Source organism: Nesoenas mayeri, assembly GCF_963082525.1.
Source record: "Nesoenas mayeri genome assembly, chromosome: 20".
NCBI classification, from domain to species: Eukaryota; Metazoa; Chordata; class Aves; order Columbiformes; family Columbidae; genus Nesoenas; species Nesoenas mayeri.
The window spans coordinates 546,084-614,866 of NC_137569.1; the positions used below are offsets into that span (position 1 = coordinate 546,084).

General features: G+C 52.3%; 2 protein-coding genes across 3 annotated transcripts; one reads left to right on the top strand and one right to left on the bottom strand.

Moving 5' to 3' along the window:
- The first annotated feature begins 2,047 nt into the window (after window positions 1-2,047).
- On the top strand, window positions 2,048-32,335 carry CLUH (clustered mitochondria homolog). 2 transcript variants are annotated; one of them, XR_013923094.1, is made up of 27 exons: window positions 2,048-2,633; window positions 12,321-12,517; window positions 13,749-13,920; window positions 14,082-14,225; window positions 14,437-14,564; window positions 15,178-15,332; window positions 15,814-15,939; window positions 16,892-17,039; window positions 17,463-17,555; window positions 18,006-18,700; window positions 19,082-19,299; window positions 19,961-20,065; window positions 21,148-21,248; window positions 22,615-22,767; window positions 23,311-23,373; window positions 24,030-24,274; window positions 25,106-25,190; window positions 25,596-25,749; window positions 26,038-26,177; window positions 26,289-26,369; window positions 26,967-27,092; window positions 27,355-27,476; window positions 28,719-28,812; window positions 29,464-29,598; window positions 30,238-30,311; window positions 30,676-31,151; window positions 31,571-32,335. XR_013923094.1 is itself a non-coding variant. In XM_080357102.1 (26 exons), exons 1-26 carry the CDS (start codon window positions 2,516-2,518, stop codon window positions 30,842-30,844), a joined length of 4,041 nt encoding a protein of 1,346 aa, XP_080213228.1. In that variant the 5' UTR covers window positions 2,048-2,515; the 3' UTR covers window positions 30,845-32,335. The 2 variants fall into 2 exon arrangements, 1 of the variants encoding a protein (XP_080213228.1); XM_080357102.1 differs by having other exon boundaries at window positions 30,676-32,335.
- A 1,573-nt stretch (window positions 32,336-33,908) lies between these two features.
- On the bottom strand, window positions 33,909-59,406 carry PAFAH1B1 (platelet activating factor acetylhydrolase 1b regulatory subunit 1). The gene is made up of 11 exons (XM_080356990.1): window positions 59,234-59,406; window positions 46,297-46,507; window positions 45,525-45,609; window positions 43,851-43,925; window positions 42,715-42,921; window positions 41,232-41,400; window positions 40,919-41,021; window positions 40,317-40,545; window positions 38,912-39,013; window positions 38,199-38,355; window positions 33,909-37,309 (listed from the first exon to the last, which is right to left on the bottom strand). Exons 2-11 carry the CDS (start codon window positions 46,326-46,328, stop codon window positions 37,236-37,238), a joined length of 1,233 nt encoding a protein of 410 aa, XP_080213116.1. The 5' UTR covers window positions 46,329-46,507; window positions 59,234-59,406; the 3' UTR covers window positions 33,909-37,235.
- Window positions 59,407-68,783: the final 9,377 nt, after the last annotated feature.

The following is a 68,783-nucleotide window of genomic DNA, read 5'->3' on the forward strand; positions in this document are numbered from 1 at the left end:
TTAATCTTTGTATTTATATAAAATGATCAAAGAGATCAAAATGTTCAAGAAAGAAGAACAAGCAGACAGCGTTCCTGTATCTCACGGAGCAGGCCGCTGCGCGCCGCAGGGAGCGGGTCCTGCAGCCCCGCGCGCAGGCTCAGACGAGCCCCGGCCCGTGTGATGCGGTTCTGGAGGTGTGTTTGGGCTCCTGGGAACCCGGGGGGTGCCCAGTGTCACCCTGCGCCGTGTACCCGACACGCACAGACCGGGGAGTGTCACCGCAGACACCAACCTGCTTTGTATGGAACGAGCAATGTTGAATGTTGACTCGTAAAGCTTAATGATTAGACTGGAAATGGATGCATAGCAATAAGCTCGGTTGTTAAACAACGTCTTACGTCTATAAAGCACAACGTGCTGAGAGCTCTGTGCACACACTAGCAGCCGGGCACTCTCCTCCGCACTCCCTTCCCTCTGCAGCGGCTCATGGATTTGATGAGTTGGGTTTGTTCATTTCATTTTTCCTCATTATTTCGCCTAATGCTCCCAGAGGAAGCAGCGTCTCAAGCTGCACAACCTCGCAGCAGGCGTGGGGTGAGCGGCACGCGGGGGGAGATGCTCCCGCTCCACTCAGTGCGGCGGTGCCGGTGCCGCGGCAGGAGACAGAGGCCGTCCGGACGGCTTGGTGCACGCTCCCCTGGACTTATTTTAACCTTGGGCAGACCGCTGGGAAGCTTTCCCTCTTGACCGTGTTAATTAAAAAGCCATATTTTCTGAATGTGTTTGCTGGAGCTAATCCAGGCGTTCCCGGCCGCATCCTTCCCATCCCGCCGTGGGGCCGCTGCGAGGCGGGGGCAGCACGGCCGCGCGACCGCTGGGGCGGCGGTGTGGCCGTCCCGCTGCCGCAGGCGCTGGCACAGCCTGTGCCCGGCGCGGCCGTGCCGGAGGCAGAGCGCAGGCGTTGTGAGCCGCCTCGCCGCGAGCGGGGCTCGTGCTGTCGGGGAGGAACGGGGTCGTGCAGCTGCTGGTGTGAGAGGGGCACCTTTGCCGGGGTGCGGCAATGCCTCCTGCCTGTTTCCAAGAGATTTCATTCATTTTGTAGCTTCCAGAGGAGATCCCCTTTCCTGTCACTGCGGTCACAGGAGGAATGAGATCGCTCAAATCTTTGTATGTCTGAAAAACCAAACCCTTTCTCCCCCTGGGCCGTGGGTGAGGTGCGGAGCCTCAGCACCAGCCCTGCGGGCACGGGCGCCGTCGGTATTTGCTTGGGCGCTTCAAGGTCACGTGGAAGGTCACTGTCACCACAGTCCTCCAGGCTGTCGCAGGCCCGCTGAGGCGGGGCCGCCCCCGCTGCCCGGCCAGAGCTGTGCTCGGACCCAGGAGGCTCTGGCGGGGAACGGGAGCGAAGGGCCCCGGGTACAGCCCCTGCGCGCCCAGAGCGGCTGCGGTTCAGTCGGAGCAGAAATACTGCTTGGCTGCGTTTGTGGAGCTCAGCTGAGAGCACAAGCCCGCGCCGCGCGGGGGAGAGCCGCTGCGGCGGGACGGGCGCCAAAGGTTGGGTAGCGCTCTGCTTTATTTGAATGTTCATTTTACAACACGACACCATTATTCGCCAGGATGATGTTGGCTTTGCTTTTTAACCAAGTGCTTTTCAAAATGTGTTAATACGCAGAGACTAGAGTATGGAGCTGTACTTTAGGAGTCGTTGTAATACGCCTTTTTCTTAATAAAGAGACTGAAATCTGCAGAGCGTTGTCCTGTCCTGACCTGCCCCTGGGCCTCCAGCTCCGAACCAGGACCCATTCCAGCCCGACCCCCTGTGCTGTGCTCCGGGAGCGGCGGGGCGGCGGTGCCCAGCGGCGCCTGAGCAGGGCCCGGGCGGCCCCGCACGCCCCAGCCGGCCCCGCACGCCCCGGGCGGCCCCGCACGCCCCAGCCGGCCCCGCACGCCCCGGGCGGCCCCGCACGCCCCAGCCGGCCCGCGCTGCCGCTCCCGTGCGCCTGCGGCCGCCGGGCCCGCTCAGCGCGGGCGGCCGGGTCCCGCGGCTCCTGTCCGCGTTCTCCGTTCCCCGCTGGCCCGGGGCAGCACAGGCCCCGCGCCGGGCCCTCCCCGCCGGGCCGTCCCGGTCCCCCAGCAGGCGCTGCCGCCCCCGGGTGCGGCCCTCCCGGCCGGCGACCTTGCGGCCTCCGGGAAGGTCGCCCGCAGCCGGTGACCTTCGCTGGATCCTGCGGGGCCTCCCCGGGCCGTGCCCGCGCCCGCGCCCGGCGCCGAGCCGAGCCCAGCCCAGCCGAGCCCGCAGGCCGGCCCCTCAGCCCCGCGGCGGCGCCCACGACGCGGCCCGGTCCGGCCGCCGCAGGGGCGGATCGCGCGGGCCGAGGCGGCCGCGCGGCGCGGCCCCTTTAAGGCGTTGCCGGCGGGCGCGGAGGTTGGGCCCAGGCGGTGCGCCGTAGCGGCGCGGGGTCGCGGCACCACGTGGGGCCGAGCGGCGCTGTCCTTCGCGGCGGGCGGGCGGGCGCGGGGCTCGGCGCGGCCCATGGTCGGTAAAGCGGACGAGATGCCGCCGGCCGCCGTGCCGGCCGCTGCGCAGGGCGGCGAGCAGCAGGAGCCGGGCCCCCGCGGCAGGAGGCCGGCGGACACCCAGCAGCGCCCCGGTAAGGGGCCGCCGCGGCCGGGGCCTGTGGCGGGAGCGCGGGGCGGGCCCGGGGGGCCGGGGTGCCCGTCCCGGGGTGCCCGCCCCGGCGGCGCAGGCCCGCTGCCCCCTTCGCGGCGCCCGGGCCCCGCCGGGGAGGTGGCGGGGAGCGGAGCCGCGGCGGGGAGCCGGGCGGCGCTGTCAGTTTCGGCTGCCGGCCCCGGCACGGACAGCCCGGCAGAGCGGCCCGGGCTCGGCCCGCCTGGCCCGCCGCGGGGCCAGGCTCCCGGGTCCCCTCGGCCCGGGGGTGCCCGGTCCTCGTGGGAAGCCGTTCCGGGGCCTGCCGCCCGCTCCGCGGCTCGGGGCCGCTCCGCGCGGCCGGGGGAGGCGCTGGCAGCGGGGCCGGGACGCGCGGTTCCCGCTGCTCGGCGAGGCCGGGGCCGGGGCCCTGCGGAGCGGCCTGGCCGTGCGCGCTGCGGGGCAGGAGGGCCGGCCCGTCCCGGCGGAGCGGGAGCCCCGGCCCCGGTGAAGGTCACCTTCAGGGCCGCACCACCGCGCGGCCGCGGGGGGGGAGCGGCCGCTCCGGGGCCCCGCGCTCTGCCCGGGCCCGCGGGCTGCGGAGCGGCGGGTGCGGCGGGGCCGGGCGGAGCCGGGCCGCGAGGAGCCGCTGCCGTTGCCGGGCGCGCTGCGGCGGCCGCTCCGGGGGCGGGCACGGGAACGGTCGCTGGACACGAGGGTCCGGGCGGGGGCGGCCGGCGCTGCCCGTGTTGTCCGTGCCGCGATAGGTGAGAGAGCCCGGGCTGTCCTGCGGGTTCGGGCTTTGAGAGCCATTGTCACGGTGGGAAACACTCCGAGTGAGACCCTGGCTTTTCCTGGGAATGGCCGGTGGCTTGCGTGAGTTCTCCACTGAAAACTACGTGTTTTAACTAGTTATTTGCTGGCTGCTCAAGCTTTAAACTAGAGCCTGGGCGGCTCAGGCCAGGGACGCGGTGCAGCCCCGTGTCCTGACCATCCCCAGCGCCTGCCCCAGGGCTCTGGGCACAGACCCCGCGGGGCTGCCCCTGCTCTGGGCGCTGCGGATCGTCAGCACGTTACAGTCCTGAGCGCTGGTCTCAGCTTTAGCCTTTTTCTCTGATCTTTAACATACAAGAAGAAGGGCAGGAGCAGCGTGGTTTGTGGCTGGCCTTCGTCCTGGGGCACTTGTATCCGCGGAGCGAGTGACCCGCCGCTTCCTCCCTCCCCTGGTTTTATGGCGGTGAGGTGAATTCTTGAAGTTTGCCACCTAAAGCAAAGTTCATGAGCGTCTGGTTTGGAGCAGGCTGGACGCAGGCCAGAGCGGGGAGCGCGGTGCTGAAGGCCTCTCCCTCCCTCTCACACGCCGGATTTTGGAGCAGGCGTCGTGCCGGCAGTGCCAGCAACTGGGTTAAAAAGTTACCCCACGTAATCCCTGCCTCTCAGGGCGAAGGCTGATTGCTGAGGGAGGCAGGGAGCTGGAAAAATCCTCCCTGGGTTTCAGCGCTGCACAATGGCTCAGGTGGCTCCTGGGTCTGGGGAGGAGGGGGAGGAAGGGGAGGACGCTCCTGTCCTGCCCGCAGCCTGGGGCTGAGGCGGTGCCCTCCCGCATGGCTCCCTGCTGCGGGGGCCGGGGCAGCCTGTCCGCGCTGCAGCGTTGCAGCTCTGCTTCTCAGGCCTCTCTTTCTGCCAGGGAGGATTTGCCTCTGTTGCCTGTACCCGCCGCTGCCTGTGCCATTTGTGGGGCACCCTGCTCTGTTCAAGGCAGATGGTACCGCCGGGCGGGCTGTGAGCCCCACTCCGTCCCAGGGAGATGGTTGGTACCGCCGGGCGGGCTGTGAGCCCCGCTCCGTCCCAGGGAGACGGTCGGTACCGCCAGGCGGGCTGTGAACCCCGCTCCGTCCCAGGGAGACGGTCGGTACTGCCGGGCGGGCAGTGAACCCCGCTCCGTCCCAGGGAGACGGTCGGTACTGCCGGGCGGGCAGTGAACCCCGCTCCGTCCCAGGGAGACGGTCGGTACCGCCGGGCGGGCGGTGAACCCCGCTCCGTCCCAGGGAGACGGTTGGTACCGCCGGGCGGGCTGTGAACCCCGCTCCGTCCCAGGGAGACGGTTGGTACCGCCGGGCGGGCTGTGAACCCCGCTCCGTCCCAGGGAGACGGTTGGTACCGCCGGGCGGGCTGTGAACCCCGCTCCGTCCCAGGGAGACGGTTGGTACCGCCGGGCGGGCTGTGAACCCCGCTCCGTCCCAGGGAGACGGTCGGTACTGCCGGGCGGGCGGTGAACCCCGCTCCGTCCCAGGGAGACGGTCGGTACTGCCGGGCGGGCGGTGAACCCCGCTCCGTCCCAGGGAGACGGTCGGTACTGCCGGGCGGGCGGTGAACCCCGCTCCGTCCCAGGGAGACGGTTGGTACCGCCGGGCGGGCTGTGAACCCCGCTCCGTCCCAGGGAGACGGTCAGTACCGCCGAGCGGGTGTGTGGCTGAGGATCGCACCGCTCTGCGGTGCTGGGCATCGGGACCTGGCGCTTGTTGGCTGCGCTCCGCTCTGCGTGCGAGAGGGCTGATGACCGCTTCTGTCTGCCTCCACGCCAGACAAAACTGTTGGGGCCACTCTGTCCTTCTGAGGGCAGAAACACAAAAACATGAACAACTGGGGTTCTTCCAGTGGTTTCTGATGGGGGCTGTTATGGGTTAAGTTACCTTTCTTGTTAGCTAGCACAAGATGAAGAGACAGCTGTTGCATGCAGCATTTCTTGGATTATTTTTGGTCCTACAGTTGCCACTGTCTTCGAACAAGTTTGTCTCAGGTGCAAGTTTAGCAGTGCTTCTAGCTACCATAAGATGCTTTGCAACCTCGCCTTGCCCAAGGATTTGCTTTTTCTAACTAGGTCTCTCCATCCCTGTTCTTCCTGGCCACTCGTATCTTCGGCCACGTCTTCTGTTAAAGAAGCGGAGAATGCAGGTGTTAGTGGAAAACTGCTGCAGAAGCAGGCGTAGCTGTGCATTAGTAACAAGGTCAGGAGACTGATTCTTAATCTTGGGATCTGCTGTCGCTGTCTGTCACCCGACCTTGGAGGTTTGCTGGTGTTTGGGAAAGGGCTGAATTGCTGGCACTCGGGGTTTTTTAATATGCAGTTATAACAGGCTTCGGGGGGAAATCAGAAGAAGTGCAAGAGAAATCTGATCACTGCTCCAAGGTGAGGAAGAGGAAGGGAGTGTGATAACAGAGCATCTGTGCGCAGGCTGGGGCTGGGAACCCGAGGGGATTGTATCCCGAGTGGTTCTGCCGGTGGGATCTGGAGCTGAGCTCCCGCTGGCAGCTCGCTGCTCCGCCGGCACAGCCCTGCTCGTGGGTTTCCCAGCTGAGAAGCAAAAGTAAGTAGGTCAGGAACATGCACCTGGATAAATCCACCTGCAGAACTGCCTCACGCACAGTAAAAGGAGCGTTATGCTGCAGTCCTGTGTTTGTCTTCCTTGTCTGTAAAGGCCTAAACCTGGCAGCACACCCCACACCAGCGCAGCTTTCCAGCGCTTGCGTAGCTTTCTTGCATCGTGCTCTATGGGTTGTACTAGAAAGCTGTTATTACTAGAAGCTTTACAAGTCTGAAGTCCATGCGTTTTTTTTATTTGCATTTGAGAAGTAAAACCAGCCCACGGGGCAGCGCTTGGACAGCGCAAAAGATGGAAGTCAGAGCACGGCGGTGGCTGCCGCTCGTTGGGAGCAGGTCAGTTTCTCACCAGCAGCAACAAGGCTGTCTAAGGGTTAGTGTTTGGCTCTCGCCTCCCGCGACCGCGCGGCTGATGTAGAGGAGCTCGCATGTACCTGTTTGGCAGCTGGGCCTCCTTTTGCATTCTGCCTCTCTAGCGTGATGAGTCTGGGACAGGTGGTTATTGGGCATTTTCGTGACAATTCGGCGCAGAGGCACTTACACGGGTGACAGACCTTCCCTCTTCAGGTGCAAAAGTAGATGTGTACTCGCAGAAGCAAGCTCTGTTCCCAACCTGCCGCGGTGCTCACCAGCTGCTTGACGGGTGCTGAGGATTAACAGCACATGTTTTGAAACGGTGTCTCCTTAGTTTGCCATTCTCTTTCACGTTAAAGTGAAAAGCTCTACTGAGACCTGTTGATGAAGCTGCAGACTCAGAGTTTAATGTAGTTACTGTCCAACGACAGAAAACCGCAGGATGGTGACTGTTGCCGAGCGAGCCTCGTGTTGCGCTGGTCCCGCTGCACACGGAGTCTAATGGGAGAGGTCACTGACTTGGGCTCTCGCTGTCTCGGTAGCTTTCTGAAACTAAGGTATGTGCCAGAGTAAAACACGTGGACTTGGAGAATCATCGACTGATTCTCAGTGTCCATCTGAAATGTGATTCCTTCATCCAGTGCTCTTCTCTTGAAATTTGAGGAACACGCTCGTCCTAATGTAGTTGATGTTTTTGTCGGTGCTGCTCTTTGCACTTTGCCTTAGCTCCCAGTCTTTGCTCCCGGTCGCTGTGATGTTTGAATTGCATGTTGTAGCAGGGTCATCCAGCCAGCTAGTTTTGGGACTAAGTTTCCGAAGTTTTGGCCAGATAGAAAGTTTACAAATGGGTTTCCGTGTAGTTCCCAGGTGTAGAGAGCGCAGTGTGGGTAGCCCGGGGTGCCAAATGCAAAGTACGAGGCATTTCCGTGGCCTGTTGGTGCCTGAGCCGGCCGCTGTGGGACCGTGAGTGCCCTCGGGCACAGCTGCAGTGCCCGTGTCCCACTATCAATACAAATACAGAAAAGCCACAAACTTCTCAGCGGCTGGAATGCGGCCCGGGTTGGTTAGGTCTGTCCAGCCAGAGTTGACTGTGGATGCGCAAGAGCCAGGAGTGAATAGTTTCCCCGCTTGCTGCCCGTGGTCGTTGGTGCCGCAGGTTGATGTGCCCTGTCGAGCCGCCACTCAGCGCCAGTCAGCCCTGTGTGGGGAGGCTGCTGGGACAAGCACAGCGCTTGTACCTCTGCCCACAGGTGGGTTATAACCAACTGGAGTTTAATGACAGCGGGAGAGCAGCTCTCATGTTTCACTGTGGGCCCTCATGAAAAGCAGCGCTTGTTGCAGCTGGAGCGCTGACAGTTTGGGGAAGCGGTGGTTTCCCTGCTGTCCTCCACCTCCCGGACGGGCTGTCCTGCAGAAACATTTCCCCTGGGGCCACCTCTGGAGCTCATGTTGTATTCATTTCGTCCATTTATTTACATTCATTAAACTATTAATTTTGTTTAATTTATTGTACAGCTAAAATGTAATTTGCGTTAGCTATACTGACACCAGCCCTGTCCTTCCTCTGTACACGTGTGTTGGCCCTGAGCGAGTGATTGCGTGAGCTCCGTGCTCCGGGCTTTGTTCTAGCTCTGGGATGTCTGTGCTAGGGCTGCGGCACGTGTTTGTGTTTGCTGGGTGTGGGAAGGGCCCTCGCTGTGCGTGAAGCTGTGCTGAGCGCTCAGACCTGCTCGGGCTGCCCCGCGCTGGGGGGTTGTCAGGTTTCCTGAGCAGACACAAAAGCTTTCCCAGACGAGTCCAGGGCTGGTTGGGTCAGGCCGCAGCTCTCGCACATCACATGGTGAGTTTGAAAGATGCAGCTCTTGTCGTGTGTCCCAGGGAAGCAGTCGGCGCAGGACGCGTGTCGGTGTGGCCGGGAAGGCGAGGGGCAGGCGGCAGCGCAGCCTCACCGGGACGCGTAGGACAGGCTGCGGCCTCCCCGGGGCCCCTGGTGCTTGCAGAGACCTCCAGCTCCAAAACCCCTGCTTCAGGCTGAGATTTCGCAAACGCTTGGCGAGAGAGTGGTGTTAGGGGGCTGTGTGTGCGCTTTTGTGGTTGGTGTTTGATACGGCAGAGCAGACAGGACAGAACATTTGTCTGGGAACTACTCCCTGGTTCACTGCCGGGGTGTTTTGTGCTCGCCTGCTTGGTATGGATGGCTGTGCCCGGGCCCGGCGTGCCATAGTAACTGCCCTCGCCTTGTAATTCAATGCATCTCCCTTGCGCGCAGGTTTGGCAGCGCGAGCGCTCCAGCAGCCGTCCCAGGCTGCACCGCTGCAGCACTCGAGATTGGGCTATTTATAACCGCGATCGGGCCGGCATCCCTCTGTGAACGCGCCCGAGGAACCTGTTAGATACACGTCTGCTTCTGTTCTGGCGCGGCGGGGAGAGCGGATCTTCAGCTGCCGGGAGCCGCTTTTGGGCTTGGCGATGTGACGGTGGCGTGAGCGCGGTGGCTGGGGAGCGGGCGTGCGGGGAGCGGAGGTCGCTTTGCAGCACTTTGGGAGAACCACTGTGAGCCCGGAGTCCGATTCCGGTGGCACGTGGGGCGGGAGCTGCGGGCGCGCGGGGCAGCAGAGGCAGCTGCCGGCCCTCTGCCCCCGCTGCCCCGGGGCTGAGTGGGGATTGTCTCTGGAGAAGGCGGCTGCCGCTGCGGGAAGGGGAGCAGGTCCCAGCTGGGGAGAGCGAGGCTGCTGCGTGGGAGTCTGCCTTGTGGGGCCTTCCATATATGTGCGCAAACAAGAGATTTGCAAACAAACCTGACTTCTCTAAGCCGATGCCGTACGAGCCAGGCTGCCTGTGACCATGGGGAACGGCCTTTTTGCAAACTGCTGCAGACATGTCACCGATCTCATCTTCCAGACGCGCAGCTCTGACTCTCCCGATGAGAGGTCACCGCTCCTACCAAAGCCTCCCAGGAGCTGCACCGTGTGCCCGGAGCTGCCTGAAGCTGCCCAGCATGCTGGGCCGTACCCAGACGTCGTCCCCAGCGAGGCGGTGGCTGGAAGCCTGCAGAAACGCTCGGAACGCGTCCAGGACCTGTTGGAGGCCCAGGGCGGTGAGGGGCCGGTGGTGGCGTGTGCACAGAGCTGTTTGCGGCCGGCAGAGGCATCCCGCGCGGCGACCGTCCTTCCCACCGACCTTGGGGCCGGGCTGGCGGGGCTGCTCGATCATGCTCAGTCGCTTGGGGCTCGCCAGAGCTGCGTGAAACTTGAGGACAGCGGCTCAGCGCACAGATCCTGCCGCCAGCAGGAGCACGTGGTGGCAGCTGACGGGGAGGATGTGGCCCCTGGAGCACATCCCGCCGGCCGGGGCCACGGCAAGGGACAACCCGCTTTGTGTTTAGGTGCAGTCTCAGCAAGTCCAGACAGCGGGCTGAAATGTAGAGGCGCTGCTCCCTCCCTGAGGAGCCCTGGGACCCCCTCCTCAGCTCCGCCAGCGAGCGCGGGGAGAGCCCCGCTGGCCCAAAAGGCAGCTGTGCCGCCGTGCTCCCCCGGCGAGGTGTCACCTGCGGCTCGGGACGCAGGTTGTGGTTCTGCAGGGACGGACCATGCTCCCTGCCCCGGCGGCAGGTCCAGCCGTGGTCCTGACTCTCAGGCGCAGGCGCTGCTGTCAAAGCAGCAGCAGCAGAAGAAGAAGAGGAAGAAAAAGAAGCTCACGCTTGCAGGTGCCTGGCTGCACGGTGCCCTGTCACGCTTCATGTAGCCAAAACACTGCCCGTAATGGGGTGGGTGGTCGCCTGTGCCCGTGGAATGGGGCAGGACGAGGGAGGGGGAAGGCAGGTGATGTTTAACTTCATGGCAGAAGGAAAAGGAGGAATGTGGCAAGGGACCCATCTGTGCCTTGTCCGTGTTAGCAAAACAAACATACGGGGGTTTTTGTTAACTGATAAAGCAAGTCCTTCTCTTGTGTGTGGCTGCAGACGTGGTGCTGGTGCCGGCTGGGAGCGGGTCTGCGGGCCGGCCCGCAGCAGTGGGCCAGCGAGGGGCCGGAGCAGTGTCTGCCCAGAGCCTTTGGCTCCATCCAGCCACGTGTGGGTGGGAAGAGATGTCTGAGCTGTGGGGATGAGCAGCTTGGAGAAAATACAGGAGACAAAATCTGATAGAGGTGACAATGTCCCTTTTGGGAGCGTCCTGCTGACTGTTGCGGCACAGAAGTAGCTTCGGTGCCCACCTCGCTGCTGCCGATGAGGGGGTTGGTTGGAAGCAGCCTTGCGCAAGCCTTTAGCATGACTGCAGCTACTAGAGCCAGAGCCAGGCCTCTCGTCTGGCTCACCCCTGAGTTCGTCTGTCAAAGAAATGAGTGGCTTGTGTTGGGGACATCCATGAAGTGACAGGGAACGTGAGCCGCAGCTGCCGAATGCCGAGGGCAGCAGAGGCTGCTCGAGGCAGCTGCGCTACCTGCGGCCGTGTGGAACGAGTGTGCTTCCCTGTGCTTCCCGCTCTTTACTATGCGCTGGTTCAGCCTTGGCAGTGGTCTGGGAGGCGGTTTGCTGTTGGCAGCCGTAGTCTGGAGCAGGGTGCGACGCTCCGGGGATACTTGAGCAGTTTGTTGCTGCCGCTGGTGTTGTGCTGCAGAGGCGTGCAGGGGACAGAGCGTTTCCCTCCATGGCCAAGGCTGGGCGGCTTCTCGGGGCCGCTGGAGCTGCTGGGGCTGCCAGGCAGGAACCAGCCATGGTGGCTGTAGGTGTTCAGCGCAGCGCCGGTCTGCGCCGCAGCAGGGATGGAGGTTGAGCTGCCGCCTCCCCCGACGTGCAGCTGGGGCTGGTGCCTTGGGGCTGGTGAGGAGGAGGAGACCTGCCAGGTGGAGCTGGCGGGGACAGCAGTGGCAGCCTGGGCCGGCAGCCTGGTGCTGGGCCCCTGGCCCCGTGTGCCCCAGCCCGCCGTGTCTGCGCTCCCTGCGAGCGGGGCTGCCGCGTGTGACTCTGGCTCCGGTGCCGGCGCTGTGCTGACGGGACAGCCGAGCTGCGAGCCGGCCCCGCGGGCATGGCACCCGCTCCCTCCGGCGCTCGCTGCCGGGCCGGCGGCTCAGCGCGGGGCTGGGAACACGGGGTCTGCTCCCTCTCCAAGCCTGACGTCAGCCGCTCTTTCCGCGACTCCAGCTTGCCCTCAGTCCTCTTTTAGCATGGTCCCCAGCCTGGTTTGATGGGGCAGGCTGCTCTGGGAGACCTGCAGCTTCCTAGGTCTTATCAGCGCTCTGACACTATCCGCCTTACTGGAAAAGAAAACAAACCATTGCGGGAGTGAAGTAGGTGCAGAGCTCCCGTCCCTGTGACGCATCTGTCTGAAACAGCACTTAAAATGTCATCACCTTTTTCTTGAATAGAATTGCTCAGGCAAGGCCTCGCCCTGGCACCACGGCATCTCCGCGGAGCGTTCTGGCCGTGCGGAGGGTGGCCCGGCGCAGGCAGGGCCGTGGGAGCGGTAACCTGGCTGCCACGTGATGCTCGGCTTGGCAGTGCCACTGCGTCTCCTCCCCCCGCGCGGCCCCGCACCAGGAGGGATGTTGGGAGCTGTGTAACGTGTTGGTGCAGAGGTTACAGCTGCCTCTGGGCCGCAAAGCACCACACACCCATTCCTTTTAATTAAGAGGCTTCATAGACAAAGTTGGATGTGTTGTACACTGGCCTATCCTTCCTGCTTTCCTTCCCTCCCCTCTCCACACCGTTTGTGGAAGATGCAAACCCCGCAGGCAGCGAGAGCGTGTTAATCATGCTGCGAGGTGAAGGGAGGGAAGGGCCTGGCACACCTATGTCTAGTAAATACCAAGTGCAGAATAAAGCGCTGGCTGCCTTTTAACCCCTGGTTCACGTGGGTTGGCCAGAGGACGCTGGTGCTGTCCAGCCCAGCCTGTCCAGCCGCTCGGGGGGCCCGGCTGCCTGCTGGCTCTCGTCTCAGTCCCTCTCCTCCCGCGCAGAGCACCCGTCTGGCGTGGCGCTGATGAACGGCAGCGGCCCGCACGACAGCCTCAAGGGCGAGAAGGAGCCCAGGCAGAATGGCCACGAGGAGCCTGAGCCAGGAGAAGACGGGAACGACCAGGAGGTCATTGTCATACAGGACACAGGATTTACCGTCAAGATCTGTGCTCCGGGGATAGAGCCCTTTTCCCTGCAGGTACCTTCTGTCACCGGCTGGGGGGACGGGGACAGTGCTGGAGGGGGTGGAAGCGTTTGAGCCAAGGCACACACAGCACTGTCCCTTCAGACAGGCAGGGAAGGGGATAAAGGGACGGGTCTGTGCCCAGGGAGGCCCCTGTGAGCCCCCACGCTCTGGATGGCACCTCCAGGTTGCTCCCGGCTCCTGACGTGTCCATCCTGAGCGGGGGAAGTGGGCAGGAGGCAGCAGAGCACGGCGGGCGCAGGAGGAGCTGCGTGCCCCGTGGCCCAGCGGTGCCGGCACGGTGCTCCTCCGGGTTAGCTGGGTTGGGTCCAGCCACAGGCGCTGGCACCGCGCAGGGAGCTCCAGCACCAGCCTGGATCCGGGGAACGGCGCAGCCTCTGCACGGAGAGCTCCGTGTGTCATGTGGACAGCGATGTGCTGCAAGAGCAGGATGGGCTTTGACATGCCTAGCTGATACTCTGATTTAGCGTGATACTTCACTGACAGCCGTTTGAATGAAGTATCTGTAATTTCAGGGAGAGGCATCTGGAGTATAAATGCAGAGGGAAGTCTTATCTCCCCAAGACCAGCCGGGACTGCAGTGAATTGCATCCCCTGTGGAACCAGCTGTATCTCAGCCTGGCTTTCTTCTTTAAATCCCCTTGGCTGTTAGTTTTAATAGGCTAATAATAGCAGGCCATGTTGTTTACAGGAGCTTATGTAAACCACCCTGCGTCCTCACAGCTCGAGCGCAGTGTCGGTGGCGCTGGAGCCGGGGCGGGAGGCAGCGGAGCAGCCCTGCTGCACAAGCCAGGGCAGTTTTCTGCATGGGGAGCTGTGCGCTTGCAGGTGACGTGCCCTGGCGATGCGCACTGGCACGGACACGCCGCGCTGCGGGTGCCGGGGCAGCTTGGCCGGAGGAAGCAGTCTGTTTTCCATATGCATCACTCAAAGCCTCGCCACAAATGCGCAGTGTGAATGGATAAGGGAAGAGCCCCCGCGTTCCCCCACTACCTTCTGTTCCTTCGCTGCCTCCTCTGTCCCGTGCCGAGTGCTCGGGGCAGTGCTGTGGGTGGCACGTGGGGGAGCAGGGGTGGCAGTGCCCTCCCGGCAGCGACAGGGTGCTCTGGGGGGGCAGTCAGAGCTGCCTGTGCAAGCCTGGAGTTCGATTCTGCAGCAGAGGGACAGGGTTTGGCAAGAACACGTATGAGGACTGAGAATGACTGGCTGGTTCTTCCCTCTGAAGGTCTCTCCTCAGGAGATGGTGCAAGAGATCCACCAGGTTTTGATGGACCGTGAGGATACCTGCCATCGGACCTGCTTCTCCCTGCAGCTGGATGGCAACGTCCTCGATAACTTTGCTGAGCTGAAAACGATTGAAGGGCTGCAGGAGGGCTCGCTGCTGAAAGTGGTGGAAGGCAAGTTCCCTCAGGTTTTGGGAGGGAATGGGGAGGGTTTCCACGGGGAGTGGTTTTGGCCACCCGGCAACCCTTTCCTGTGGCTCCCTTTGGAGACCTGTGTGCCAAAGGAGTAAGCAACCATGTAACTCTATTTCCTTTCCTCCCTTTTTGCTCATCAGAGCCATACACAGTGCGAGAAGCCAGGATACACGTGCGTCACATTCGGGACCTTCTGAAGAGTCTTGACCCATCAGATGCTTTCAATGGTGTGGACTGTAATTCCCTGTCCTTCCTGAGCGTCTTCACCGAAGGAGACCTGGGAGGTACGGGGCAAAAAGGCCTCTCTGGTGTGGCTGGTGTTTTCATTCCCCTGACTCCTGGCTTCGTTAAAGCACCTCGTAACGATCAGCTGTCCCACATCATTCAGGAGTGCAGAGAAACACTCGGAGCACTTCTGCATTCGTCCTCGAGTAATTGCTGGAGGAGGGAATGCTACATTTCTCAGCACTGACTTTCTATCTCTGTCTGTTCTAGACAGTGGAAAACGGAAGAAGAAAGGTACTGAAATGGAGCAAATTGACTGCACCCCTCCTGAACATATCCTGCCAGGTAGCAAAGAGAGACCCCTGTGTGCCCTTCAGCCCCAGAACAGAGACTGGAAGGTAGAGTTCTCCTGGGTCATTCCAACGCCAATCGGCACATTCCTTGCAGCAAACTGGTGTTCAGGGATTGAAACCTGCGCTGAAGTGGACTTTGGGATTTGCTCTGCTTGATGCTTAATGAGTGCGGGACCAGCACAGCTCAGCCAAAGGAGTAAAGTCCAAGAGCTTGTGTGCAAACCACTGGACACCCAGTCTGGCCGTCTGCGGGGTGTGAAATGGCCGGTCCGGGGGGTGGCCGGGAGGGCGAGCAGCGCTTCTCTGCAAGGTCCCGGAGGCTGCATCACTACAAATTACCCTCAGCTTTCCAGTGCTGTCCCATTTGGATTCTGTTTTAGAAGCTGCTGTTTAAAAAAACCAGTGCAGCAAGAAATCTGTGCTTTGTGCCTGTTGTTACCTGTGTGTTACGTGTGGAAGGCAGCAGCTGCGGCGCGCCCGTGGGCTGCAAACGGCCTGAGCGAGGCTGTGCTCCTGACAGCCCTTCTTGGGAGCTCTGGTTCTGCAGCCGGCCAAGGGCGGCGGGTGGAAGGCGTCTGGTGTGTACATTGGGTGGCTCTGTAACTCAAGGGAATTAATTCCTGCTGACAGGAGTTGCTTCTGTTGTGTTATTCTGTAGCCTTTGCAGTGCCTAAAGGTATTGACGATGAGTGGCTGGAACCCTCCACCGGGTAACCGGAAAATGCACGGAGACCTCATGTACTTGTACGTCATCACGGTGGAGGATCGGCACGTCAGTATCACCGCGTCCACTCGAGGATTTTACTTGAATCAGTGAGTAACTGAGGTGCTCCTGTCCTGCCCCGCGGCTGGGAGCTCGTGATAGCCAACTGGGAAGGAACCCACAAACAGGCAGTTGCTGCAGGGGGTTTTTTTTTGTGCAAAGTAGCCCATTTTAGTTGGCTGTTCACATGGGTTTGTAGGACTTGCTCTACTGGATTGGGCTGTTTAGTTATGCCCGGTACCATTTCTCTGCAGTGGATAAATACCTGATGCTTTAGGGAAAGTTAAACATCACATAATGTCATCAGCTAATTAGAGCATTTTGCGTTGGGAGGGAATTCCATCCTGGCCATTGCGGCTCTCTCACTTTGCCCTAAAGCAAAAGCACAGCCTGTTAGAATTTCCTCAGCTGGGCACAGACTGGACTAGATTTTTCATTGCATATATGGAAAGCTCTTGTTCATATAGTACGTTCCTATGGTATGGAAAGTCTCAGGTCTGACAAACAGCTGTTGTCTCTTTTTTCTTGCAGGTCTACTGCCTACAACTTCAACCCCAAACCTGCAAACCCCAGTCTTCTCAGTCATTCCTTGGTGGAACTACTTAACCAGATCAGCCCTACCTTCAAAAAAAACTTCTCCGCTCTGCAGAAGAAACGGTAGCAGCGCTTTCCTGCTCTGGTTGCCTTGAGCGGCGTGTGGTGTGCTGGGAGCTGGTCGCTGCTGCAGCCAGGAGCGCGGCGCTCTGAGCCCGCGCAGCGCCGCGGTGGCTGGGACACGCGGGGACCACGGAGCGCCTGGCGGTGTCCCGGCAGCACCCTGGCTTTGCGTAGCCTTATGGCAGAGAGGATAATTATTTTAAACATGTCCGTGCATGTTCATTTTCTCTAATTTCCTCTGGTGCCTATAACAACAAAAACAATAACGTGTTTTATTCGCCTGTCCCTGCTGCAGGGACCATTTATTCTGCTCCAGGACAGCAGGTTCTGTAGAGGCCTGTCATTCGTTGCAGTCCACTTGATGAACTGCCGGGGCTCAGCAGGGTGCACGTCGACAGGCACATTGTGTGGCTTTCGGGAGCTCTGCTTCTGCTCTTGTTAAGGAGATGAAAGTGATACTAGAGCAGGGCTGGAAATGAGCAGTGGCCTGCAGCCCCACGGCCGCTGGCCGGCCCCTGAAAACTGATTCACTGCATTGCCGCTTGGCCAGCAGGAAGCGCAGCGGGGACGCAGCGGCTGCCGGGAGCAGACAGGCTCCAGGAGAGCCCGTTTGCTGCCACTTGTGTTCCCCGTGGCCAGGGCTCCGTGCCGGCTCTGGAGCAGCCCCCACAGCCGTGCGAGGGCTCGAGGGGGCGTCCTCCGCCCCCAGTGCAGGGGTGAAGGGCATCGCGGTGCTGGAGCGGGATCCAAGCGGGCAGAGCCCAGGTCGCTCTGCAGGCTGCAGATCGCAGGGGACGGTGCTTGTGAAGTGAGAGTCCACTGCATTGCTCCTCAGGCCTGATCTTGTTCTGTTGTTTGTCAGAAGCTGATGTTGCAGCAGAGAGAAAATTCTCTTAGTGTAGAAAGAAATCTTCCTTTGGAAAATGTCTGATTATTTTCACTCCCAAACCAGGGTTCAGAGACACCCTTTTGAAAGGATAGCCACTCCTTTCCAAGTGTACAGCTGGACGGCTCCGCAGGTGGAACACGCCATGGACTGCGTTCGGGCAGAAGACGCGTACACTTCTAGACTGGGCTATGAGGAGCACATACCTGGACAGGTATTGGTCTTGCTTGGCAGGAGTTGTGCTGCCAGCTGTGCTGTGAACCAGGTGACTTGTAACGAGCAGCCTCTGGTATCTTTGGAAGGGTTTTACTCATCAAGGGAAGACTCGCAGGAGGGCATTCTTGCCAATGCCCTTGACCGCAGGGGCTGTGCTGCTCGGGCTGCAGCTCCCTGAGCATACAAAGGTCAGAGAGGAGCTGGGCTAATGTAAGATCTGTCCCCAGCTACTGGTGAATAAAGTCCACTCACAAGGGGTGTTCATTCCTGCTGCTAATCCACTTCCTCTGAACTCCATGGCAGCCCGAGTTCTTGCCCCTTCCCCTCCCTTCTCACAAAATGCCTCGTAAAGCAGAAACGCTGACTCTCCAGCCCCTTCCTACTCAGTGCGTTGCTTCCCACAAGGCTTTGACTCTTTCAGACCAGAGACTGGAATGAGGAGCTGCAGACCACGCGGGAGCTGCCGCGCAAGAACCTGCCCGAGCGGCTGCTGCGAGAGCGAGCCATTTTCAAGGTAAGTGCAGGATGTGCAGGCAGCCCCTGCAGCCCCTTCTCTGCTGCCTGTATCGCATCCGGATGCTTCACCTGCACGACCCCTTAGCAAGTGCAAGAGGAAGATGCCCATTTGTAAGCTAACGGGTCGTGTTCTGCTCCCAGTCCCGAGGCAGCCGCCTCCCCGTCCTCCGCTGTCCTGTCGGACCCTGTCCTCCTCGGCGGGTGGGAGGAATGGGGAGGAGGGACACGCGTACCGCTGAGCCTGCCTCTGCAGAGAGCTGAGGAGCCTGAGCTGTGCTCAGCCCTCCTGTTCTGGGGCCCGGAGCTTGTATCCAAGTCGGTGGCCGGGCTCACAGCAGTAAAAGCCGGCTGTCCCACTGGCAGGAAGCACTCGTGGGGAGGTTTGGGAGCGAGGTGCTGGGAGGGCGGGAGCTCTTCCTTACCCCGCGTTCTCTCCACCTGCCCCCAGGTTCACAGCGACTTCACTGCGGCAGCAACCAGAGGTGCCATGGCTGTCATTGATGGCAACGTCATGGCCATCAACCCCAGCGAGGAGACCAAGATGCAGATGTTCATCTGGAACAACATCTTCTTCAGCCTGGGCTTTGACGTCCGTGACCACTACAAGGACTTTGGTGGAGATGTTGCTGCTTATGTAGCTCCTACCAACGATCTCAACGGTGTGCGGACCTACAATGCGGTGGATGTAGAAGGGCTGTACACGCTGGGGACCGTGGTGGTGGATTACAGAGGTTACAGGGTGACGGCTCAGTCTATTATTCCTGGCATCTTGGAACGGGAGCAGGAACAGAGTGTTATCTATGGGTCAATAGACTTTGGCAAGACAGTTGTCTCGCACCCCAAGTACCTGGAGCTGCTGGAGAAGACCAGCAGGCCGCTCAAGATCCAGAAGCATAAAGTCCTCAACGACAAGAACGAGGAGGTGGAGCTGTGCTCCTCAGTGGAGTGCAAAGGCATTATTGGCAACGACGGGCGTCACTACATCTTGGACCTGCTCCGCACGTTCCCTCCAGATCTGAACTTCCTGCCTGTTGATGGGGAGGAGATGCCAGAGGAATGTAAGAAAATGGGGTTCCCCAAGCAGCACAGACACAAGCTTTGCTGTCTCCGGCAAGAGCTTGTTGATGCCTTTGTAGAACACAGGTGAGCTGAGCTCCCCCCTTCCTCCACCTGCCTCTGGCACCGGTCCAGCTCAGGACCAGGCTGCCTTGTCCCAGGGACGTCCCAACAGCTCCCAGAAGTGGCAGCTGATGCCCCATTGCTTGGTCCTGCAGCGGCAATTATAGAAACTCCATTAACGAGAGGTGAAAACAGCAGGGACTCTGACAGGGCTGCAGGGAGCCGCGGGAAGAGCTGGTTGCTTCTTAGGCTCCAGGTCTGTTGTCAGACATTTGGAAGCTCTTTCCCTGCGGATGTCCTGTACACTGTATGGTCTACAACGTTAACTGTGAGGTGCTCCCTCGCAGAGCAGTGGTGATCCTCTTGCATTCTCCTGCTGTGCTGAATTCCTCTCCTTTGCTGCAGGTATCTCTTATTCATGAAGCTGGCCGCACTGCAGCTGATGCAGCAGAAAGCCAACAAGCAGGAGAGCTCAGGTGTGCTGGAAAATGGTTCCTCTCCGGAGAACGGTACTGCAGACAGCGAGAAATCTGAGTCAGAGGATGGTAAAATTGATGATAACGTGACTGGACTTGATCAGGTGAAGGAGCTGGCTGAGACCATTGCATCTGATGATGGAGCAGGTATTTGATCCGCAGCGCCGGGAGCAGCCCCGGCCGCCTGCCCTGCTGGGGCTGCGGCACTGGGGGCTCAGGGTGACCGGTTGGTGTTAAACAGGACAAGCTGCCTCTATCAGTGTTGTCTCAGCTCTTTGCACACTAATGAATTAGTCACCCTGGCGAGTGGGGGTGTGTGGGTGGGTGGGGGTGTGTGGGTGGGTGGGTGGGGGTGTGGGTGGGGGTGTGTATGCGTGGGTGGGGGTGTGTGTGCATGCGCGTGCGTGCATGTGTGCGTGCATGTGTGTGTGTGTGTGTAGCGAGCCCAGCGGCTCTGAGCCCAGCGGCCGGAGCCTGGGCCGGCTGGGCTGGGCTGGGCTGGGCTGGGCTGCCGGGCTCAGGGGGAGCAGCACTGCGGGGGTCCCGGGGGGGGTTTCTAACTACGGGGGGGCCAGAGGGTGGTCCATGGGTTTTCTGGGTTGTCTTGTGTGCTCCTGTCCAGACTGTGCATTTTGCAGCCATCCTCCTTTCCAGATATCTTCCAAATGACTGGGTTTGTAATGGGTTTTTGCAGAATGTACCATTATTGCTGCTTTTAGTAACAAAGCTTTTATCTTCATTTAATAGCCAGGCTTGTCATTTTCTGAAATCCGCATTCATTTGTATTCTGTTTTTCTTCCTGCTCCAGTGGATCCCAAAAGCAGAGAAGTGATTCGGAACGCTTGCAAGGCTGTAGGCTCCATTAGTGACACATCATTTGACATTCGGTTTAACCCAGATATTTTCTCACCAGGTACGTGTACAAAGAGCCGGTTTTACTCCTCCGGAGAATCGCCGTGTCCAGCCAGCTATGGACAAAAAATGGTGTTCTGTGGCCAGGAATATTGCTGGCGTTTGGCTCGCTGGGCACGGTGCAGGATTCCCTGCGATGCACAGACATACAGAAGGAGAGAAGTGGAATTGATTGCAATGCCAAAGGCGGCAGCGAGCTGCTGCGCCCGGGGAGCTCTGCAGCCCGCTGCCGACAGTCTGCCTGCGATCCTCCCGCACCCCGGCCGCTACACCGCTTCAACACTAGATTAGATCCTGGTGTAGTAGTTTACACAAAGCCCAGCGGTTGTAGTTGAACAGCTGATGCTGGATGTGCAGTGAAGGGCAGCATTTGCTTTAGTAGCACCGTGGTGAGCGGGTCACAGTGCCCTTTCAAACGTGTGCAGCACAGGCACCGCGTGCAGCTTTCCCAGGCTGGAATCTGTATTTTATTTGGAAATACAGAATAAGCTCCCACAGTGTTTATGGGGGTGAATACTGAAGCTGTATGCGTGCAAATTGCAGAGGAATGGTCATATACTTGAATTTAGCTTGGAGTAAATGTGCCAAAAGGAGAATGTGTTTTGAAACGCCCAAGCATCTCCTAAGGCTGGTAAATATTAGTGCTTTGGCACCAACTTTGCAGCTCAAAGTTAAACCTTATCTTAATTTGGGTGTGCAAAGCAAAAGGCTGAGTTTCTAGCACTGTTATTTACTGGTCCGTCTGCTGAGACGCTCCGCTGCAGCCCGGGCGGTGGGCGTGATTGCGCTGGCAGGGTGCACGGCGCTTTGCAGCAGCCGGGATGGACCAGAGGAGGAGCAGAATTTGGACTGTGAGGCTGTGTGTTGAGAAGGAATGGGCGGCAGGAGCAGCTCGGCCCCTCAGCGAGCAGAGCAGACGGTGCTCTTCCCACTGAAACATGCTGTAGCGTAGACAACTTCTTGAAGAAGGATCTTTAATTCCAAGGAGACAGAATCACTTTAATGTTTTGCTGTACCTTTCTGTACGTGCCTTGTTTCTCTCTGAGTTCACGTGTTTTATGTTTTTCTGTTTCACTGTCCCAGGCGTTCGCTTTCCCGAGTCCAGCAAAGAGGAGGTGCAGGATCAGAAGCAGCTGCTGAAGGATGCGGCCGCGTTCCTGCTGTCGTGCCAGATCCCCGGCTTGGTAAGGAACTGAGGAGCAGCGGTAACGTCCCCCAGAGAGCTGCTCCGAGCCTGCGCTGCCGGACGGGCTCTGGCACCGCAGGGGATGTACAGTGAACAGCGTGAGCATCTCTGGTGCAAGCGCATGAGGGGTTTTCTGTTTCCCTTCTTGCGTCATGGCGCAATTGTCCCACCTCCAACAAAGTGGCACTAGTAATTAACAGCTATTGCTAAGAGTTTGGGACAATGAAGACCACGTAAGTCACCTCCCTAGCCCTGGGCATCCTGCACAGCTTATTGTATTATCTGCCCCTGATTGTGACTCAATTGGTGACTAACAATTTCGAGTGAAATGGGAAATTGTTCTTACTAATATCTATTGTAAAAACTCCCTCTGTAAGGCTTAAGCATTCTGGTGCTTACCCGTGCACCTGGCTAGATTAGAAAAACCAGCTTTGCCCTTCGCAAGAGCTCCAAATCGACCGCCAACGCGTGTGTTACAGCTGGTGACTGTTGTTTTACAAGGCACCTGATACACTGGGGTATAAACCCGAATGCTGCGCAAGCACACGAGGGCGCGTTCCAGAGCAGCTGGGTGAGCGGGCAGGGCCCCGAGCTCTGCCTGTCAGAGTCACCGCTGTTACGCCGTGAATTAAGTGACTCTTTATCAGCACCGCACCACAACTTAAGATGCAAGCCCCAGCTCCCCTTATCAGCTGCGTGTAGTCTTTGAAATGGCAATGTTTTCAGTGGTGACCGTGGGGCCCATGGAGAAGGGTTAGCCGGCTGGTTGCACAAGCGTTCGCTAAACAAGCCGTGCCAAGGGGAACATGGTTCTTGTTGAGCCGCAGGAGTCCCTGAGTCGGCCTTGGCAAAGCGCTGGAGTCCGCGGAGTTACGGGGAGTCGTGCTGAGTTACCTGAACCCGTCACTGGTCTCCTGGGCCCCAACACTGCATGCTCAGCACCCGCTCGCAATCCTGCGCTGCTCCGTGGGGCCTCAGCCTCTGCTTGTTCTGCGCGGGGAATGGGGCGAACCGGAGCCGGTTTGGTGTGACGGCTGATCCGCCCGCACCTCGGCTGCCCAGCGCTCGGGGGGCGTGTGCTGCTCATCCTCCCCAGAGACACGAGTCCAAACGGCGCAATGGCGGGAGCTCGCACACACTGCGCGTGTGCCCTGCGCGCAGCGCGGTGCTCTCGGGGTTACAGCTCGTCACCCGGGCTCTGTACGTGCCAGTTTTTGCTGTGCTTGTAACTCCAGTGGCATCCCCTGGAAACTGCCGTGTCCGTCAGGCAACGCCTTTTCCCTCCCCAGTCAGATAACTTGTTTTTTCTTTAATTCTTCCTTTCCTGCTTGCTCTCAGTAACCGACAGTGTCTGTACTGCGCAGGTGAAGGACTGCCTGGATCACACGGTGCTGCCCATGGACGGCGCGACGCTGGCAGAGGCCATGCACCAGAGGGGCATCAACATGCGCTACCTGGGCAAAGTTGTCAACTTCATCGCCAAGACCCCTGGCCGTGCACAGCTGGATCACATTTTCGTAAGCATCAGGCTTAACTGCAGACGGTCACTTAAAACCGCCTCTGGCACAGCTTGCCCTGAAGGGCTTCCAACTGGGCCAGCTGTCTGTGTAAAAAATAAACAGCTTCAGAAACAGAGGAGAAGGGAGAAGGACCTGTACGTGGTGGGTGGGGAGTTCTGCTCCTAGATCCATAATGGCTTTCATAGTGTTCGAGTGTCCTTTGGGACAGAGCAGCACTTCAGGGATTCCCAAGTGTAATGGCAGGCAACACAGTTGGATTTTAAGCATTTTTTGAGGCTCTAGGATCCATCAGGGCTGTGGGTCAAGCTGGGAAGTGTTGGTGCTGCTGGCAGCCCCCGCAGCCGAGCTGGCGCACGGGTGGCCCTGGGCCCCGCACACGGCGCTGCCGGAGCGTCGGCAAACGCGAACCGGGGCTGTGCCGCGGCGTGAGGCCACAGAGCGCGGCTGCTGCCCGGCTGGGAAAAGCCCATTGCAAAAGCAAAGTGTGTATTTCATTGCTATTGCAAACTGACTCTCTCTGTTCTTTATTCCTTTGGGTAGAAAATAGGAATCAGTGAACTGATCACTCGATCGGCTAAACACATCTTCAAGACGTACCTCCAGGTATGACCCGCGGTCCAACCTCTTGCCTTTTGTGTCCTCGCTAACGACTTTTTCCCACAAATGGAGAGCTGTTGGAGTCTCTTCTCTCATTAAGCAGTTTGTGGGGGTTGCTTAGCAACAGGAAGTACAATCTCATTAGCGCTAAAATAGGTACAGGCCTGTGCGTAAGGGAAAACAAGTTCCCACTTGAAGGCGGCTTTCCCAGGGAGTCATCATTCATGCCGTTCTTCCCCAGATTCTCACTCATTATGTTGGAGGCTTTTAAAAGTGAAATGACAGCTTGTTTTCCTTGTAATACCTTTTCCTCTTAAGCAATGTGCCTTTGCCCTTCTAAGGAGCTTTTTTAATTGCATGAACACGAGTGTATCCATATACCTGTCCGTCCCTAGCATAGCAGTACACCTGGCTTTATTCCAGTGGCAAAATCTTCTTTACACTCTTGAGTTTCTCTGTCCAAAACGGAGCTATCTATTTGTATATGTGTAGGTATATACTTATATATCTGTCTGCGCGAGTTCCACTTGCAAATCCTTTCGCCCTCTCGCTCTCCTGGAGGATTTTCGTGTTCCTGGCAGGACTGGCGCTGTGCGGGGCGGGGGGTCGGGCGGTGCTGCGGGGTCCCGTGTCTCAGCTCCGGCGCTGCTGTCTCTCTGCAGGGCGTGGAGCTGTCGGGTTTGTCAGCCGCCATCAGCCACTTCCTCAACTGCTTCCTGAGCTCCTTCCCAAACAACATCGCCCATCTTCCCGCCGATGAGCTGGTCTCCAAGAAAAAGAACAAGAAAAGGAAAAACAGGAACCTTGGGAATGCCGATAACACGGCGTGGGCCAGCATGACCCCTCAGGAGCTTTGGAGGAATATTTGTTCAGAAGCAAAGAACTACTTCGATTTTAGTCTTGAATGGTAAGTGGAAGAAAGTGCCCTCGCTTGTACCCAGACTCACCAAGTGTCTGTAGCTCTTGCTGTTCTTTAATAGGACCTCCCTTCTTGACTTGTTTTCTGTTTGAATACAACTTGGTACTCTTGAGGGAGTTTTACAGGCTTATAATGGAAATAAATCAGGTGAAGAGCAGCATGAGGAAGGGCAACTGAAATCTGAAATGAGACAGCTGAGGGCATTCAGGCCCTCGCCTAAACTCTGCAGTGAGCTTTGACGAGAACACCCAGCATTTCAGTAGCGAGTACTGTTGTGCATCTCTGTGAGCTTTACTAGCACGTTAGCGACCACCGCGATGGCGGTCCTGGGCCTTGGTTGGCGCTTAACCGCGCAGTGCTGTCCCGGAGCAGGGACCCTTAACCGCGCAGTGCTGTCCCGGAGCAGGGACCCTTAACCGCGCAGTGCTGTCCCGGAGCAGGGACCCTTAACCGCGCAGTGCTGTCCCGGAGCAGGGACCCTTAACCGCGCAGTGCTGTCCCGGAGCAGGGACCCTTAACCGCGCAGTGCTGTCCCGGAGCAGGGACCCTTAACCGCGCAGTGCTGTCCCGGAGCAGGGACCCTTAACCGCGCAGTGCTGTCCCGGAGCAGGGACCCTTAACCGCGCAGTGCTGTCCCGGAGCAGGGACCCTTAACCGCGCAGTGCTGTCCCGGAGCAGGGACCCTTAACCGCGCAGGGCTGTCCCGGAGCAGGGACCCTTAACCGCGCAGGGCTGTCCCGGAGCAGGGACCCTTAACCGCGCAGGGCTGTCCCGGAGCAGAGACCTCGCCCAGAGCTGAGCTGTGTGTGCTTTTTGCAGTGAGAGTGCTGACCAAGCAGCTGAAGAGTATAATCTGCAGAAAATCACTCTGCTTCGTGAAATCTCCCTCAAAACTGGAGTCCAGGTAAGATCCACATCTTCCCTCCCTTCCCCGTCATGTTCTGTGCTGAGGAAGAGTAAGTGCAGACGGCTTGGCAGGGACAGCCTTTCCCACGGACTGAGTCCCCAAAGGCCGTGGTGGTGTTTGTGTTGGAATACGGGTTCCAGCCCTGGGGAAAGAGATTTCGACTCTGTTCCCTGTTAGGGTGAACTTTGTGCATCTCCCTTGGGAGATCAGCCGGCCCGAGACAGGTCCTGGGGGCTGCTGTGTGTGACAAACCGAACTCACACCTTCGGTTCCTGTGCAAAGAGAAGCAGCTCTGGGCTGAGCGGAGCAGGATGCAGGCTGTCAGGGCTTATTTTCCCCTCTTCTCTTGCCAAGTGCCCGTGACAGTGGTGACCGTGACCTCTGGTGTTTTTGGTTCCCCAGATCCTGCTGAAGGAGTACAACTTCGACAGCAGGCACAAGCCCACCTTCACAGAAGAGGATATTCTCAACATCTTCCCTGTGGTGAAGCACGTAAACCCCAAAGCCTCGGACGCTTTCCACTTCTTCCAGAGCGGGCAAGCCAAGGTTCAGCAAGGTGCGGACCCAGCGCGCCTGCGCCTCTCGAGGCGACCGCGGCCGGAGGGACGAGGGGGTGTGTGGCACCCGCTGCCCCCCAGCGCCCGCCGGTTCTGGGGCAGAGCCCTGCAGCAGCCGCGAGCCAGGCTGGGTGCGGAGCGGCGCTTTCCTGCTCCTGGCCGTCTGTCCTCACGCAGGACGGTGACCGTGGCTGTGTGTCCCACGGCTCTGGACACTTCACAGGCAACGCGCTTCTCCAGTAGCACTGGGGGCTGTTTAACATACGTACATATGCAACTTTTTTCAGGTTTCTTGAAGGAGGGCTGTGAGCTCATCAATGAAGCCTTAAACTTGTTCAACAATGTGTATGGTGCTATGCATGTAGAAATCTGTGCCTGCCTGAGGCTGCTGGCTCGTCTCAACTACATCATGGGGGATTATTCAGAGGTAAGCAGGGGCTCGTGCAGGGGTGCTGAGTCCCTGTGTTCCCTCCCCAGGCCTGCTGGCTCAAGTGTGCAGCACTGTGCGACTTGCTCTTGGGTCTTCTGTTCTGTTTAGGCCTTAAGTAATCAGCAGAAAGCGGTGCTAATGAGCGAGAGGGTCCTGGGCATTGAACACCCCAACACGATTCAAGAATACGTGAGTACAGGGTGCTGGGGAGCAGCAGCTCCTCGTGTGTCTGCCCCGAGTCTGTGAGCTTGGAGTCATGTCTGTGTCTGGAGAGCAGCTGCAGCTCTCCTTCCCAAAATCCTCCACTTTCATCATAGGTTCTGTATTGTATGATTTTTGTGAACTGGATACCTAAGCATGTGCATTATAAGCATCCTGTGTGGTCAGTATTGGTCCTTAGTTTAGAATTTTGGGGTTTGTCTGCTGAATGTTTATTTATAATAATTAATATTGCTGGCTTTTGCCGTGGGCTCCTGTCAAAAACAATGAAGGAGCAAGAAACCCTCCAAAAGCAGAGTTTGAATTTGAAATGTTCCGTGAGGTGTGTGAGAGAAACTGAACTGAAACACTTGCCAGCTCCCTCAGCACCGTGTGTGTGGTACCTCGGCGGGGCTGTAAAGCAGCCAGCGGAGTTGAAGTTTCCTGAGGGGCTGAAATCCTTTTTAACCATAAAGGAAAACCTTTTATTCATGTGAAGCTGAGGAAGGGAGTAGAAAGGAGAGATTAGTTTGCATTACAGCGTGGCAAGTAAAAACCATTAATGCTGGATTACTTCTTTTGTTGCAGATGCACCTTGCTCTGTACTGCTTTGCGAACAGCCAGCTCTCCACGGCACTCAACTTGCTGTACCGTGCACGCTACCTCATGCTGTTGGTATTTGGGGAGGATCACCCAGAAATGGCACTCTTAGATGTGAGTAACCTTGTAGAGTTTCTAATCCCTAAGAAACTCCTGGACTCTGTTCATGTTGCCCTTGCATGAAGTGGAGAGAGTTGTTCCCTCTCTGGTCTGGCCGCTGGAGCGGAGCTCGCGGGGCAGAACCGGCTCCAGCCGTGAGCCGCGCAGTGACCCGCGGGCAGCGCTGCTGCGGCGCGGCCGCCAGAACGCCCGCCTGGGCCTGGGGGTTAACGGCACAGCGGCGTGGTGTGAGCCGCCTCTCTGACCGCCTCTGCAGAACAACATCGGCTTGGTGCTCCACGGCGTGATGGAGTACGACCTGTCCCTGCGCTTCCTGGAGAACGCGCTGGCCATCAGCTCCAAGTACCACGGCTCCAAGTCTTTGAAAGTTGCACTAAGGTGAGGCAGGGCGGAGCGCCGCGCGGGGAGGGTCGTCCAGCTGGGTCCTGTTGCATTAGAGATTCAGTCTCGGCCCAGCTGTTGGACTCTGCTGGGCTGTGTGAGTCAGACAGAGATCCCTTGTTCTTAAAGGTAATTGTGGGATCTACTGTGATCCTGGTTGCCCCAAAAACCTATCAAGGTGACCCTGGTTCTTGTGGACTCTCAGGTGAAAAATGCATATGGCAAGTGAAGGTTGGAGAGTGAGGCTCATGTAATTATACTGGGAGACCAGGACGATATGTAAACACTCGTATGTAATTGTTCTAGGCCCTCAGGGAGCATCTTTGAGAAGCATATAATTTGCTTTTGTCCTTTACCATAAAGCCTTGTATTTGAATAAAATACTGAGCGGCTCCCTTGTGTTTCCAAGGGAGCTGGGAGCGGTCGGCACCTGTGGGACCTGCTCCGAACGCACTGCAGGACGGGCTGGCTCCTCAGCGCCGCTCCTGCACTGCGGTGCTCCTGCACCGCAACCCACCGGTGCTTTGGCAGGGTGAAAACAAATCTTACTAAGCACCCACAAGGGTCTGATTTGCTTTCCAGCACTTGATGGATGTGCATTCTGTGAAAGCACCTTGTGTGAAAGCACCTTGCTTTCCCTGAGCAGCACTGGGCTGCCTGATGAGATTCGCAGCCTCCCCAGAGACGTGCGTTGCGTTCCAGAACAGCAGGGAAGCGACGCCCCGGCCAAGCCTGTTCCCCAGCTGGAGGGGGCCCGCGCCACCGGGGTCCCCGCTCTGCCACTGTTTGCTGGTTGTTTCCGTGCTGGAAGGCTTTTAATTTTTCTGTGAATAATCAAGTAATTCATACGTTTGCTTTCTAAGAAGCAGAAATACCTTTCTTGAAGGGGAAGGTTTCTGGCTGTGTCCTTCTCCAGTTAACAAAGCTGTCCCCAAGATGGGCCCGTGGATGTGCTGCTCCATTCAGCTTTCCTGGGTGCAGGAGGAGAAAATCCCCAGTTCAGTCTTTATTTCTGTAGGTCACTTCTCAGCATTTCAACAAAAATGCAGCTGAAATCAGTGTAGGACATGAATCCCCAGGCGGGGTGTGGAGAAGCAGCTCTAGGGGTGCGGTATGCAGGGCCTGGACCCGCCTCCTCGGACACCGGCCCACACGTGGTTATGCTGAAGTCGTGCTTGCTCTAGTGCAGAAATGTTTCTCCTTCATTCAAGTACCTTTCAACCCCTTTCTTTCCCTCAGCCACCACCTGGTAGCCCGAGTGTACGAGAGCAAAGCGGAGTTCCGCTCGGCGCTGCAGCACGAGAAGGAGGGCTACACCATCTACAAGAACCAGGTGAGGAGCTGCCGTGGTGACACGCGGCTCTGAGCATGCGCTGCAGAGTCCGCTCTCTGAGGATGGGGCAGAACTGCTGCCCTGTACAAGAATGGACCGGATTTTATGCCAAAAGTCTTCAAATAGCCTTGCTGCAAGTTGGTTCTTGCCGGACTCCTGTCCATGGACCGAAACTCATGTTGGTGGTGTGGCCCCACGTTCCCACGGGCCCCTGAGAGAGCTGCTCTGTTCTCCCCACGTTTTGCACGGCCTGTCTGTGAAATACCCGACCCAAACGAGTTCGGCGGTTGGGCTGTTCGTGGGCAATGCGTTCTCCCGCACGGAGGAACTCCGGCATCGGCCCGGGCTCTGTCTGAGCACGTCTGCCGCCGTACGCGGTGATTCAGCGCCGTGGCACTGGCTGAGCGCACGGCCTGCTGGGGGGATGCTGCTCGCCCTGCAGACGTGCTCTGACTTGATGGAAACGTGTCCTGTTGATAATAAGGCTCCTAGAGAATTTTTTTGCTTTGTTTTTTTGATGCCAAGGCAGGTGAAATCCAGTTCTGATGAGCTTCAGTAGGGATGTCGAGCCAGCAGAGACGCAGAGTGCACCCTGGTTTGGGTCCTGTTCTGTTTTGTAATGTTGTACCTTTTCTTTCCTTTTCCAATCAGCTTGGAGAACACCATGAAAAGACCAAAGAGAGCTCTGAGTACTTGAAATACCTGACTCAGCAAGCCGTCGCTCTTCAACGCACAATGAACGAGATTTACAAGAACGGCTCCAACGCCAACATCATGCCGCTCAAGGTAACCTTGTGCAATGCGAGCAATGGAGAGCGTGTGCTGTGAAGGCGGAGTTTGTGTCGAGCTGCTCCCGAAGGCCACACATGTGCGGGGTGCAGGAGGTCTCTGACCCGGCGCAGACTGAACAGTTTTCCCCTCGGTTCTCGATGCAGCTCTTTCTCCTGCACTCGGGCAGTTGAGCGCAGCCAATGGCCCGGGGAGGCGGGGGGCAGGCGGCGGCGTGGGAGCCGGGGACACCCCCGCGCAGTCCTGCCGCTGCGCTGACTCACTGGCTGCAGGCAGGTTGCTCAACCCAAAGTACTTCAGTTTCCTCATACTAAAAAATGCCATCATCTTGCACCAGGTGCTTTGTTCTCCTTCCAAGGATTGTGTGTGCAGGGAGCAGAGCGGCGCGGGGGCCCGGCCCTGCCGGCTGTGGGGCACGAGCAGGCGCGGCCTCTTGGGCCCGGCCCCGCTGCTCTGGTCTGTGCTCCGGCTGATCTCACCGGCCCGGCTGCGGCACGGCCAGGGGAGCAGCGCTGGCCCGGGCGCTGGGGCTGTGTCCCCCGCCCCGGGCTGTGTCCCCCCCACAGGCTGTGTCCCCATGGGCTGTGCCACCCCGCGGTTTTGACTTGCAGAACTGTGTTTTCTCTTGTGCTGCAGTTCACAGCTCCCAGTATGGCCAGTGTCCTGGAGCAGCTCAACATTATCAACGGAATTCTCTTCATTCCACTAAGGTAGAGTGATACCCCCGTGTGCTGTGCCCTTGAAAGCAAGTAGTCTTTTCATATTACCTTTGTTCCTGAGAAAGCACAACCCTGTGCTTCCCATTGCATTAAGAGCCACTGATCATCATCAAGACCACAGCAGTACTCTTAATTTTTTTCTTTTATTATAAATTGTCCCTAGACTTCGAGTTGAAAATTTTATTGAGGCTGAGACCATATTCTTCCCTTGCTATAAAAACCCCTGATGGCAGAAGCTGTCCGGCAGCAGCTGGAGGCTGGCTGGCACAGACACCGTGTCACCTCACTGCCTGTCCCCAGCAGCCACCACTCAGGCTGGTCTAACATTTGTCACCCTTCCTGGTTTCCCCTTCAGCCAAAAAGACTTGGAGAACCTTAAAGCAGAGGTGCAGCGACGCCAGCAGCTCCAAGAAAGCATTAAAAGTGGTGAACAGCTGGAAGCAGAGGCCAAAGCTGTGGAGGAGAAAGAGGCTGAGCCAAGCATGCCTTCTGCTGCAATCCCCTTAACACAGAGCTCCGCTTAACGTGTACCTCGCTTAAAAAACAAAAAAGTTTAAACCCTTTTCTGAGCCTGGGCCAGGGTCTCGGGTGCCCCTGGAGCAGCTCCTCCTCTTTTGACAATGTTATTGCACTGGTACAATTAATACACAATGCAAAGAACTAATCTGAGAAATGTAATCTGTCTGCCTGAGCTTGTGTGTGCCCCGCGAGGGGAAGGTGGCCGCGCTGCGGCAGCGACCGGGCCGCTGCGCCTGCGTGTGTGTACGTGTCGTGTGATCTCATCACTTATTTCTACCTTGTACATATGAATTCCAGATGAACTGTCTCGAGGTATGTAACATTTCTCAGGTCATTTTTATGTTGACTAAGGACACTGCTTTGCTAAAACAGTACAAAACCAGCCCCATCCACTGCTCAGTGTTCTTGTGAAATGCGGATTCCAAACCAAAAGGTTGATTTTCCCCCAGTCGGTACCCCGGTTTGTGAGAACCATGCAGCCATATTTGTGTCACTCAGACGACTGAAGCCTGTAACCCGTGTGTAAGTGGGGGATGTACAGCATTTTCTACATCAGGATATAGCCATTGGATTCCTTTAACCATTTTTCTGTTTTTGGTTGGCAGTTTGGCAATTCAGTGGGGTTTTGTAACGTTCACATTCTAATTTTCAAGGTAAAGATATAGATAGAGATATATATATATATATGTATGAATGATACTCACAGTTCCACCTCTCTGCTCTGCTTGCAGCTGAGAGTACCTTAGGATACTGTATCCAAAGAGCGAGGGCTTGCTGTTTAAAAAGCGCACAACTTCCTTGCAATGGAAGCCCCAGTGCCTGGGAGCGCCTGGGAACGCCACAACTGACCCGCAATACTGAGCAGGATCTCCTGGCCCTGCTGAAAGAGGGGGAGGAAAGTCAGAACCAACAGGGACTCGATCCCACGTGCAAGAGCAGTTGTAACCCCGAGCTGATGGACTTCAGCCTGAGGGACAAGTGGAGCCAGCTCAGCCAGGACTTTCCCACAACCTGAAATTACTGGGCTGAGGGAAAAGGGTTTAAATAAAAACTAAGAATTCGCACAGCACTGAAACCTATGGCTAGTATCTTAACTCTTTGCACACTGGTTTTGAGGTTGTTGCCAGGGAGCTTCCATTGCTGGTGATGGACGTTACTGACATGGCAGATGCCACTGAATGAACCCTGGTGTCCCCTCACTGTCACGGGGTCCCGTGGTGGGCAGTGGGGCCAGGCCGGGGGTGCCGACAGAGCTGAATGTCCTTTTCCCAAGCAGATCAAGCTGTAGAACAAGGAGCTGCCGGTGCGCAGCTGGCACAGTCTCTCCCTCTGTCGCGTTGTCTGTCTGTGCTAATTCGCGTTGCTTCTTTCACTGACCTGCGGGAGAAATGAGCTGTCCCTGCGTGCCATGGCAGGGATCTGTAACGCGCTGGGGACAGCAGGGAGCAGCCTCCAGGTTGTGAGCCGTGACAAAGCAGGAGGAGTCCTTCCTGCAAAAGAACTTGCTCCTATTAGAAAAATTCTGAATTTCCTGGAAAGCAATCAATAAATGACTACAGTGCATCTTTCCTACAAGATTCTTCTTTTACTAGTGTCTTTCAGTCCATTAAAAGCTTTTTAAACTATCTTAGGTACTTTATGTATTGGTTTCTTTACGGTTTGGTGCGAGGGGTTGGGAGCAGGGCTGCGGCGGCTGTGCCCGTCACCGGCCGCACGCCGCGGGGTTTCAGCAGCACCGACAGCGCCTGGCCCTGTCTGTGCAGCCGGCGCAGGTCACGCCGCTCTGCGCGGTCGGTCCCTCCCTCTGTCCGTGTCCATGCAGGGGCAGCTCAGCCCCTGCTGTCCCGCAGCAGCGCTGGCCCTCGGCTGCTCCCAGGGGAACTGCTGCTGCCTGAGAACAACTGCAGCACATCACTTCAGAGGAGGATGAGAACCACCAGCCGTTCTGAAGGCCCCACACACAAATACACTGGGTTTATCCTCCTTGCATTCTGTCCAGACTCAGGGAATCCCGGCACTCCGTGTCATCACACACATCACACCATAAAAGCTACAGCTTCCTTCCAAGAAAACGCCACCAGTTAAACCTGAACTGCGTTCAGTGCTCGTGGTGTTGAGAGCAAAGCCCCATCAGCTAAATACATCATCTTCCAACACTGGCCAAAATTCCTATACACTTAATACCATATTCAACCTATTCTTTCATATTCAACATATTCTGCTGAGAAATGTTTTACCAGTGCTACATGGCAACAACTGCTGGGGATTCCACTCCTGCGCTCAGAAAGCTGCTCTCAGTAAGGCTCTTGCTGCACCACCTGCAAGTCAAGTCGAAGGGAAAACAAAACTCAGCTGCCCAGCCTCCCACGTCCCTCATCGCTGCCGTCTGACAAACCTCCCAGGCGCACGGGGCGTCCTCCCAAACCCGCACCCCGAGACAGCTCCGGCCTGGCCCCCAGACACCCCGCTCGCACCTCAGCTCCGGCACAGCACCCAATTCATTGTTCTTCCCAAACCAAAGTCCATCTCCCACAGACGCCCATCCCAGGCCTGCCACTGCTCCCGGGGACAAGCGCTCGGCTGCCTGCAGCGTGTGCCGCTGCCCCACATCACAGCCACGGCGCCACCCTTGCCCTTACACCCGTGAAACGCACATTTCCAGCTCCCCGACCCGCTTGCAAGCAGCACTCAAGGCAATGAGGGCCAGACCGCATGGAAAACCAACCAACCAACAAACCACACACCAGCAGCCAACAGAAAGTCACCGCCACGGAACCACCGCTGCCCAGAGCCGCCAGCTCCCTGCACGGAGCCGAACAGCTGCAACAGCTGAACAGCTGGATCGGCCCCGCGGTGCTCAGAGCGACACCGGCCTCACAACCGCACCATTCACAGCTACAGCAGCCACAAGAAGTGGGTGTGGGGCACAATCTGAAGGGTGAAACACCAATAGCTTTTTTCCAAAATAGTTTTAATTCTTGCATCCAAGGAAACAAAAACACATCTAGTTTTATATGCATTTAATAGTTTACCAATTGGTACAATAAGATTTTTTTAATATGCAGAAAACATGAATAAATTTTGTTTTACACAGTCTGAGAGCAACAAATCTTACTGTAAAACACAGAGCAGTATTATATACATTCCTTTACTGATTTTGTTTCTTTTTCAATGGTGTCAATAGCTTCAGTTAACTCCTACAGCCTGGGAACTGTTCTCTCTAATGGGAACCTCCAACAGCGTTCTTAGGAAATATTTGACGTTTGCCTTCATGTCAATGTCAGGATCAACTTCTAAAACGTGAAGGTTTTGCTAACTCATCTCAGAATGAAGGGGGAAGCCCGAGGGACAGGTAGGACAAGAAAGCAGCTACTTACATGACACAGTGGAAAGATAAAAAGGCCAGTTAAATCCAGTCGTGACTTGTAAATCCAACTCACCCTTCCCGCTCCCAGTGTGTTTATCCCTACGATTTGCGCACCAGCTCTTGCCGGAAGATTCTCGGTACTGATCTGTAGAACACACCGGACTGCACGCACAGCCGAACGGCAAACAACTCATTCTAAGTGCGTTCTTCCTTCACTCAACTCAGTCATTTTCTGTAATATTCAAATCATTAAAAGGATTACCAAGCCACCACTGTCTACAAAAACGAAGTATCATCTTTTCTTTTAAATAGCTTTCATGCGAGTCAAAAGCTATTTAAGAGTGCTATTATCAGGCAGGTCACAAGAAGCAGGAGGCGGCAGTGGGTGCTGGGGCCGAACCGCAGCCCCGCCGCGCTCCCCGCCCTCCCGCGCTACCAACTAGGGGTTCTCTTAATTAGTGCCCCGGGCACATCATTGGTCACACCATACACAAAAGCAGGACGGTTTTTAAAATCTTCTAAAGTGCAAGATGCTATAAAACATCAACTTCCAGATTATGTCTAAACCACAACAAATGCTGCACTTTCTAGAATGCATCTAAGACTTCCTGGGCACGGTCCGTCAGTGGCACTGGAATGTCTGGATTGCAGCCAGAGTCTCTATTGTCTATTTGGGAACACGGCCTGTGTTGCCATTTTTTAAGCGATGCCAATTTTGGTCAGGAAAGTGAGAAAGCAGCAGTGAACCTCTTAACCCTCTAATAAATTTAGCTTGTAATGCAAACCGGTAACCTCATTATCGTACTTGTTATCACAGGAAAGGCACAGGATCAGCCGACAGAAACCTTGCAACAGTGGCAGAGTTGAGCAGGGCTGGGCCAGCGAAGCCTCCAGAGCCACCAACGGGGCTTCTCCCTCTGACCCAGCGGGACCGTCCCTGAGATTATTCACTGCTTATTCGAGGAGAAGGTTGCAAACCGCATTGCAGAAGTACTTAGCAGAGCGTTCCGCACGAGCAACTAAATGCTGCTATAACGCCACTTCAGTTATCGTTTGTCCTGGGAAACGGTTGGATGCTACAGCGAAAAAATGCAGTAGACAGCTTCCGCTTAATAGGTACCTTTAATTTCTCATTCATGTTTAGGAATTATGTACATGAGTGTGGTTTACTTTATACTTAAATAAAGTTTATAGGTCCTATCGGGAGTTAAACAGGTGTTTTACTTTACAGTTGTAGATGCACCGAGGAATTTGCAGATGCACCACCTGTGTATCTGGAATTCTTGAATAGGACAAAGCAGCAAATTTTTCCAGTCCAAGCAGCTAACGAACAAAAAAATACTTTATTTGTGCATGCTTAACTGCAGAAACACACACTGCAAGTTACACAAACCACCGCACTGAGAGGAGCCTGGACGCTCAGCGGCTCCAGCCCCCGAAGGGCCCCGCTCCCGCAGCTCCCGCAGCAGCCAGCCCGCCCGCGGCTCCCGCCTCTCACAGGGGACACTTAAAAGCCATGTAGGAAACAAAACGGATAAAATAGAGCACAATTCACCTGTTAAAACATCAGACTGGTACTTCATTATATGGCAAATTTTAAAGTGGATTTTTAAAAGACCTGGTTAATTTTATAAGTATCGTAATTCTTAGTTATCTACAATGGAATCTGTCACAAAAATGCTGATTAAAATACTAATTTATAATATTTTCTTTCACTTCAGATCAAAATATGTAACTTTAGGGCTATGCAAATTAAAAACTGTATACACCAAACAACATAAATATTAATAACCAAGCCGGGCTAGTTTTGCCGATAGGATTTGGGTTCGGTTTTAAACGTTTACTTGAAAGCAACTTTCCCAGAGATGGACTTTGCTTTGTTGATGGGGTTTTGTTTTTTGCCTGTATCAATCTGTACCTGTCATCAGAATCTAATTCTCAAGGTATTCAGCGCTTTCGTTAAAGCATTTCAATACGCGTGCCGCGGTATTTCTCACTCTGCAAACCCCGGTAGGCTCTATTCAAGGTAAGGATGACCTCGTTCGCAAAGGGTTTCCAAGGAGGCACCACGGAAACCAAGAGCCCCGGTGGGAGAGCCCCTGCGGGAGAGCCCCGGCGGGGCAGGGCCCGCGCGCTGCTGCCAACGGATCGCGCGTCTCTACAAACACGAAGCAAGAGCGGCTGTACCATGGCGGTCACAGGGAGACCGAGCTCTAGCGGAACCAGATCGCTAAGTTCTAGTGGGATGGACAACAACTCCTGGAAGTTTGCCTAGCGTAAAAACCCAAAAACCAACCAAACAAACAAATTAAACTCCGTTTAACAGCACAGCTTAACCATCGATGACCAAATAAAAATAAATACATTTATCACATCAGCTGCTACTAAGATTTGTTGTCTTATTTCAGGTTTACAGTTAGTTATATAAATATTCCAACCCTTCGTGATAGGAGGCCAAAACAAGTGTATTCAGTTGATTTGGCAAATGTTTCATGACAAATATTCCAGAGTTAATTAATTTCCATTAATTACATATAAGGTTCAGAAGATTCTGAATTGCAGCCTTATTATCTAGTATTCTTAGAGAAGATTTATTAAGCACACTTAAGTGATGTTACATAGATACACATTTCTGAAAGAGCCCTACAAAACTTTCCCAAATGAGGTCACCAATTCAGGCACCAACAGACAGCAGAAAGAAAACCAGGTATAGTTATCCGACACAGAACGACACTGTCAACTATTCAGTTAAGTGCCCTATTCCAATTATCCAACTTCTGCCTTCTCCGGTCTGATGTGACCAATGCCAGCCCATGTTCTTAAACCTATGGTACTTCTAGACAACGTATGTAAATTTACAGTATACAATTTGGATTCACCATGCATGAATACTTTGTGTGTAACATTTAATAAGCTCAATCTACATCCAGAATAATTTACATGAAAGGACAATATTTATTTAAACAGAGCTCAATGGGTAACCATGGTATCTGAGTGCATCCAGAGGAAAGGGGTCAATGTGAATTCAATCAACGGCACTCCCACACTTTTACTGTTTGATCTACACTTCCAGTAACCACATACGGTGCCGTCTTGTGGAAATCTGTGAGGAAAGAAAAGCTTACGTTAAGAACGAATCCAAAACGTGAGGAGTTCCACTCGCACTGAATGTCATTACTTTTTAAAAAGATAATACCAGCTCCGAGACTAAACCGCACAGCTCGTCACACGTCTAGTTTGGAAGGCAAACTCTCATGCTATAGTTTCGTAAAGCCTGCAAAGCCACGTTCAGTGCAGTTCTAAAGGACTTCCATGGAAAAGAAATTCAGAGGATGCTGTAACAGACAGGAGTCCAGAACACCGCAAACTGGTAAAAGCCCTGGACACCACCAGAAGACAGAGCTTCATGTATTAATGTAGGAGGTGTAAGGGACCAGCAGCCAGGAAAGCTGACTTCTTCCTTCTGCTGTAGGCAGCACAGGCTGTGCGCTGCTACTGAAAACACGGGAAGTGTTTCTCAGGAGATTCCAAAATACTTCACATATACAAATCAATTTTGGAGAAAGACCCAAGAGAGAAGAGCGCAGAGCAAGGCCAGCTGTGGCGAACAGGGAGAGCCCGGTTCGTTCTGCGTTCGCTAGGGGAGGGGGAACAAACATCTTCCATTTCTTTTCTAACCGTTCTGCTTTGCTTCCTCCTCCCACCCTTTTCTTTCCCCCAGCAAGCGTCTGCCACGCAGCCCCCCCGGAGGCACCCGCCGCTGAAGGGTTCCAGAACACCCTGGCAGTTCACGTCCCTGTCCTGTGGGCAACTCAAGTGGAAAAACCCAGCACGCTCCAAATTCCTACCTGTCCTTATTTGATTCAAATACACACAGCACTAAACTTCCCAGGAATCCTAAATGCGGACAGCTAGCTTGGTGCTCAAGTTCAGCTGGTGAACACATAGAAAACCGTATGTGCTTCGCAGTAGCACCGCAGAACAATACATACCCAAAGAGGTAACAAAGTGTTCGTGCGCATTGAGGGTTTTCATGCATCGTTTGTTCTTGAAGTCCCAGACACGTAGAGTCTTGTCATCAGCACAGCTCAAAATAAATTTTCCCCCAGAATGGAACAGAACGCCACGTACCCAGTTATCATGGCCCACCTTGTGCACAAGGAGAAATCAGTAAGCAGACGCGTGGTTTAAGGCTAAGCAACCTACAGCCGATGCCACGGGAAACGGAGCGACTCCTCGCCCCGCTCCCGCAAGGACAGCGTTTAGCTTTCCCAGACCTATCAGGACTCGAAGTTTATCTGCAGTTTCTATTATTACATCCATATCAGCGCTCCCGACAAGGCGAGTTCCTGTCCTTGAGCACCCAACCAGCCGCCCAAGCGCGATCCGCACCGGTGCTGCCCGCCCAGCGCCAGCCCAGCCCCACAGCATGCTTTACAGAGACAAAATTCCAATGACTGTCGGCTACTCATCTCAAACACTACAGCACTGCACTCCTGCATTTACACTATGAATTCTCAGATTATTAGTATTTAGCAACAACACAATCTGAAATCTAGAAGCCATTAAAGCTGTGTAGTCAAGCGTTCGCCTTATTTCAATAGCTCTGGCTTCTCTTGAAAACAAACGTGTAAGATAATTCATTCTGTTAAAACTGGTTTTACATGCACAGCTATGACCACCAGAAAAACACCGATGAACTTACAAGTGTCATAAGGCACATGCCAGTGCTAATGTCCCACATCTTAATGGTCTTGTCTCTGGATCCAGACAGCAGAAAAGGCCCAGGCTTGCCACTCTTCTTGGTCTACAGAAAATGATGTTGTAAGTTATGGCACAAACGAGGTGTGGGGGAAGAGGAGGAAGGAAGCAGATCCATTCTGAGTGCTGTTTCTTAGCAGAAAAATTACATCATATGACAGCTTACAGGTAACAAACACACGACACCAAAGCTGAGAGTCAGGAGCGTTTTGTTACCAAGAGTAGGAGAAATAAATAAAAACTGAAAGGAATTAACCAATCCGTTACAAGAAACGGTTCTATGCCCTGCTGATGCACAAAGCCAAATAATACTTTGCATCCACCCTTGCCTACTGCAAGATACCCTCTCCTAATAGCAGACGCTGTTCAAGTAGGGCCAGACACCCCCAGGCAAAAGCGTATGAAACTGACATACCTTTGCGTCCTCATCTTCGCAAAAAGTCATGAAGCAAGTCTAAGAATTTTTGAAAAGTTCCTACCCTGAACTGATTTCAACTTGTAACCATGCAAAGTGTGAAAGAGACTTGGTTCTCAGAACGTGCAACGTTTCAACTGGGAAGTCAGCACTGACTTGCTGCTTGAGGAAAGCCAAGTACGTGACTGGTGCACAGGGCTGATCAGACAGCAGAGGGCAGGGGAGACACCGCTCCAGCTAATTACCACTGCAAGAGCAAGCGAACATCTGGAATTCAGTTTTAATTACTTCTCATTAAAATATTATAAGGACCTTTTAAGGATGCAAGTAAAATTTGACTGAACCAATCTGTAAAATCCATCACTAGGTAAGTCCCTGTCTTCAGTGTATCTGCTTTTCCCCTTGGGTATTTGCGTCTTTTTTGAGGGAGCGGGCAAGGTAGAAACGCTTGGGAAAAGGATGTTTTCCTGTATCATTAACTTTGTACGCCAAGACATGGCAACAAAAGGTTAATTCCAGCACAGCACATCCAAGGCAGCTTCATTTCTGCATTCTGACTCCCTACATCCCCGCACAGCCTCCAGCGGCCGAGCATCCTCAGAACCTCGCCACGACGCCAGATGAGCTCCCTTCCGCATCTCTGTGCTGAAACCTGTGAAAGCATCTCACTCCCAACCAGAGCATGGCCAAAGCTCCCTTCATCAGAGCAAAGGTCGGGTGCTACAGTCAAACACAAAAGCACGGCTGCTGTGCAGCCAGGATGGGGACGAACAGTCTACCAGGTACACTCAGCAAAAACCACTCATACACCTGCTACGTCTGACCAGCACTTTAGAACAAAGCTTAGTTGTTCTAAATACTCTCCAGTAAGTTCTATATAGAGTGCAGACACAAATCTTACTGTGTGCTTATTTGTTGGCACTGCAAACATTACCTCTGATCCCGTAGCTTCTGATATGGTGGAGTAGGAGCTCTCGGGAGCCCAGGAAATGCATTCTACCACGTGCTCGTGCTCCCGCAGCTCAGCTTTGCATTCCTTCGTCGCTACCACCCAAACACGCACTGTCTGGTCGTTAGAACAACTGGCAATTAAGGTGCCATCCTGGTTAGGCCTCACCATGCGCACCCATTCTCTGTGACCCGTGAAAGTCTTCACGCAGTAACTATACAGAAAAGAGAAATACAGCATGAGTCAATTACCACTGCAATAAAGCACCCTCCTCTCACGCTCCCTTTAAACTCCTGGTTAACCACTGAGTTCATATTCCTACCCGGTCTCGAGTCCTGGTGTTTTACCCCCATAGCTTCCAGAAAGATAAAGCCAGTTAGTTTTAATTAGTTGCTACTAAAACCTAAACCCCTGTGCTTAATGACTTAAGGCAGAATCCTTAAGTGAATTACTCTAATGGGTAGAATCTCATACCTCAATTCAAATAAAGTTTGCTGGCACTCAGGAATTATGTGGCCCATTTCCTACAAACAGCGGTTGCCGCGTGTTTTGTGTGGGTACTGCCGTTCCGCCAGAAGCGCACTTACCCTGTCTGCACTTCCCACATTTTGATAGTTTTATCCCTTGAGGCAGAAACTATATGATCTCCATTGGGCATGATGGCTACTGAAGAAACATTATGGTCATGACCTAAAAACAAAATCAACCTTTTATTAAGTGGCACGGTAACAGTTTTTACTGAGCACACAGGACTTGCTATTCATTCATCTTAGGCAAGCAGCTACAGCAGCAGCGCGTGTTTTATGGAGTAATCTTTACATGTAAACTTGAGGTTTTAAGAAGAATACAACACAACTGCTCTTCACTTGACAGTCTAAATCAACTCCCTTTCCACCTTACCATGCATAGTTCTGATGCACTCGAAGCCTTGGAAATCCCATAGCTTGATGGTCATGTCAGCAGAACAGGAGGCCAGCAGTTTGCCAGTGTGGTCAAAGGAAATATCCTGCACAGAGTCTGTGTGCCCCTTCAGGGTCCGTTCAAAGTCTCCTGTCTCGTAGTCCCACACCTGGCAAGCCAACAGAAAACCTGTTAACAGCAACCCATTACTCTTTGTATTCTCCAGCCTTACATTTGCACTCTGCAGGCCAGTCTGGCACCTCATTCAATAATTAATTGAGCAAGAGACAAAGGCAGCCCCCAAAAGCCTAACAGCATAGAAAAAAGGCATTCTTTTTATCTTATTTTGTTACTTACAAATTAACTGAATTCATGTGTCTTTAAAACTGTTTTTCACCTAACTTAAAGCACTACAGACACAGCAGGAAAGCAAGTTCCATTGTATCTAAAAGTCTTCACACCCGAGACCCTTAAAAATAAGGATCACTTTAGAAAACACTGGACAGAACGAATCCACTTGGTACAGGCTGTTTTCCTCCCTCCCCCTCTCCACAGCCATACAGCCCACTTCCCGGGGGGAAGAGCATCTCTGCCAGGCGCGCCCAGCCCCTGCCCAGGATCTCCTGCAGCAAACACTATGGATACTGAAGAGCAATATTCAGAATGCACTGAAGAGTTTGATACGCACACATTAGTTGATTACAGAATTTGTCAGCGTTAAAATAAACATTTGCAGTTAATTACTGCAAGATGGCATGAAGTCTCTCATTGTCACCTCCTAATTAAGCCACTCTTCTATCATTTAACCACAAACAAAAGCCTTTGAAATGAAACAACCTACAGATTTTATTGTGTCTCTCTCAAGCACAAAATTAGAGATTTATTTTTTAATTATATCCTAAAAAACCTCCGATAAACCCAAACGAACCAACAAAAAGAATCCATAATTCCCATAGACTGCGATCAGTGGGAACGCAGCAGTCAGAAATGAAGCCATCTAGCTGGACTGCAAGAATAAGGAAATCCACATGGTTTGTAAGAGGGGGCTCACGGGGCTGCTCTGAGGTGTCACACACAGAGCCGCGCGGGCTCAGCCGCCCTGGAGCAGCCTCGGGGCCGCGTGTTCCGGCTGCTGCAGAGCACCCCGCACAAAGCTCCTCGCGAGCTGCAGGGGCTGCCGCTTTATCTCACCTTTCCCCAACAATCCTTCATTCTCTCCAGTCTCTAAATCCACATTAGCTTAACTTTTTTTTCCGCAAGTCAAAGGGCAGTAAAATACTCTTGAAGATAATAACTGGACCAGCATAAAACTAAAGTCTGTAGGTTACACAGGCCCTCATACTTGAAAGAACTGTCCCTACCAAAGCTAAAGCAGAATCTGAAACAATCTTCCATCAGCACGAGGCGCCCCCAGCTTGAAGCACTGATGTTACGTATTACACACCCTGACTCCACAGCTGAATTCCCTGCAGCAAACACATACCTTTATTGTGGCATCCTCTGAAGCAGAGACCATAACACTGAAAACTGGATGGAAAATGACTCGAGTGACAGGACTCCTGTGTCCACTCAACGCGTACTTCTCTGGAGGACGAGGAATCCACTCTTTAGGGTCTCGTTTCTGACCGAGAGGGCCACCTGATGTGAATTCTTCCTTAGCTTCATTCAGCTTCGATTCTAATTCCATTACCTAAGTTTATGAATTTTAAAGAGACCATTAATTTCTAGTTTTATCCCAAGATGAGTTCACCTTCACTCATTAATAATCCAACCACCAACTGGCTCCCAAACTCACAGTAAAGCAAAGATTGCACGGATTCAAACTGATCACCCACATTCAATAGTGTCAGTCATTCCAAAAAGCAAACCTAACTTAATCATTTATCGTTTATTCTTCTCCAACTTCCCAAATATTCTGACAGGAAAAAAAGTTCTACAACAGCAGGTTCATTCAAACACTGTACAAATACATTTGAGCTACTATTCGACAGGCTGCTGAAGGAGGTCGTGTGAACAATCGGAACGTTACTACTGCAATAATTTTGCCTGTCCCCGAGATGGCACGCATGTTGACCAACAGTAACAAAAGCCTAGCTACATTAACCTTCACAAGAGGTAGGTCTTTACTGTTAGGGCACTGTGATCTGTTGTTGTTGCTTTTAACGTGCTCTAGATCCACTGAAGCATTACTAAAAAGAGTTTTGTGCTGTGCGTGTGCAAGACAATCGCTCTAATGCACCACAGTGCAAGGCTCCTGCCCTCAGCACCACGAGCAGACGGGCAGCCCAGGTTTCACCTCTGTCTAAGCGGGCGAGCCCTGCAGCCATGCAGCCGCTGCACTCCCCCCGGCCGCAGAGTGCCCTGCAACCAGAGACCGAGCCAAGAGCCTTAGGAAGAACGGCAGAGGACGTCTCTGCTGGCACCGACAGCCAAAACCACGCTGGAGAAAATGTTTTGTCTATTTTCCCAACTCAAGTCCTTAGAATTTATCTTTGAGGCATCACTTTCTAAACCCTGCATTTGTCTGACAAGGAAAATACGTAACAATCTGCTCAGACATGAATGTTTGCTTTCACTGATAACTTTTCATACAAGTAAATCCATCAGACCTCCATTTACCTTCTTTTGTAATCGTATAACAGATGTCCATTTTTTTTCCAGAAGTCCAGCATACTTCTTATCTAACTCTTCATTCTGAGGAGGAGAAGCATTTAAATAAATCAGCAGTTTTACGTCTAAAGCCTGGGGAAGTGTTTCCTCAAAGACAGCATCAACAGCTTGTTTTAATACAAATCCCTTGACCATGGAAAGAGGAATTCAAGCAAAAGACGATCATCAGTTTTCCTAGTTAAACAGAACAACTCCACTTCAGATGTTTATAGCTGCAATTTACATAAACAGAATAGAGGAAAACATTTTAAAATATGATTTTTAATGAAAAACATTGCAGCGGTACAGATTAAGGATGCCAGACTCTGCAAATATATCCAAAATCTAGGACTAAGCTGTTATCTGCATTGTTTTCTATCTTCATTACAGGAAAGATTGTTAAAGTGCTCTGCATAGCTGAGAATGTTATGTCGTGTTTTGTGACAGGATCCTTATGAAAAGTATCAGCGGGCAGCACTTGTTGACTTCAAGGATCAAGTTATATAGAACTGGTGATTTACTGAAGTAATTTCTGCCTTTAACTTTTTGTTGGTCACTTCACTAGAGCCCTGTCCAATTTTGTGCAGGAAAGTCACGTGGAATGTGTAGCAACTGCATCTTCATTTCCCTCAGGACCACCTGGCCCACCCAGATCACCCTTTCAACCCTTGGCAAGGGAAGGCTTCATCAGCCTGACAGACAAGGCAGATAAGGGAATGGTATTAGGCTTTTCAGTTTTAAGTACGGTATTCCAATTTGTCATTTCTACTTATTTATTAGATACTGGAAGCAGACTGGAGAAATTAAGTCAAACTTCAAGCATTTTGGAAAAAGAACTACGCAAGATTTCAAACAGAAAAAGGCGAGGGTTTATCACAAGTCAGCACGTTACTCAGTCAGGTGTCTTCAGAGAAACCCAGGGGAAACACATACCTCCTGCGCTAGTAAGGGACAGTTTTAAATGGTACCAAGAATCATCTGACACAAAGGCAAGAGAATTAAGTTGCAGAATTAATTCTGCAGAACGTTTATGCAGAATTCCATGATAAGAACAAGCACAGCTGAGGAAATGAGCTACAGGGAGGGCAGAGCGGGATGGACACAACAGCAGGAAACAGAAATCCAATGTGCTGAAGTTAGACGCTTTCTCCTGAACATTAACCAGGAATGGCGGAGGCTGGAGAGGTCCTCCTGAGATCACGAGTGCAAACCCGCTGCTCACAGCAGGTCAGCAGGAGCAGCCTGCACAGGCCTCCAGGAGGGTCCCAGCACCGTCAGGGACACACTCCGCACCCCTCTGGCCAACCCATTCCAGCGCTCTATCCCTCGTCCAGGAAATCACTATCTGTGTGCAGCTGGGGCTTCCTGTGCGTGAGGTTCTGCCCGCGGGCTCTGTCCTGTCACTAGCAGCACAGGCGAATCCAGCTACGTCGTCATTGAACAGAAAGGGAAGAGTCTTGCTCAGAAATCGCCAAGCCGTTCAATTTTATGCTAAGGCAACATGCCATGTGAGTTTATCACCTCCAGTTCTGAAACCGCAGGAGCTAATAAGTAGATAATATACATGTTCAGAATGGATGTCAATGCCATAAAAGCATGGATTCTTTTCTTAAAATACAGGTAAAGAATCTTGCTTGAACTTACCACATCTAACTCAGCTTCCTTTTTAAAGACCGAATATGCCTCTTCATAGCCATTAGACCGAAGGTAATCTGCTATTGCTCGATTTCTGAGAAACAAAGAACATGATCTTCAGACACAATTCTGAATAAAAGACCAGAAGAATTGCTTCAGATCTTCTAGATTTTTAAAAAAGCATGATCAACACCTAGGTCTCCAATGCAGGACAACTCCCAGGGTTACGAGGTTTGTTAAAAGCTCAAGCAAACTTTATAAATACATTTGGCGAACAGATTTTGCTTCAAGATGTCAATAGCAGGACACACATTCTATTTTAGGTTTGGTGAAGAGGTTTTTATTGTTGTTTTGCTTTGTGTTTGTTTCTCCTTTTAAGTTACCAAACACTGAAGTAGCATGAATATACTTAGCAATCTGTATTGCCATAAACCCCACAGCAGACACAAAGGTAACAACCATACCTACATATTAAAGCTGTGGCTTTCCATTTAAAGGGAAACTATTTGGGGTAGAACAGTTTAGGGTAAGAAATTTTACTTCAGTTGAACTTGACTAAACTGCTCAGTTTAAGAGAACAAGTCTTGCACCATTTCACTATTCTATTACCATATACCAGCGGCTGTATCAAAAAAATGAAAGTGCAGAGATCTAACCCATAACACACAGTCCTTGATCAGCACCTGAGCAGAGCCGCTCTGCAAAATCTATCTGGAAACAAGGGTTAGTATTTGAAGTGTAATGAAAATGCAACATAAACTTAAAAATAACTCTTCCTTACAGTTCATCCCGTTGTCTCTGTGACAGCACCATCGTGGCTGTGATGTCAGGTTAATGTGATTCAGCACTGGCTGCCTCCTCAAGACCTGGAGTCTTTGGAACCCGGATCTACAGCTCAGTCTGCCACCGAGTGGCTTCAATCCAAAGGATTTTTCCAGACGTGGAATCCAATAGGAAATCCGGAGGCATTCAACACAGAAGATTCAATCCATCTAGGAGGCAGAGAAAGGGACACTATTAATTTCCTGTAAACAAGCGTTCAGTCACTCTGGGCTGGCAGGAAGATTTCTGTGCTCAGTCTATGCCCCGACAGCACATCTCCAGCCGGCCTGAGCAGCCTGCAGAGACCTGAACGCTCTACTCCCCATCTTCCCACCGTTACTCCTTCAAGAAGCAGAGGCTGAAGGAGCCACCTCCAGCCACATCCGCTTCTACTGGGGAGGCAACTCCGTCTTACTTTCATGTGCTGGAAAGAGCTCAGGCCTGCTGGAAACAGCCCAGTTTTTGCACTCCCTGCTCCTATCAAAAAGCTGCCCCTCAAATCCTCCATCCTTCTGCTACATTTCTTTATCTTCTGTAGATTTCTCTCTTCATCGAACTAAACCCAGCGAGGTTCCCCCAGTTAATGTTCAGCGCACGCTAGAGATCAGTTCGTGCCCTCCTACATCCTTCCTGCTTTGGGGGACAGTGTAAGGAAAGAAGAGCAGCTCCCAGCAGGGCCTCGTGCAGGTGCTCCGGCACACAGCGCCCCGGGCCCAAGGGCATCCACGCACCCCCAGTTTGTCACTGTCGCTGTAAGCAACACCATCATGAAAACAGATTAAGCTGGCACCTCTTGCACACCTGACCAGAGTCTGTCCATAAAACATGATTTACTCAAGCCGTGAAGCAAGTCTGACCAACCAGCTTTCAGCAACGCGATAAACTGAACACGACAATAGCCAAAGACCGAGGCAATGGTAGTTGGGCTTGTGAACTTGCTACCGACTCCTTCGGGAAGCACAAGTTCCCACCGCCTGTCCCTCGACATGCAGGTACACCAGGTTCACTACACAGGTTAGACAGCAGCTTTGGTAAGGAGCTTGTTTCAAACAAAAGCCTTCCTTACACAAAAAAATTGAAGAAAATTCTAAGCTTGTATCATTAATGCCTACTTATCCATCACAGGGGATCAGGAGCTTGTTTCTAAACCTATCTAGACTCTGCTGTCTGCTTCAAAATAAGCTTAAGCTGCAAGTTGCTTGTGCTTCACTGCTGGTGGATTTTCCACCTCAAGTGCTGTACACAATACCGCACTGCCAGCCCTCCAGGACAGGAGCACTCCAAAGAGGCAAGACGTTATTTCGTTAGTTTGACATCTTCCCTAACAGCTATTTCAGAAACAATTCAGCTGCAAACTGATACACAGGCTGCATCAATTCAGAGAAGAGAAGCAAACGTTTCACTTATTCTTGCCATATACCTTGCTTTCTACTACATGTAAAGAGACAACTGGTTTTCAACAGATGCATCTTGCTCACTACACAGTAGGAGTATCACATACAAATTAATGGAAATTTAGTTAATATTGAAAAAAGAATCTACTGAAATGATCAGAAGAAGTGCCCTCTAGAGGGCAATGCTGCCATAAATCTAAGTACTGAAAAATACAGGCTTATAATGGCTGAACCTCTGCATTTCACTGTGAACACAGCAACACTTTCAGTAGTGATGAACGCCTTGTGAATCCAGCATTGGTGCAATAACTCCAGTAAAAACCGTAATCCCACATTGCATCAATTTGGTCACTGCATCCAGGAGATGCAACTATAGCAGTCGCCTCAAAACAACAGCGGCTGTGTTGATGAGGCGATCTTTGACACGTCATCTAGTTAGAAAGGCAGTGTTCCCCCTCAAATGCACAGTACCCCAAGCTCTCCTCCTGCCCTTCCGACAGGGCACAAGCCCTGGCTGGCTCCAGCGCTCTGACCGAGCTGCTGCCAGAGACACATCTCAGAACTCCATCAACAGCCAAAGGGCAAAGCAGCATTCCTGCTACCAGCAAACTACAGCTGATCCACAGTAACTTCCCGATCGGCTGACCCACAGCACCCCACTTCTCTGAAGAGTGTCTGTTCCAAGCACCCTTTCCAGTATTCCTGACTTTTTAACTACAAAGACACCTGACTATAGAGCAAAGTATTTTTAGGGCAGCTTCCTTCATATACATCCTTGAACAAAGGACGAAACAAAAAGAACAAAAACAAACAGGAAAAAAAATCCAGAAACAAAAACACCCCACCCAAGTAAAAGCGCCAAAGAAAGAAAAAGCCCAAAGGATCCAGCCTTAACGACACACCTGTTCTACTTTTAGGAACAGCAGAGGATGGATGAACACTGCCCATGTGCTCTGCCTTCTCCTCAGCCGAGAAGGCTTTGTGACACACCAACCTCAGCAGAGCCAGACCAACCAGTCCTCCCCATCGCCTATCGGGTCAGTCACCACCGCGTTACACACGCCTGCAAACAACCTCAGCAGCAAGGGGAAGCAAGTGTTCAAAGAGAACCCGTGCGGAAAAACAACCACAAACCACAACCACCACCAACCCCCCCCCCAACTGGTTGGTGCCAAGGCGCCAGCTGAGCCTGAGTTCACACTTGAAGATCCCATCACAGATCCCATCCCATACAGGAACCACCCTCTTCCCCAGGGTGACTATGGCATCCCACCAATTCAAAAGCCAGTTTCTTCTTCCTGACTTTAAACAGCAAGTCCTTATACTGATGTATATCAGCGTGGCTCACGTGTCTCCTAGATTACAGGAAAACTTCGCAATCACTTCACAAGAGACTCGTTAACCACAGCAGTGAGGCTTCGGTACCTCTGCACTAGCAGCAACCGGTGACAGACAGACAGCAGGAAGTTATTCCCAGCTCCTCATGAACCAGTATTCCTTGCACACATTCACAGGTCCTAAAGACACTGAAAGTCACCTCAATAAAGCTGCAAAGAGTAATGCAGAGAAAGATGTATTGTGTTATAAGGCCTTTACAAGATTCAGAAGTTCAATTAAGCACTTTTCCTATCCACCGTAATTCCCACAGGCACATTCATCCCTCCTGTATTTTATGTTCTCTCATCATTCCTCGGTTCACAGGGTGAGCAGCACACGCTGCAGCAGACGAGCACCCCGAGCTCCCCGCTGCTGGCTGGCGCCCCACCGACCTCTGCTGAGCGGGCTGTGGGATACACGTGCGCAGCTCCCCCCCAGACCTGGAAATAAACTGAACTTGTGCAGTTTTAATGCCCGTAGCTTAGGTTCCATAAACAGTCTTCCCCACAAACACACAAACAAGATCCACTAAAGATGTAGCTATAGCTCGTTATATGTGAAATTAGAATTACAGAGCACACGTATTAGCAGATACAGAACAGACCAACACCATTAAACTCTGAAAGAAAGAGCTGGGCACTGTGCACTTTAAGAACAGTAAGCTCTTGCTTTCCTTTGCAGAATCCTAATAAACTCAACCACAAGACCATTTGTTTCCTAAGTATTACTGCGACAAATAATGTATTTAATAATATTCTACAAGAATATTTCTTTGAAGGAGACAATAGCTGAGCTCGTGCTCTTGCCAGGTTAGGCATGCCTAACGCTAAGTACCTGGCTGTTAAAACAGCGTATAAGCCATTACAAACACAAGGAACACACAACTGGCTTCACACTATGAAACCAGTTACAAAGTTCTAGATGGCTCACATTTAGCTTAAATTTAAATCATAATTTGCAATAAAGTCCAAGCAACCTGTGTAAAACTCAAAACAGTCCCGAGTGTCCAGCTACACGCTATCAACTTTCAAACGGTTTCTCTAACACATTCTACTGTTCTTAGGAGATGTTTTGCCTGGAAGAAAACTCCCTATGTTTTCTCCTGAGTTTGTTAATGTATCTGGAATCCCAGCTCATTAGCCTCCTCTCTTCAGGTGCTTTTTCAATGCAGTGAAAGGAAAGTCACTGCTTAAGTGCTAGCAGAGACCAGAGCCACCAAAAGACTAATTGAGTTGATATAATCAGAAATACTCTCTGAAGTCGAGACCATTCATCCAGGCTTTACTAGAAACTCTTGTTGCATTGTCACTTGCTACAGGGCTCTCATATTAGACATTCAACAGTGTTATCTTGTTTCAAAACATTAACAAGAGGACTTAAAGTGGTTATTTGGGACTATTTGCAGGCAGTTAAAGCTACGGCCCTTTATGAGAAAACTAGATTAAATGAATTGTTCTCTTATACCTCAAGACCATACTCCAGAACTCTAGCAAGTGTATAAGAACACTTCCTTTTAATCTAGACTAATTTTTCATATATTCCCAGGCTGGTTTGGGTTAGAAGCACCTTCAAGATCATTCAGTTTCCCCCACCACGGGCAGGGACACCTCCCAGCAGCCCATCCATGCCCAGCTACTCTGGGCAGCCTGTGCCAGGGTCTCCCCTTCCTGGGGAACAATCCCTTACATCTTACCTAAATCTCCCCTCCTTCAGCCTAAAGCCATCGCCCCTTGCCCTGTCGCTACATGCCCTGGTAAACAGCCTCTCTCCAGCTTTCCGTGGTAGCCCTTTGGGCACTGGAGGCTGCTCGAAGGTCTCCCGGAGCCTCCTCTTCCCCAGCCGAACTCCCTCAGCCTGCTCCAGCCTCTGTGCTCACTCCAACACAGCCGTGTCCTTCTCACGTTATTGTTTTTAACAGCCTCATTTTGTTTTAAATCCAGCAAGCGACAAGCTGCTTTGTCAAACTCAAGCCACAAAATAGGGCAACTCTTCCCACAAATGTACTCGAGAAACAGATTCCACAGAAGCTGTCATTTAAATACAAAGCTAATTAAAAGTAATATCCATATTTCTTGGACATAACTACTGTGACCTGAAAAGGTTTCTCAGAAATCTGTCTCCATCTGTTGAAAGAAAAACAGTAACAAGTAAAATAATAATAAAACCCCACAGTTCATTCTCCCCTCCCTTCATCTCCCCAAAGCTGCAGCCCCGGAGCACGTAGCCCGGATCGCCCTGAGAGCAGCCCCGTGGCAAACCTGACCCGCAGGACGCTGCGGCTCCTCGCTGCTGCGCCAGCCGGGCTGAGCCAAAGAACACAGGGCAGCTGCTCATTCACGAGCGGGGCCAGGCGTTTGCTCCTCAGCCTGCATCTGTAAGGCTGGCTGAAGGATTAGGAACAAGTGAGCTCCAACAGCTATCTTATGTTGGAAAAACGAAACAAAGAGACAATCTGATCTGAATTACAACTCTGAGTTTTATTTTTAATTCACATCTTTACTAAGCCTATTATTCTGCAATTAAATCTTAAAATGCCTGTAGGTCTTAAACAGAAGTGCTTTGCCAATTGTATCAATATAGCATTACACAGAATGTAGCACTCTGTGCACTGTTTGTTCACATTTTGCAGTAAGTTACCAAAAATATTTTCCATTTCAGTTCAGTTAAAAGTTTATCAAAGCAAACATATTTCTAACACAAAAACCAGAAAAGTTCTATGCCTGTTTTCTTATCAATTTCACCTACCTTTACAGGTTAATTGAACTGACTTTGATAAAAATCTGATACTGTGGTTTACTTCTGAAAAGAATTCAACAATAAATCCACAGGGAACTAGAAAGTCATCTATAGTAGATCAGGTATAGTGCTGGTGTCCCAAAGACCTGGAATGCCAGCTGTAATTACACCTAACAATAAGGCTAAGAAATGTCATCAGAATGCCATCAAACAGGAGCAAGTTAACTACTCTATACTGTATGTTCCCCAAACATATTTCTGTCCCAGTCAGAGATGTGCATTTTGAAATATACAATTATATGCCCACCTACTCTTCCATATTATTTCAAGTTCTAATCAATCACTACTTAGCAGATCACTGGCAGTCACCACCTACCTCTAGAACTGTAAACCTACAAAGGACACTTTAGGGCTTTTTACCTTCCCAGGCACCAACACTATGCGACTTTTTGATATATTTGGACCCACATTGCTAGGATTTTTTCTTTTTAAATAAGTCTTTAATTCAATCTTGAAAATTATGCTCTATCACTTCAGTTTTGCAATTCTGACGAAGCGTGATACAACAGCTCTCAAGCACACGGTCACGCCGGGAGGAGGCTCGGCGTTACGCTGGATCAGCCCTACAACCGCTCCAGCCTCGCGCAGAGCAACGTGCAACGCACATCGGGGTTTATCCGCATGACTTCAGCAAGAGATTCTTCAGAAATCGATTTTGCCAGGTCAAACAATACACGCACTTTACAACAGCAATTCTAGAACACGGTATTTCAGCTCCTCAGCTGCTGAGCAGAGTGCGCGTCCTCAGAACGGTTTCTTATGGTTGGTCAGCAGTCACGTACTGGATGTGAATTTTGTTCTTTTCAGGTATTCCCCTCATATTTTTCTGGATTGAAGGATTAAGCAGTACACTTAAACTGTAAAGGAGGTTACAGGACCATAACTAAATTTAAATATTGTCATTATTTAACTGCCTGTTATATTTGAAGTGTCATATTAACAATAATAATTATCAGTTGATTGAATTTATGTATGAAAAATGTTTGGAAGGAAACTTGAAGGAACACCTATGTTAAAGCTTTAGAATCAGAAGATCAAAACCACCGAAAAATCCAAACAAAAATTCAGACTTCCGCTCTTCAAATCATGAGAATGCTCGGTTAGTCCTCCAGCCGTCTTCAAAGCTCCCTGAGCAAAAATGGCTTCACTTGACAAAAAGGGAGAAAAATGAACATCATAATTGTCACACGTACATCTTACCCTATTACAGGGAACTGGGGTGAATCTTTCAGGGTGTTGGTACCAAAGTAATAAAAGCAGGGTTCCTGTAGAAGGTGCCTCACCCTTCTCATTAGCCATCTTCGGCCACTGCACTGCAGGCTCTAGAGACACTGAGCAGCAGAGCACGACAGTCACCACCTCTCCAATCTCATTGTGTGGATGTACAAACTTGTGACAGTGACATGCTGCAGTACTGGAAATTATCAATCATTAGTACCCATCCCAGCCTTACTAGGGTGATGGAACCACGAAAAAGAGAAATTGCAGGTTTGTTGGAAGAGCGTCAGCCATTCACAAGACTCCACTGCAAAAATGGCACGTTTGGTGTTAGAGCTTTAACCCCGCCCCCACGGCTCTGGATGAACATGAGGGCCGGAGCTCCTCAGTTCAGCATCCCCCAACCTAGCTGAGAACCAAAAACTTCTGCCATTACCCATTTAATAGGCACCATCTGTTTCAAAATACATACGCTCATTAGTGACATCATCCTCTTAATAGATTGTGAAGACACTACCATTTAAAGAAAGCAAACTGTTTATCCGATCTTTTTCTTCAAAAAAGAAGTGAATCCAGCACAAGACATTGTGCTTGAATGATGCCAACATTGTTTCCTCATGGAAGGAACAGTTGTTTATCTACAGGTAACCAGGCTAGATGTTTCTAACCGATTTTCTGCTAGTCTTAAAGGAGAATAAACTTAATACCTTCGCTTTAGCATTAGGCTACCTCCATGCAGAAAAACAAGGCAGAGGCCATCTACAGGAGGGGCAATGATGAGACCTGCCTAATTAAACCAAAAGAACTTCAGATGTGTGGAGCACAATAGGAGCAATTAACAGAGATCCGAGCGGGAAGGTATAAATCTCAATCCTGAAGGCTGCTGCGCTCTGTCGGATGTAAACCAGCACGGCACACGCCATCAAAGCTGCTCCCTTGAGCCCCGGCCCAGAGGTGCTGCCCGCTGAGTCAGCAGCCAGCGCTGCCCAGCAAGAGGGGCCTCGGAAAAGCGTATCAGCCGCGACCTCCTCAACAACAGGGTGGAGAAAATTACAGGACACACGTTTGCTGCAGCACCACCTACAAACCTCAACCGCAATGGATTGTCCCGTAACTGGAAATACCTTTCCAAGACTGCAGCAACTAGGTACTGGTTAAAGATACCAGGTTAAGTTGTCCAGAATCAATGGAATCACCACCACAAAGATGTATTTATGACATTGACTTAGTCACACTCCCTATCCAAAAGTCTATAGGGAGCCAAGTGAAACTGCAGGGCTCTCTCAGAAGCAAAACCAGTAAGGGGAAAGTGGCAAAAATACTTCCAAATGTACTAGCTAATAAGCACTTTGAATTCATAATGCTGATTTTTTTAATAGAGTTATGCATGCATCAGTGCACTCAGTGCTGCTTAGTATGACAAAGCTGTGCACACACGACTCGCTTTGAGGAGGACTCTATGTTTATGGTGCTGGTGACATACATCACAGCACATATTATGTTGTAAGTAACACTTTTCTTTGAAATTTCCTTACCAGTACAGGCCAGCATGAAGTGATATGATAGGTGGTTTCATGACAGTGAACTAGGAGCAAGATAGCCTAAGTCACACCTATCTAATCCCCTAAACTGAGAGCATGAGGTTAAAAAGAAAGAAGAATGAGCTTTCGAACATGCTGAAGGAGACAAGAATTGCCTCATTCAAGTCCTGCCCCAATGAGTACTAAGAAAACACTCTTCTTTAGCAACTAAATTAGATATACACATTGGCTGGGGCTAACCCTGCAGTACCTAGCACATTCACCAGGTTAGAACTAAGTTACTCATCAGATAAAAATCATGGTTCTTTCAAATGCTTCTAATACATAATTCTCACCAGTAGTTCTCAGAACATGGTAGGAATGAGGAAAAACACTGTTCTAAAATAACTAGTACAAGGAAAACAGACATAGAACTCAACCTAAACTCAGGGCACCACAAGGAAGCCGACCCAGCAGAGCTGCAGCTCGAACCGCACCACACTGCCAGGAACGGCGCGAGGACCGTGTGTGCTCCTGCTGCCTTGGACACCACGCAGAGCAAGAACTCCGAAGAAATACCTTCATGTACTTGAAGACTAGTTTTATACAGGTCAGGATTATGTCTTAGTGTAAATGTCTTTTTTAAAAAACTTCAATGGAACCTATTCTGTCAGGCAGATCAAAAGCCAAAGTGCCATCACCCATTAATAAACACCTGTGCTCCCAACACCAAGAAGCCACACTAGGAGCCCCACTCCCCTCGTGTCAGGTAATAAAGTAGCTCCTGAGAAAGTCATTCAACCCAGGTAAGGCTTCATCAACCCAATGCATTTGTTAGCAGACAGGTTGTTCTGCCAATGATATTTATGCTCTTAGAGAAAGGAGAAAGAGGAGACCAGTTGTAACTTCATCTCCATGTAGAGACTACATAACTGACTACTCTGTAATAAACCTCTCAGGAGAAACCCAAAACCATTTTGATTATCACACATAGCTCTGATACTTGGGAAATATCTTCAATTGCCATCACAGATTACATGTTATAGGCTGGAAACTCCTCCGCATCCTATACGAAATGTAAAATTCTTGTTTACTAACAATAATTACAGATTTTGATTTCCTAAATTCAGGCCCAAGCAGTTCTTATTTTCAGGCTGACAAGCATTTCAGTCTTCACAGACACCTGAGCAGCCTTCCCACAGTCTCCGCCTTTGGTTCAGAGAACAGGCCTGAAGTTCAGAGTGGGGAAAGCTGACTGAAACAAAACTGCTCAGGAGCTGCTCCCCGTCACACTGCAGTAACTGCAGCCACTCTAGTTCAGGAATGCCAGGAGCAGCTACAGAGTACATTGATTTACAGGTTGTAAATGAACTTTGTAACAAACATATGCAGTATATTTCTGAGATATAGGGCAATGGGGGTTTTCCAGTTGTTGTTTGCCCAGAATATTTTACAAGAAGGTACAAACACACTATAATTAGCGCTGATGGGAGGTGGCTAGAGAGTTCTTGAAGAAAGACAAGGTTGGAGCATTAGGCAAGACAGTCAACAGATGTCAATTCAATAGCTGTCCCAACGATAGCAAGGAGGATAGACAAAAAAGTTAAGAGCAGACAGAGCGAAACCGAGCGGAGGAACAGCGCGGGCAGAGCAGCCAGCAGCACGCGCGAGACAGACCTTGCGTGCAGCCATCAAGGTATTAACGCCTTTGCTTTTGTCCAACAGGAACTAACAAGTTACTCCTGTACAGAAAGTAACTGCCACCATTTCAAGGAGAAAAACCAACCAAACTTGTAAGGAGGCAAGTGTTTGGTTGGGTTCTTCATTGCTCTTAGCCCAGATCCATTTTTAGACACAGGTATCGAGTGAACACATCCATTGAATCCTGTAACATCTACTCTAAGTAAATGAACTACATCTTATAAAAATGCCACTACCCTTTAACTTAATTTTGGGCCAATTAAAACCGAACAGTCTCATCTGTGGCCATGTACCATGAAAAACTGGGCTCCAGAAATGAGACAGACCCAAGAAAAAGCAAAACCTTCACCTGCTTTATGGTCCATGTTGTACCTGCTCTGAGCAGCACTGACTTGAGGCAGAATGTCCTCAGCCCCACCTGGAACAGGGCAGCACGGCCCCTGCAGCCCCCACGGTGCTCCCTCCACCCCATTGTGTTCCCCAAGGCCTTTGTTCAGCGCTCCCACACAACTCGGACACCGGGCATCAGCAGCACCCCAGAAGCAGCACTGTAACGCTCCCACAGAGCCACGTTGTCCAAAAAGGCTTCTTGAGGTGTTATTCTGAATGAACTCAGCACAATGAGGGCAATGCAATTAAGGCCGTGTACTAATGGGAGTTACTCTACTGGGGGCACCAGAGAAAGCAGGTATTGTCTTTTTGTGTGCCCATCCATAACCCGCTCTAACCAAGAAGTTATATGAACAAATAACAGCACTAAGCAACAATATGGGGGGTTCTCTGTATTTCAGAGAATCTTGTGTGTAAAATACTGGCACAAAAATTAGAATTCCTATCTATAAGTGTAAATTAAATAAGTTCAACAAGTTAATATGAGAGTCGATAAATCAAAAGGGTTATCAGACAAAAAAAAAAAATCTGGCTTTGCACCAGTGACTGGTCACTTCTCACTGTCAGACTCACCAAGATCCACCCTGCAGAAAAATCAGCCTCTAAACAGAATGCGAGATTTGTTTCATTTCAGAAGGTTCCCGCACCATTAGATTCTTCCCCAAAGAAGAGACTTCATTGTTACGGCAATTAGTATTCCTCCACCCCAGCAAAACGCAAGCAAAGGAAAAAAAGCTCTGAAAGGGTAATCTAGCCATTTCGCAGCTTTGCCTCCTTACTCCACCCAGTCTCTTCCCCGCTCAATGGCTGCACACAGCATCCACAAACATGGTTATATCAAAGGAAACACACAAAAAGGAGATCCCTAACAACGAGCTAGAAATTTGCAATAAATCTTTCTGTTTGAAAATATTTTCTTTGTTTAGTTCCCTAACATAATTTTCCTGGATAACAAAATGACTCTAAGGGCAAATAGCATTTTGATAGCAGACCCTCCCTCTTCCAAAAACCAGCCAAATGCTGCACAATCATTTACGAAATGATCATCACTGAACACAGGCTCTTTAACCCCCATCTCACTAATACTATATAAACAATATTGTCATAGGAATATACACTTAAACGAATCTCCACATAAATGCATAATACAGCCAGGTCAATAAGCCCAAACATTTATTTATCATAAAATAATGTCTCTTAAAGATTTTTAATATAGCCTAGATCAACCCTCCAGCATCCCCTGGTTAGGTAATTCATTCTGAATTGACCTGACCTGCAACAACCAAGCCCTCTGCTGCAGCACTACCAGCAAGGAAATTTTACCAGTGATACCATAGCAAAGAAAGGGAAGGTGTCACATTATTATTGGTTTTAAAGGTCAAGTTTAACTGCACCCACTTGAAACCAAAAGAAAAAAAGGAAGAAAAATCTCACACAGAAGTGGGTAAACCCTGAACTTTTTCAGGGAGGCACCACTCCCACCCCCCAACTTCCATCAAAAGCTCTGCCCGCGTATCGCCTCCTGCTGAAACAAAACCTCCAGAGTCGCAATAAATAGAGCATTTTAGCGCACGAGATTGCCGTTAAAAGGTTCTCAAGGGAAGTCTGTGTGTCTGTAGCCACCCAGGCAGCGATGTGACCCCAAGAAAGAGCGATTACACCTCCCTCCCCCGTTCTCACTGCAGCTGGCTCTGAAGGGCTGAGCCACCTCCTATCAACGCTCTCCCTGCCAGATCGCTGCATGAAAACTGGCTGGATGGGAAACAAATTCCCAAATCACACCTGCTCCTTTCCCCTGCGTTATCAATTCCCGTTTTGTTCGCAGTGCTCTAGAGCGCCGGGCCCGCCCGCTGCCCGGGGAGAGGGGCCCGGGAGGGATGCTCGGGATCCTCCCAGCAAACACACCGGCCTCCTCGCCCCACACGGCTTTTAGTGCGCCCGGCCCAGCGCTCCCTCCGGTATCTTGCTAAGTCACCGGCAGCGGTGAGGCGGCCGGGCGCCGCGCAGGCCGGGGGGCCGGAGCCCAGCGGGGCGCCCTCCCCTCCCCTCCCTGCCCGCTCCGTTGTCTGGCCCGCTCCTCCCGCGCCCTGTTTTCCTGCTAAGTCACCGGCAGCGAGGACGGCGCTGAAGCCCAGGAAGGGCCAGGGCCGGGGCGAGGGAACCGCGGCCCCTCCGCACCCCGCGGGGCCGCAGGGACCGGCCCCCGCCCGCTCCCGCCCGCCGGCCTCCCCCGCCTCCTCCCGCTGCCTCCTCACCAACGGGCGCGGCCGCCATTTTGAGAGCGAGCTGGAGGGAAGGAGGGAGGGGGCAGGAGAGGGAGCGGAGGGCGGGGAGCGGCGGCGGAGAGGAGGGGGGAGAGGAGCGGAGCGGAGCACCGCGCCGGCCGCACGGCCCGCCGGGCCCCGCCGCCGCCCGGACAGCCTCCCGCGGCGGGCGACGGAGGCCGGGGGACGGGAGGGAGGGAGGCCGGCAGGAAGGGGAGGCGCGGCCCCGGCCTTACCCGAGCCGCCGCCGGCGCCGCCGCTTCGCTGTGCTCCGTGGGGCCGGCGCCGCCCGCCTCTCCCATTCAGCGCAGCGCCGGGCGGGGCGCGGGGGTCCCGGGGGCTCGCGCCGCTCGCGCCGCTCGCTCCGCGCTCTGTCAGTGGCGCCCGGGCCGCCGGGAGGGAGGAGGGAGCGGCGCGGCCCGCGGCGGCACTGCGCAGGCGCGCGGCGGGGGCGGGGCCGCCCGCCCGCCGCCATCTTGGGAGGCTGAGGCGCAGGGCGCGTGTCCCGGCCTGCCTCGCGCCGCCGCCTCCCGGCGTGCCCCGCGCGCCCGCCGCGGCCTGCGCGACACCGGGAGCACCAGGAACACCGGCCCGGGAGCTCCGGGGCCTGGCCCGACAGCACCGGCCCCGGGGCCTCCGCCCCCCGCAGCCGCTGGGGTGCCTCGCACGTGCCCTTTCCGGGCGCACACGCTCCTCGCGCCGCGGCTGCCGGTGTCCCCGCTCCCCTGTCACACGCGCCTCCCAGGGCCCTCTGCCCTTGTCAGCCGTTTAACCGGCGCGGGAGCTGCGTTGGCGGTGCCTGTGAATGGCAGCGAAAAGAGCCGCAAGTGTCGGTGAAGAGGCCGGTGCTGCTGGGGCGGTGTGAGGGGGAAGGGCAGAGCCGGTCGGTGTGCCGGTGCGGTGTGGGCTGGAGAGACGCGGGGGCCGCGGTGTCCGCGGGGCCGGGGGCGCCGTGCCCGGGCCGCCCCGCCGCTCCCGTGGGCGGTGTCACAGCCGCCCCGCCGCTCCCGTGGGCGGTGTCACAGCCGCCCCGCCGCTCCCGTGGGCGGTGCCAGCGGGTGCCCGTGTCCCGGGGCTGCGGCTGTGAAAGCGGCTCCCGTGGCGGTGCAGCCGTCACCTGCGCGTGGCTGGAGATCCAGGGGCTCCAAGTTCTGAGGCATCGAGCGCTTTGGGATGCGTGCTGAAGTGATAATTAGCACCTACACAGGAAATCAAATCCATTTCACAGAGATAAATGAATTTTCCCATCACTTTTATGACACCAGCCTTCCTTGTATCATTGCTTAATACTGGGGTGCAGACAAACCCCATCTCCCCGCGCGGCTGGACGATGAGGAGCCTCATGGCCAATGTCTCCACACATCTGAACAGAAAAAGCAACTCAGTTTTAGGCCAGGAATAAATGGTGGTGACACAAATGCTGTTGTAACTCGGTGCCTAAGCACATACCAAGGGAAAATTAACCTCCGTGCCGTGCCGTCCAATTTAGTGAGTCAATGGGCATGTCTGCCTGTGCCATTAACCCTGTCATTGGAATAAATCACCACAAGTGAGAATTTTCTTATCCTTGCGTTCTCCGGTAAATAGTGACTTCTCTGTGGCTCACACAAGACTTGTCTCTAAAGCTGCAAAATCGCCCACGTTATTGTTTTTAGAGAAGGAAGTACATGCAAAAGTTTCTGCCATGGTATATTTTTTAATTTTAACAGCACTTGGGGTTTAACTTAAAATATATTGAAAAAAATGTTATTATTCACAAACAAAACAAAGAAAATGCCTGTATGTGGGAAAAAGTTGTGTTCCCAATGCAAAGCGTAGCACAAGAGCACTTGGATCTCTTCTGAACGTAGACTCAGACTTTAGAAATCCTACTTCCAGTGCTCCCGTAGCCTTTGCTCTGTGTTATCAGCACAGGGAGAGGGCAGCGCGCGGCGGGATCCCCTCTGCCTGACCTTCACAGCGCTGAAAACAAGAGAAGGGAAACCAATCTGGTCTCTCATTGTTTCAGTATGGAGAACCTTGGCCTTGTGTGAAGCCTTTGCCCTTTACAGGAGAATTTTTACTGAAGCGAACCCCTTTTCAAATTCATTATAAAGAAAGTGAAAATGGAATTTTCAGCAAGTCTTCAGCTTCACTACTAGAAGTTCACATGCCTGTATTTATTCTCAGCGGGCCATCCTGCGCAGGTTATAGTTTGTGCTGCTGACAACGACCACGTTCTCTTTCTGTACTTTGATTCTATAGCCTGTATATCCACAGCTGTTATCTTCACACGGTTCCTTCTTTAAACTCACACGTTAGTCCAACAAGTGCTTGTCTCGCAGCCCGGGGATGAAAGTCCAGGCTCGCGCGGCGCGGATCAGCTGCTCTCACTGCTGCGCCTCATGGAAACCTCCCTGTGGAGCTGCAGCGCGCCCGCCGTTTGCCCCGCTCACCTATTGACTCACCGTTGGGCTGCCGGGCGTTTTGCATCGTAGTGAGGGGACAGGGGGTGCCTGGGGTGCCTCCCGTCCCACCCGCTCTGTCCCACCCGGACAGCACCGTTAGCCGCGTTGTGATGCTGTGGAAACAAGTGCTGCGTATAACCACCTTGACAAAGTTTTTAACAGGAGTATTAATTGCAGGTGTTTATTCCTGTACGAGAAGATGTTTTCTCTTCCCAAATTTTAAAAATACATGAGAATTGCATTTATTCAAAGGTTTAATATACTTATTTTTTAAAAGTTTAATATTTTCAGCAAATTATTCCTTATATCTTCAAGATGCTTTTATGGGTTAAAGAGAACACCAGTGTACATCCTGATTATAAGTATAGTAAAGCAACGCAGAGATAATAAAAGATCTGCCTTCCAGTTTAATTTGGCATGCGCTTTTGCATGCAAAAGATGCAGTTTTCATGCTAATTTAGAGGTGTATTACAGCTGAACATGCAGATTAGGTCATCATAGACTCCTGTAGCTAACTAGAATAATTGCGTGCATAAGTACCTGCTTTGCATGGAAAACTGCTGCAAATGGACATGGAGATATTTTAGATCAGATAAATCATCCATCGATCACACGGAGATGTTTCTAAGCATATTGCAACGGCAATTAAGCAAAGTTTGATGTACTCTAAGGGGAAGCCTCCGTTGTACCTCAGCATCACCTTTTCATTCTCACCTGGAGCCTTACGAAATCACACTTCAGACTGAGAGAAAGTGTACACATTGTTAGAAGTAGCAGCGTAAAGTTACTTCACAAATCTGTGCATCGAAGTGAAAAAAAGCAACTAGAAGGTAAGAGTCAGTCAGCATAAGGGTGGGGAAAATAGTCAGCAGCACATTGGCTTGAGGGAGCAGCGGTAAAGAAGGGGAGCACAAACTAGCATCAACGAATTCTTAATCTGTGGTTATCCCCGATTTGGATTAAACTGCCTTCTGGAGGGGTTTGTAAGGCCCTTTTCGTATTGAAGCATTTACCTTTGGTCACAGCATTTCTCCTTCTAATGGGTTTATGCTTTAGAAAAGACTGAGATAAACATTTTTGGCCAGGTATATAAATGGAATTGCTGCTGAGTCAAAAGCGTCGTGAAAAACAAAGCAAATATGTCGCTTCGTAAATTCTTTAAATTCCATTACTAATTATAGTAATGTGTAATCATGTATGTGGTTACTGCTAACACTGTCCACCCCCCTTCTAAATTCCTTTCACTATATTCCTTTTCACTTGAAGTAACAAAGCACCGCCAGCAATGCTAAATGACATTGTTTGCATTTTATATAATCATCATACAGCAAAGGGGAGTTCCATTGCACTCAATCTACTATTGAAAGATGTTCTCATGTTATTTTTCATGCTTTTATAATTTATTGTTCAGATATAACACATAGAAGTCTGCAATTTGCTTCTGGGTTGAGAGCAAATCCTCTAAATCATTTTCAGCCATACGTATTAGTTTGTTGTTGCAGAATCACCAGAAGAAGCTCTTACAAGTTCTGCTTTCACAGCAGAAATCTGTTGCTCAAGATACTGTAAAAAAAATAGGGAAATGCGTTTTCTGCCCCAAGGATGCTGCGGCATCCAAATGCAGCTTCGGTGGTGCGAGCCTCTTTGTTCAGCTGATCCATGAATGTGACACAGATGTTATCCATCATGCCATTGCCACTGTAACGTCGGAAGCTGTATCGGGACTGTAACTTGTGGCTGCTTTAAAGGGAATTTCTCCCGGTGACTGGCTGAGCACCGCGCATCCCGCTGACCCCGTGTCCCGTCACGCTGACCCCTGTCCCGTCCCGCAGGCCCCGCTGAGCCGAGGCGGCCGAGACACTTCCCGGTGAGATGGACTTTGCACCGAAGTGATCAACGAGCAGAGAGGGGACACGGACGGCACGCAGGCTGAGGTACATGGGGAGCCTGGGCCAGGGCTACTTGTCCTCTAAACAAAATATCATCCTGAACAGAAATACCTCTTAAAGGCAAAATTAATGCTCTTTTCCCAATGTACCATCCATTTTACTAATAAAACTGTTCCAGCCTTCAATAAACTGACAGTCTATTCCCCCGTTAAAATTGGGAACTTTTTACAAAAATCAGAGCTATTTAGAATTGTAAATGCCGTACTGATGCTTCATTTTCTAAATTTTGGAAAATTTATTATTACCAGAAAATTCACATTCTCTTTTAGATTAGCAAATTCGTGACTGTTGTTCTCAGGAACACCATGAATGCTACTGGTCTAATGAGGCAGGCTCGGAGCTGCGGTAGCTGTGTGCTAAGGCTGCTGGCGACTTTTAAAAAGACAGCCCGGGTTCCTTTCTGATGGGAGGGAATATTGCAGCTTCCCTGGCCCTTAGTGCCTGATGATTCACGTACGTAAGAATGTCCCATGAGCAGCCCATGCACAGATACTCACACGCCCTAATCAAATTATACGTTTGACACATTCTTAAAATGAAACTTTCTGAATGCAATTACACGTGTTAGTTGTGCTGTGATTCATGTTCTGCTGGCTGGCAATGAAGTGCCGCAGTGGATCTGGGCTGTTCTTTGCTCTGCTCACCATGCTCCTGCTCTGGAGAGCAGCCGCACTTACCGCTGGGTCCCCTGGTGGACAGGGACCGCTTAGAGACAGCTCTTAGCAGGTGTTTTCTAGGGAAAGTACTGAACATTGTAAATAGGAGAAAAAATCCAAGATTTAAAACTTTTGCCAGACAGCAAAGACCCAGAAAGAAGAGAGAGTGGGGTGGGGTGCTCGCGGTCACCCCGGGGTACCACACTGCTGCCCGGCTGGAGCTTCAGCAAATGACAGAAGCAGTAAAATGATTCATTCTGTAGTACACCAACACGTGTGTTGCTCTAGTTAATCCCTTCTAGCTGAAACTATAGTTCTGAATAGTGAGGAAGATGCTAGAAAGAAGGAATCTCTGTTCATTTTTGGAAAAGTTACAAGTTACTGACACTGAAATACTGTGATGTTGTCTTGTGCTTTGTTCTCTTGGCAACTCCTTTTGGGCAAATCATTTAACCTCTTTTGAGTACTTCTCAAAACATTGAAAATGCCAGCATTTGTAGTTCATGTTGATGCACGTTGGTTATATTTATGCTTCAATAAGTGCCACAAAAACAATACTGACAAGTATTGGAAAAATTCTCTTTCCAAGCGGTGGTGAAGGCCCGGGTGGCTGTGGTAGAGTGAATGGTCGGACTGGTCCGAGCAGACAAGGCGCATCCCGCTCCACGGGCTGAGGTGCCTTCTCACACCTTGGCGACACTTCTGTTATTTGTTCCCAGTGTAACTGGACCTCCGTAACCTTATTATATTTATATATAATTAGAAAAAGATTAATTTCAGCATGTGGCACTTTCTGGCCAGGTTAGAAAGCGTGCTTAATTAAAAATGCTTTGGAAAGGATGAATTGTCCCCAACTCTCTACTGTATTTTCCGTATTCATTCAAAATAGGAAACCCTAAGCAAATTTCATTAAATTAATATGTGTTCCCTAAAAAGGTGTTCTTAATGGACATAAAAGCTACTTACTGTATCCCAAGACCAGCTTAAAAACATTGCAGAACCTCATCGTGGTACATCTGAAATTGAACAGGAAGTTTCGGTACTTGTGATACATTTTTCTTTAAGATCTTGAAGTAATGAAATTACTTTTCATAGCGTAACGCGGGATGTTTCACTGCGTGATGCTGACAGTGCTCCAGAATTCATTACTGATGTGTATTTGTGCACTTCATTCTTCATTTTCCATGGACCTGCTCCTCGTGAAGTAATTTACATATATGCAAAATGAGTGTTAAATAATCTAATCAGAATTGTAGCCTTTCTCACTGAGGTTTTACAAGTGCTAACGGTGGAACGGGGTGCAGGGCAAGGGGAGAATGTAGCCTTCAGGCATGAACATGATTTCATGGTATTATGGTCCAGTTCTTTGTTTTGATGTTATTCTTAATTTTTATTGGTATTTTTACTAATTAAAAAACACCCAACAAACTAGACCATTCAAAATTTTTGTGAAACTTATCAGCTAATGATCTGGAGTGCTGAGAATGATGGTGAGAGCAGGACGGGCGAATCATTTACCGAAATCGGAGGAGAAGGCGAGAAGCTCGTTTTCTTCTCATTTAGCAATTAAGGCCGGAGTCTCTTGGCGCGTGGTGGCGGGCACAGGGAGGCGAGGAGCGGCGGGGTCACGAGGCGGGTGTTTGTGGGCGCACGGGTTGTGATGGGAAGATGAGCAGAGCTCAGGAGCCGTTACGGCCGGTGCCGGCGGGGAGGAAGTGCCGCAGCAGGTTGGCCATGGCCGGGAGGCTGTAGCCCTGGTATTAGCCAGGTGGCCAGTTCCCCCAGCTGCCGAGCCAGCTGATCCGCGGTGGAGCCAGACAGGGTGCCAGGTGGCCAGAGCCACCGCTCTGCATCCAATTAGCGGGGCTGCTGATTGGAGCCGAGGGGAGCGGCAGCGGGCAGAGAGCGGCGCGCAGCCCCCCGGCCCCACGCAGGCCCGGCTGCCTCGCCGCACTCGAGAAAGCTGCATTTTGTGAGCCTTTGGGTTGTTTTTTTAAGCAATAAAGCTGTGTTGATCTCCAGCGTGCCACGTCATACGTGGTGAGTCTGTCCATCCCAGAAACTGCCCGGCTTCCTGAACCTCTGAAGGGCGTCTGGGTGTTAACCCAGCCCGGGGGCGCTGGCCCGTGTCTGGAACGGGTGGATCGCACCTGGCTATACCTGGATTATTGACAAGAAACGATCCTCCACTTGGTCCTCATCAAGAATTTCGGATATAATGGCAGTTTTCAGACTCTGTTTTTCATACTGTTTCAACATCTAATAGACTCAATTGTCCTTTAGAGGGTCTTTCACATCAATGGATTTTGTAAGATTATTTTATTACACACACATTACGTAGGGGATCTGCTTTTCCCACCCTTTAAATCTGTCACCAATTTTCCATAGGCTTAAATGGAAGTATGGAATTCAGTGTTTCTCATGATTATGTGGCTACAATGATGCGTTTCCGAAGAGCTGTGAAGCGGAGCGGGCCCGGGCGCGGGCGGCACCGCGGAGCCTCGCTGCTCTGCCGCAGAGCAACGCCAAAGCCGAAACGTGTTTGGAGGCTTTTCCGCTCCTTAGAAATCCAGTTGAGACACATAATAGAGAAAATCTGTCAGTTTTATACACCTATTTTGGATAAATACAGGTCATCAGTTTGTAGTGTCTTGCATAAGAACGAAGGTATTAAAGAAATCAGGAAAAGGGGAGTATTTAAAAATTCAGCTCTCTTAGGCCTGTCTCCCAGGCTGAAAAGAGCATTCCACCTTCAGGCTGGCGGCCGGGCACGATAAACACTTTGGAGTGGAGCAGGCCGACCGGCCGCGGTGAGATAATAGTTTATAGGAGCAGAGCTATAAATACCCCGCGGTTCGGCTGCGGCCGCGGGGACCGGGCGGCGCGGGAGGCGCTCGCGGACTGAGGCTGCGAATCACACTGTTACAAACTCCGTTCCACAGCCCCGGTACCAGGTGTGTCACATCTGACCGCTTTGTTACGCACCGGGGCGAGATCTGCACGTGGCAACGATCAGCTGCGTGGGACACAGGTTGCTCAGGAAGAGATGGTGGTTATCTCACCTGACAGACGAAATGAAAAATATCAGTGCTCATTTCAAGCTCTCAAAGGTTTGATTCGGTTAATTCGTGTAGTACTTCTCTGTGTTAGATTTCTCAGTGATAAGATGGGAACAGCCGTTCCGATGCATAACTCCTTGAAACCAGTGCGATACCGCAGCATTTTGGACGGAGGGGCCGGTCACTGATGCGTCACAGTCCTGAGCAGACCCAGAGCCGCCCTGTGACCTCGTGTTGGCCTCTCTCACCAGTTTCCATAGATGCACAATGGAGCTAACAGTGCTTAATTATCCACTTTACTAAATGGTGTTAAGGCTAGGGACAGTGTGACCATGTCATTACTCTTTGTAATGAGTCCTGAAAATCAGTGACTAAGAACCAGTAAATTGCAAAGCTGCTGTGTAAACTGTGTGGACAGGGTGAGATGGGGAGCGTGTCCAGAGGGTTGCGCAGTGCATGCAGCTGCAGCAGGTCACGCTGTCCCTGCAGCCCTGGACACCCTGCAGCGGGTCCCTGTGTCTCTGCAGCATGTCCCTGTGTCTCTGCAGCGGGTCCCTGTCCCTGCAGCGAGTCCCTGTCCCTGCAGCGAGTCCCTGTCCCTGCAGCGTGTCCCTGTGTCCCTGCAGCGGGTCGCTGTCCCTGCACCCGCGTGCCTGGTGCGTGCAGCAGCGCTGCGCCGCCTCGCCCGGATTCCAGCAGCTCCTGGCTCTTGCGCAAGGCTGCAGTCCAGCGATCGCTGAGCACCATGCCAAGCTCTTTGCATCATCCGCTCTCCTCCCCCTCTCTCCACCGCAGCTGTGATAGTAACAATTATGCTGGGAGGAGTGTGTCTCTCTGTGGCATTTCTACCCATTTGATCCCTCTCTCACAATCACAGGGAGGTGGGGTTTCTGTCTTGCTTACGTGTCTGTGTTTTTAAATCAGCCTCTCCGTGTGTTGCGGCTCTGCAGTCGACATGCACCGGCCGGTCTGCACCCTGCGCGGCGACTCCGCATCAGACCACGGCAACTCGTGGCTTGCAGGCTGCCCGCGGCTTCGCACCCGCCAGATCCAGACAGCGCTGGCCCCCGGAGCTCCCGCTGCGCAGCTCCGGGCTGACCAGGAGGGGGATTGTTCCTTCAGTGCGAAGGGACGCGGAGAGAGAAAAGGCCTCGCTGGGTCAGGTGTTTGCGGGTCCGCGGCAGGACACGAGCTGGCGACAGCATGGCCACGGCTGAGCGGCGCAGCACCGAGCGCGGCTCGCGCCGGAGCTGCTGCCGGTGAGGGACACGGCACAGCCACCACACACATGGGGACAGCCCAGCCCCGGCCAGGGCACAGTGAGCAAGCCCAGCAATTTGAGTCCCTGAAATCGATTTATTTTGAAAAGCAACTTAAAACATGTTTTTGCTTGCTGGCCACGTCCAGAAATGCTTCACCGTCTTTGTCGTGTCCTCAGATTTTTGTAAAATATAAAAACCGAGGACTTTGTCCCTTTTTAACACAACTGCTTTTAGAATCCCTCCATCATTTTGGACCGGCAGAAAGATGTTTCCATGTCAGCTCCCCAAGGGCAGTTAATGAATGCCGTGGCACGCGTGGATGGAGGCAGCACCCGGCCAGAGGAAGAGGAGCAGGCAGAGAAAACAGTGATCAGCTTTACCTATTTCCAAAAACAGTCCCAGATAGGTCCTTC

Excerpts from the sequence above, each read along its gene's own strand:
- CLUH (XM_080357102.1), top strand. The coding sequence starts at position 2,516 with ATGGTCGGTAAAGCGGACGAGATGCCGCCGGCCGCCGTGCCGGCCGCT. Across the intron at positions 13,921-14,081 it reads GCTGCTGAAAGTGGTGGAAG|AGCCATACACAGTGCGAGAA; the intron begins GCAAGTTCCCTC and ends TTTGCTCATCAG. Across the intron at positions 27,477-28,718 it reads TCTTTGAAAGTTGCACTAAG|CCACCACCTGGTAGCCCGAG; the intron begins GTGAGGCAGGGC and ends TCTTTCCCTCAG.
- PAFAH1B1 (XM_080356990.1), bottom strand. The coding sequence starts at position 46,328 with ATGGTGCTGTCACAGAGACAACGGGATGAACT. Across the intron at positions 42,922-43,850 it reads TTATACGATTACAAAAGAAG|GTAATGGAATTAGAATCGAA; the intron begins GTAAATGGAGGT and ends TCATAAACTTAG. Across the intron at positions 39,014-40,316 it reads CAGAAGCTACGGGATCAGAG|ACCAAGAAGAGTGGCAAGCC; the intron begins GTAATGTTTGCA and ends CATTTTCTGTAG.